The sequence below is a fragment of the Rutidosis leptorrhynchoides genome, chromosome 10, assembly GCF_046630445.1.
Source record: "Rutidosis leptorrhynchoides isolate AG116_Rl617_1_P2 chromosome 10, CSIRO_AGI_Rlap_v1, whole genome shotgun sequence".
Lineage (NCBI taxonomy): Eukaryota > Viridiplantae > Streptophyta > Magnoliopsida > Asterales > Asteraceae > Rutidosis > Rutidosis leptorrhynchoides.
This window is the reverse complement of record NC_092342.1, coordinates 210,690,208-210,762,296: the sequence shown is the minus strand read 5'-3', so window position 1 is coordinate 210,762,296 and position 72,089 is coordinate 210,690,208. Positions and strand designations below refer to the sequence as shown.

Below are 72,089 nucleotides of genomic sequence, written 5' to 3'. Positions count from 1 at the left end.
TTACGGACGAAGGACGTACATCATTGCATATTTGTAATATGAATTAACTGAGTAGTTAAGATTCACACATAATAGCTTAGTACGGAAAGATTTATTATGGTTTAAAAATTTATACATATAAAATATACATATAAATCTTTCGATTGGATATGAGTTAATACTTCATAACTCGTTGATACAATATATTTGTTGTTGATTCGTAATGATGTCCACAATGATTCTTGAACTGACAGAGTTTGCGATGTTACAGGTGATGTTGATTCTGACGATACTGACGGCACTGACTGTGTTGATGATGCTACGGTCCTGTTGATGCTGTTGGTAAAACAATTCTAGCTTGTAAATCGTATTTCTACTCTACCATCTCCGTTCACTCATCCGATTTACGGTCAGAACTAAATAATCTCTAAGATTTTGGAGATTACATAACTGCCGCAGAGATATCTCTTCAATGAAGTTTATGAATTAATACTTCATCGTTTGTTGTTGTTGATATTCCTGGATATTTACAGGGCGTATGACATTGATGTTTGAGATACAGATTGTGATGTTGCGGTGTGGGATGTGGATGTTGTTGTTGGTGGTGGTGATGGTACTGTTGGTGTTGTTGATGGTGGTACTGTTTATGCTGCTGGTGCTGCTGCTGGTATTTGTAACCTTTGCACCATATTCTCCAAAGCCACTATCCGAGCGCGAAACTCGTTGACTTCTTCACACCGGGGTGATTGTCGGTTCAGACGAGCGGATAAATAAAATCTAGAATTTGGTGTATTATGTAATCGTGACGAGATACTCTAGAAATAAGAGAGAAAATGGTGTTTCGGATAGGTTCGCCGGTAAGTGCTTCAGGTTCTTCGCCAAGAGGGCAATGTGGTAGATGGAAGGGATCACCTTCTTCTTGTCTCCAATGATTAAGGAGGCTACAAAACCATCCCCAATTCATCCAGAATAGATGATGACTAATTGGTTGATCCATTCCGGTCACACTGCTTTCGGAACTTGAGTGGGATTCCATTTCGGAATCCGAGGGACTTGAACTAATGACGAATTCTATTTTGTACGATTGAATAAAGAATTTTTCGATATGAAATGATTTTCCGGCTATCGGGTGGTATTCTAATTATATAGAGCAAAAGGTTTCGTAGATTACGGAGGAATTTACGGAATATGTCTGGCAAAGTTTACAGTAACAGATACGCTAAGATATGAATTAGCAGATACGCTAAGATATGAATTTTGTCTATACACTATTCATGCAATCAATGCAATAAGATGTGTTTGGACTAAGAATGATAACAGGTAATTTCTGACAAAAATGATGAGCAAACTTTTGACATGCAGACACGGTCGAAGTCCAGACTCACTAATGCATCCTAAAGCCATAGTCTAAAAGTTGAGTTTGCATCCACAAAACTTGTGAACAACAATGATCTGCAACAATGTACTCAGACTCAGCTATTGATAAAGACACACAGTTCTGCTTTTTGGATGACCAACCAGCTAGCCTATTCCCCAACATCTGAATTGATCCAGATGTGCTTTTTCTATCAACATGGCAACCGCCATGATCCGCATCATTGTAAGCAGTGAGATTGAAATCGGATCCATGAGGATACCAGATCCCAAGGTTAGGTGTACCTTTAAGGTACTGAAAAATCCTAACAACCACTTTGGAATGAGATTTCTTAGGGTTTGACTGAAAGCGGGAACAGACAGTTTCTGAAAGGACCCGTTCATATACATTATAAACGATTCACAATAGTTGATTACATCGCGAGGTATTTGACCTCTATATGATACATTTTACAAACATTGCATTCTTTTTTAAAAGATAAACTTTCTTTACAACGAAAGTTGACGGCATGCACACCATTTCATAATACATCTAACTATAATTGGCTTAATAATAATCTTGATGAACTCAATGACTCGAATGCAACGTCTTTCAAAATATGCCATGAATGACTCCAAGTAATGTCCTTAAAATGAGCTAATGCACAGCGGAAGATTTCTTTAATACCTGAGAATAAACATGTTTTAAAGTGTCAACCAAAAGGTTGGTGAGTTCATAGGTTTATCATAACAATCATTTCAATATATTAATAGACCACAAGATTTCCGTTTATAAATATATGTACACTCGCAAGTGTATAAAAGTATTCTATAAGTTGTAGGCACCCGGTAACAAGCCTTAACATTCATGTTTTACCCTCTGAAGTACACCAGATCAGGTGTGTTTAAAATAACCTCGAAGTACTAAAGCATCCCATAGTCAGGATGGGGTTTGTCAGGCCCAATAGATCTATCTTTAGGATTCGCGCCTACCGTACATAGACAAGTAGTTTAATGTTACCAAGCTAAGGGTATATTTCTGGTTTAAACCCACGTAGAATTAGTTTTAGTATTTGTGTCTATTTTGTAAATCATTTATAAAAACAGCGCATGTATTCTCAGTCCCAAAAATATATATAAAAGGGAGCAAATGAAACTCACCATACTGTATTTCGTAGTAAAAATACATATAACGTCATTTAACAAGTGCAAGGTTGGCCTCGGATTCACGAACTTATCAATATTGAGATTCAATATTGCAGGAAAGTACGTAGACGTAACGGAGATGATAAACACTAGATTGACCTCACGAGCATACCCATGAACCAAACCCATCACCTCCATAGCTATAACCCATAATTTCCTTAGCTCCGACTCATTCAAAAAAACTATTTTGAAATCACTCGGACAGCACTCCGTCGTAATATTTTATGTATACTAATAATATCTTGAAATAATACAGAGCAAATATATATATATATATATATATATATATATATATATATATATATATATATATATATATATATATATATATATATATATAAATCGATTGAGAGAGTTTAGACAAATATATTTTTAGGTTTCTATGAAATAATGAAACCTATTGAATTCTATTTATAATAGATTTTTGAATTATTAAAGTGAATTATTAAAGTATGAATTATTAAAGTGAATTATTAAAGTATGAATTATTAAAGTAAATTATTAAAGTATGAATTATTAAAGTGAATTATTAAAGTATGAATTATTAAAGTGAATTATTAAAGTATGAATTATTAAAGTGAATTATTAAAGTATGAATTATTAAAGTGAATTATTAAAGTATGAATTATTAAAGTGAATTATTAAAGTATGAATTATTAAAGTGAATTATTAAAGTTAAAGTAAAGTAAAGGTAAAGTTAAAGTATAGTAAAAGTATAAAAACTATGTATGTATAATACGCGTATAAATATATATAATATTAATTTAAATCGTTATATATATTTAATGAAATAAAATATAAATATCGTTATATTTATTATACTGGTTAAGTAATGAGTTGGCAAAAGTGATTCTAGATATTTATAAAAGTTATATACGTTTTAATAATAAAGTTCTTTTTAAACTGAAAACGTCTTTGTACGTTTGAAAATAGATTAATAGAATATTATGGAAACCAATTCTCCACTAACTTTTGTTTAACTTTCGTAAATGACACTTTTTGTTTTTATTTATAAATAGCTTTACAAATTATTCTAAATATCGTTAAGAGGAATAGATTTTCTCAAATCATAGTGGACCTCTCAACAGAGACTTGTAATCATAATTCAATGTTTCTGATAATTCAATCATTTAATATATATTTTTTTAATTTCGTCAAAAATCATATTGAAACAAATACGTTCGTGTAAAGTATTATACGTTTAATACTTTATTAATATTCTCAAGTTATAATATATATATACATATACATATCTATTTATATATAACGGTTCGTGAATCATCGGAATTTGGTCGAGGTTATAATGAATGTATGAACACAGTTTAAAATTCTTGAGATTTAACTTAACAAACTTTGCTTATCGTGTCGGAATAATATAAAGATTAAAGTTTAAATTTGGTCGGAAATTTCCGGGTCGTCACAGTACCTACCCGTTAAAGAAATTTCGTCCCCGAAATTTGATAGAGGTCATCATGACTAACAATGAGAATGTTATTATAACGATTATAGAGTTTTATCATGTTCAAGAAGCATGGATAAAATAATTCGATTACTCGAAGCATGTGAGTGAAGTTATCGTAAATGAATGAAATAAGATAATAGTGATTCGTCGTATCTTTTGACGTTATCATGATTGATCTCCGAAAAGAAAATCTTTGTAATCTATATTGGATTTGATTATTCGGCGATTAAGGAAATTATGATCCTCTTCGAATTAATGCGATAATCCATTTTGATTTCTCTGTCGGATATTTCACTATAAATCCACCTCCTTTGTTTTCTTACAACTCACACCTTCTCAACTCATATTTTTAAGTATTTGTCAATATGCTTCATCCAGTGCTGATTCTTGATTTACTCCTCACTTTCATATCTGTCGCTCTTCTTTTTCATCTGCATCCGGAAGAATCTATTTACTTCTACTATACTCTTGGTTTTATAGTGTTTCTAGTTCTCCCGTGTCTTTATATTGCTATATGCATTGATATATACGGTTTGTGATTTCTGGATTGTTGTTGGGTTTTATATCTTCCCTTATATTTCAAAGTCCTTGCTTCTTCTATAATCATTGTCATTCACAGTTAATGCTCTCTTCTATTTGCTATGATTTATACTCCCATTTCTAGTTCGGAGCTTTGTCCTTTCGTTTCTTCTTCTTGCGATTAAGCACCGCTTGTAATGGTCCAGAATTCGTAGATATAAATTTCGGAATGAACATTGTTAATGTTCTAGGAAGGAAATTGTAATGGCATGATCTTGACTTGTCAACTTACCAGAATACCTCGGAAAAGGCCGAATCGTCAAGAAATATTTTCTTGATATTTAGAGATCAAAGAGAATACAAGAGTCGTGTAACATAGCACATGATGACGTTATGATCCGTGAATCATCATGTTCCATTTAGAAACTCAGCATGAATTACTGTAATATAATCACGTTGATCAAGTGTCATTATATTATACTAACTCATGCTTCAGCCCCCAACACTTCTTTAAGAATATTCCTATTTTAAACTCGAATGTTTCAGAATTTAGAAACTTAAATAGTTTCTTTTATGATATAATACAGATAGCGCGAAGAGGTAAATGATTTCAGATAAGAATAATTATAAAAATATCTTCAGAAGTATGGATGATATTTATAATGAAAGATACGCTGATATCTTAGAATGTCTAATATCAGAGGATGATGAAGGATATTGTCCACAGGGGTTTAGAGTCAGGAGCTAGATATTCGTTAATGACTTCAGCAAGTACTGAATCATTTGGATTCTTTGAAGGCAGGTTCAGCCTTTGTGATTTGTCCACAGCCTCCTTCATACTTTGCTCAATCCGTTTTCCAGTTCCAAAGCTTCTCTTTTTCTGAGCTTTTCCAATATACTATCCTTTATCATCCAACTTTTTACTGTTAAGGTCGTTTACAGTTTTTGCTGCTTCATCAGTATTTTTCAAAATTTTGAGAACTGGTTCGCAGTTTAGGGTGTTTTTCAGAAATTTCTCATTCAAAGAATGTAAGTCTCGGAGGTAGACGTTGTGTGTATATGTAATTGTTGATGTAGAAATGCTGCGAGGTTTCAAAATACTGATTGCTGATTCTCAATAATTGGTATTGCAATTCTTGTTATAAGGTACGAATGAGTATATGGTAGGGTTTCGATAATTATAATGATTTTTTTTTGGGGAAGTCAAAGATCAGTGAAGTTGTTGGTAAGTTTATTGCTAATGTGGTGAATATAAACGATTCCCCGGTAACATTGGCGAAAGGGCAACGTATCTATCGAGGTTATAATAAGACTGTTTTGATTGAGAAGTCGAAGTTGACTTGCTGGAGCTGTGATAAAACTGTCTATTTTGAAACGGAATTGAAAAGTTATTTTAGCTAGTAAATGCCAAAGGGTCTAACACGGATACGTGTCGAACTATGACTTGGGTTTTGAGAGTTTTTTAGGTGTATAACTGTGGGTAACATGTGGTTGGATCATCATCTCGATTGTTCCTTAGTTGAAGTGTCTTCAGGAATTTCGAAGGGTTTGAGCACATATTGTAATCGTTAATACATATGATGTTCTAACACGGTTTTGAAGTCAAAGTATAGCTTTGAAAGATATAGGAATCTAAGAGTGATGATACTGGTTATATTTCAAATTGAATTATGCGATTTCAAAATCAGAATATGTAATTGAATTTGAATGAGTATGATTGTTTTGATTTATATGAAAGAATGGATATTGTTGTGAAAAGTAGGGAGTATAGTTGATGATTGCTGAATCAGTTTCGAAAAATGTAATATATTAATTGTGAATTTATATATCTCTTGGGTATTACCTACCCGTTAAAAAAATTTTCACAATTAATATTTTGTACAAAAGAAGTTTATTACAATCTTTATGAAAATATATGTGTATATTTTCTTTAGATGTAATATAAATTTAATGAGTTAATATTAAATTAAACTCATTTGTTTTATGGTTGGAACTAGAATTGAGTAATCCCTAAAACTTTATAAATTGCATAAGTATTTCTTCAATAATATTGAAATTATGAATCATTACTTTGTTATTTATTGGTTTTCGTGAAATTCTAGTGAACTTCGCAAGGTACGAATGATGTTATTTGAAAAGTTTCGAGTACATCGATGATAAAAGTGTAAAATCAAACATATATTCGAATAATACAATTTATTTATTATGAATTGAAATTTTATTGAATTGAGACAGAGATTGTAATTAACGATGGTTAAGTTACGGACGAAGGACGTACATCATTGCATATTTGTAATATGAATTAACTGAGTAGTTAAGATTCACACATAATAGCTTAGTACGGGAAGATTTATTATGGTTTAAAAATTTATACATATAAAATATACATATAAATCTTTCGATTGGATATGAGTTAATACTTCATAACTCGTTGATACAATATATTTTTTGTTGATTCGTAATGATGTCCACAATGATTCTTGAACTGACAGAGTTTGTGATGTTACAGGTGCTGTTGATTCTGACGATACTGACGGCACTGACTGTGTTGATGATGCTACGGTCCTGTTGATGCTGTTGGTAAAACAATTCTAGCTTGTAAATCGTATTTCTACTCTACCATCTCCGTTCACTCATCCGATTTACGGTCAGAACTAAATAATCTCTAAGATTTTGGAGATTACATAACTGCCGCAGAGATATCTCTTCAATGAAGTTTATGAATTAATACTTCATCGTTTGTTGTTGTTGATATTCCTGGATATTTACAGGGCGTATGACATTGATGTTTGAGATACAGATTGTGATGTTGCGGTGTGGGATGTGGATGTTGTTGTTGGTGGTGGTGATGGTACTGTTGGTGTTGCTGATGATGGTACTGTTTATGCTGCTGGTGCTGCTGCTGGTATTTGTAACCTTTGCACCATATTCTCCAAAGCCACTATCCGAGCGCGAAGCTCGTTGACTTCTTCACATCGGGGTGATTGTCGGTTCGGACGAGCGGATAAATAAAATCTAGAATTTGGTGTAGTATGTAATCGTGACGAGATACTCTAGAAATAAGAGAGAAAATGGTGTTTCGGATAGGTTCACCGGTAAGTGCTTCAGGTTCTTCGCCAAGAGGGCAATGTGGTAGATGGAAGGGATCACCTTCTTCTTGTCTCCAATGATTAAGGAGGCTACGAAACCATCCCCAATTCATCCAGAATAGATGATGACTAATTGGTTGATCCATTCCGGTCACACTGCTTTCGGAACTTGAGTGGGATTCCATTTCGGAATCCGAGGGACTTGAACTAATGACGAATTCCATTTTGTACGATTGAATAAAGAATTTTTCGATATGAAATGATTTTCCGGCTATCGGGTGGTATTCTAATTATATAGAGCAAAAGGTTTCGTAGATTACGGAGGAATTTACGGAATATGTCTGGCAAAGTTTATAGTAACAGATACGCTAAGATATGAATTAGCAGATACGCTAAGATATGAATTTTGTCTATACACTATTCATGCAATCAATGCAATAAGATGTGTCTAGACTAAGAATGATAAGCAGGTAATTTCTGACAAAAATGATGAGCAAAACTTTTGACATGCAGACACGGTCGAAGTCCTGACTCACTAATGCATCCTAAAGCCATAGTCTAAAAGTTGAGTTTGCATCTACAAAACTTGTGAACAACAATGAGCTGCAGCAATGTACTCAGACTCAACTATTGATAAAGACACACAGTTCTGCTTTTTGGATGACTAACCAGCTAGCCTATTCCCCAACATCTGAATTGATCCAGATGTGCTTTTTCTATCAACATGGCAACCGCCATGATCCGCATCAGTGTAAGCAGTGAGTTTGAAATCGGATCCATGAGGATACCAGATCCCAAGGTTAGGTGTACCTTTAAGGTACTGAAAAATCCTAACAACCACTTTGGAATGAGATTTCTTAGGGTTTGACTGAAAGCGGGAACAGACAGTTTCTGAAAGGACCCGTTCATATACATTATAAACGATTCACAATAGTTGATTACATCGCGAGGTATTTGACCTCTATATGATACATTTTACAAACATTGCATTCTTTTTTAAAAGATAAACTTTCTTTACAACGAAAGTTGACGGCATGCACACCATTTCATAATACATCTAACTATAATTGGCTTAATAATAATCTTGATGAACTCAATGACTCGAATGCAACGTCTTTCAAAATATGCCATGAATGACTCCAAGTAATGTCCTTAAAATGAGCTAATGCACAGCGGAAGATTTCTTTAATACCTGAGAATAAACATGTTTTAAAGTATCAACCAAAAGGTTGGTGAGTTCATAGGTTTATCATAACAATCATTTCAATATATTAATAGACCACAAGATTTCCGTTTATAAATATATGTACACTCGCAAGTGTATAAAAGTATTCTATAAGTTGTAGGCACCCGGTAACAAGCCTTAACGTTCATGTTTTACCCTCTGAAGTACACCAGATCAGGTGTGTTTAAAATAACCTCAAAGTACTAAAGCATCCCATAGTCAGGATGAGATTTGTCAGGCCCAATAGATCTATCTTTAGGATTCGCGCCTACCGTACATAGACAAGTAGTTTAATGTTACCAAGCTAAGGGTATATTTCTGGTTTAAACCCACGTAGAATTAGTTTTAGTACTTGTGTCTATTTAGTAAATCATTTATAAAAACAGCGCATGTATTCTCAGTCCCAAAAATATATATAAAAGGGAGCAAATGAAACTCACCATACTGTATTTCGTAGTAAAAATACATATAACGTCATTTAACAAGTGCAAGGTTGGCCTCGGATTCACGAACGTATCAATATTGAGATTCAATATTGCAGGAAAGTACGTAGACGTAACAGAGATGATAAACACTAGACTGACCTCACGAGCATACCCATGAACCAAACCCATCACCTCCATAGCTATAACCCATAATTTCCTTAGCTCCGACTCATTCAAAAAAACTATTTTGAAATCACTCGGACAGCACTCCGTCGTAATATTTTATGTATACTAATAATATCTTGAAATAATACAGAGCAAATATATATATATATATATATATATATATATATATATATATATATATATATATATATATATATATATATATATATATATATATATATATAAATCGATTAAGAGAGTTTAGACAAATATATTTTTAGGTTTCTATGAAATAATGAAACCTATTGAATTCTATTTATAATAGATTTTTGAATTATTAAAGTGAATTATTAAAGTATGAATTATTAAAGTGAATTATTAAAGTATGAATTATTAAAGTAAATTATTAAAGTATGAATTATTAAAGTGAATTATTAAAGTATGAATTATTAAAGTGAATTATTAAAGTATGAATTATTAAAGTGAATTATTAAAGTATGAATTATTAAAGTGAATTATTAAAGTATGAATTATTAAAGTGAATTATTAAAGTATGAATTATTAAAGTGAATTATTAAAGTTAAAGTAAAGTAAAGGTAAAGTTAAAGTATAGTAAAAGTATAAAAACTATGTATGTATAATACGCGTATAAATATATATAATATTAATTTAAATCGTTATATATATTTAATGAAATAAAATATAAATATCGTTATATTTATTATACTGGTTAAGTAATGAGTTGGCAAAAGTGATTCTAGATATTTATAAAAGTTATATACGTTTTAATAATAAAGTTCTTTTTAAACTGAAAACGTCTTTGTACGTTTGAAAATAGATTAATAGAATATTATGGAAACCAATTCTCCACTAACTTTTGTTTAACTTTCGTAAATGACACTTTTTGTTTTTATTTATAAATAGCTTTACAAATTATTCTAAATATCGTTAAGAGGAATAGATTTTCTCAAATCATAGTGGACCTCTCAACAGAGACTTGTAATCATAATTCAATGTTTCTGATAATTCAATCATTTAATATATATTTTTTTAATTTCGTCAAAAATCATATTGAAACAAATACGTTCGTGTAAAGTATTATACGTTTAATACTTTATTAATATTCTCAAGTTATAATATATATATACATATACATATCTATTTATATATAACGGTTCGTGAATCGTCGAAATTTGGTCGAGGTTATAATGAATGTATGAACACAGTTTAAAATTCTTGAGATTTAACTTAACAAACTTTGCTTATCGTGTCGGAATAATATAAAGATTAAAGTTTAAATTTGGTCGGAAATTTCTGGGTCGTCACAGTTTCAGCAAGTGTAATGTCGGGTCGACTTGCAGTCAGATACATTAAAGAACCAACCATGCTACGATAATGTGTAACATCAAAGGGTTCCCCATTAGCATCAACATCCAGTAAAGTCCTCATTGGGGTTGTCATTGGTTTTAAAGCAGTCATTTTAAACGTTTTAGCATATCATTGATATACTTTGTTTGACTGAGAAAATTCCCGTTTGGTAGTCCTAACAACCCTGAGTAAACTCCCAATGTCGCTGGCACAATAGCCGGTGTAACAATTGGATAATCAGAAATATGCTGGACAAACTTGTCTGCAGCAGTGGTAATTTCAGTCACCTTTTTTGTGCGAGTATCAGCATTGTCCTCGCAAAACTTGGCGATCATATCTTGCAAAAAATTCGATTGTTCAAACTTATGTTGCATTGACTTAGGCGCAATGCTTCTAAAAGCATCCGCTAAAAAATGTTGAGAATTTTCTCTGCGAACATCATCAGATGCTTCACCAGCATCCTCATGCCAAGGGAAAGGTGTTGGTGGTCGCCTTCGTTTAACATGTGGAATTTTTACAAATTCCTCTGCATTGTCCGAATCATCAGAAAACTCATTTTCTTCTCGTGGCGCTTTCGCAGTCTTCGAATTATAAACAGAATTTAGAATAACACGTTCATCCGCACCATCGCTATCACTATCGCGATGATCAATAACTAAGCGATCAGCCTGTGATCCAGAATCATTCAGCGGCCATAAGTAAGTTCGCGGTACGTGAGATTCGCGACAATCTTTTCTAGCTTGTTTAATAGCGGTGCCAAGTACTTTGCCTGCTTTTCCAGCCAAAATCCTTAATCGCTTGCCATCAGCGACGGTTTCTTCATGATGTTGCTGCAAATTCCTGCTCGCGACCATTTTTCAGCAGCAACCTTTAGTTGCGAATCAGCGCTAGCAGGATTGCCACTGGGTGCTTTAACTAGCAATTCTTTCCCTGAACTACCCGCGATAGTATTAACGTTTGCCTGCGTACTACTTGACAAGGCATTTTGCAAATCATTAACCAACGCATCATCATTGACAGAACTTCCTATTTGTTTCGTGTTAGCTGCCATTTTCAACGATCAAATCAACTAATACGCTTCAGCGACTTCCTGTAAATCATCGGAACAATACACGATTTAAATTAAACCAAGCAATTGATTGTTTGACAGCACAAAACAAAAAAATTCAAGTTTAATTCGTAAAATGTGTCCCACGGATGGCGCCAATTGATCAATTCTATATCAAGTTATCACTTAATTAAGGATTGAGTGCAATGAAATTATGGAGGATGGGATTGATGTTATGCGAGGTGTATATAAAATAGTATTAATTTTAGCAGAAAACACTATTAAATACGATACAATTTTACACAAGATATTTATTTATTTATAGAATGGATATACTTAAACCTTGCTACAACACTTATAGGCAGTGTACCTAATCGTACAGTAGTGTAGTTTTTAGTAAGTCCGGTTCGTTCCACAGGGAAATCTTTAAACAAAGCTCAACGCTATATTAGTTTACTTTTATAAAAATACAAATATATATATAAGTAATATTATTATTATAAAGGGGGGGTTTTTACCGTTTAATGACCGGTTTGTCGATTTTAAGACTTTAGTCGCAGTTAAAACCTAATGTAAAATATTGAATAAATAAAAGACTTAATTTAAAGCGTAAAGTAAATAACGATAATGAAATTGCGAATAATAAAAGTGCGATAAAATAAAATTGCGATAATTAAAAAGTACGATAATTAAAAGTGCGATTAAATAACAATAAATAAAAGTGCGATAATTAGAAGTGCAATTAAATATAAAATAAAGGAAATTAAATATGAAATAAAAGAATTATGCTTATTTAAACTTCCGTAATCATGATGTTTGACGTGTTGATTTTAGTTTTATGCCCATGGGTTAATTGTCCTTTGTCCTGGATTATTTAATATGTCCGTCTGGTTTTTGTCCATAACAGTCCATCAGTCATAAATATAAATTGCAAGTGTCCTTGTCAAATTATTATTATACCCGAAGATAAATATTCCAACTAATTGGGGATTCGAATTGTAACAAGGTTTTAATACTTTGTTTAATGAATACACCAGGTTATCGACTGCGTGTAAACCAAGGTTTTACTACTTTGTTAACAATTACACCAATTACCCTTGAATGTAATTTCACCCCTGTTTTAATTATTCTAGTGGCTATTAATCCATTCCCGTGTCCGGTTAAATGAACGATTATTCATACATATAAATACCCCGCCCATCGTGTCCGATTGAGTGTATATGGTAAATTATAGGGACGCCCAATTGTAAATCTTTATATTAACATTAACAAACTATCATTTAGTTAAACAAATATAAAGCCCATTAATAGCCCATAGTCTAATTTCCACAAGTGTCGTTCTTTTGTCCAAACCCCAATTATGGTACAAAGCCCAATTACCCACTTTTAGTAATTAGCCCAACATCATGATTACTTCGTTTTAAATAAGCATAATAATAACTTAGCTACGAGACATTAATATAAAAAGGTTGAACATAACTTACAATGATTAAAAATAGCGTAGCGTTACACGGACAGAATTTCGACTTACACCCTTACAACATTCGCTAACATACCCTTATTATTAGAATTAAAATTAAAATTAAAATATAAATTATATATATATATATATCGTATAGATAGAGAAGAGAGAAAATAGAATATGAAATTTTGATCAGAATTCGGTTTGCTTTATAGCCAGAGTTGAAATTTGGGGCTCCGCGACTCGCGGCAAAATCCCCTTCAAACTCCGCGAGTCGCGGAGGTTAATTTTACAGCTAAGTCCTTGGAGTTTTCTCTGCCGACGGTTTTTAATATATATATATAATATATATATAATTAATATAATTAATTATATATTATATTATATTTATATACATAGTTAACTTGTAATTTTTAGTCCGTTGCGTCGAGCGTTAAGAGTTGACTCTGGTCCCGGTTCCGGATTTTCGAACGTCCTCGCGTACAATTTAATATCTTGTACTTTGCGTTTTGAATCTTGTACTCTTGTGATTTCGAGACGTTTCTTATCAATAATTGGAACCTTTTTGATTATCTTTTGTACTTTTGAGCTTTTTGGTCGTTTGCGTCTTCAATTCGTCGAATCTGTCTTTTGTCTTCACCTTTTATTATTTAAACGAATATCACTTGTAAATAGAACAATTGCAACTAAAAGCTTGTCTTTCTTGAGGAATAATGCTATGAAATATATGTTCGTTTTTAGCATTATCAAATATTCCCACACTTGAGCGTTGCTTGTCCTCAAGCAATATTGTCTTGAAATACTAGAATCACTTCTTTATTCTTCACACTTTATACATCAGTGATTTCTATACGGCGGTATAAACAATGGTAGTAACGATATGGTTTACAGTCCCACATGACTATAAAAATTTAGATCCATTAAGGAAATTGGATCTTTATGAAAACATTTGATCTTTTGATATCTAGTTTTTACCCTAGATAAGTTTTCCGGAATAACCCTTTACCGGTGTTTGCAAAATATTTTTGTGGGTTTGGTGGGTTTCAGATTTGAAAATTTTAGCTCAAAACTTGCGGTTTTGTGTCACCCACTTGCTAACCTTGTATTAGGAAAGAAACACGTCCAGTTTACTTGTTCCGTATATTACCTTTCGGCAAACTACCGTCCGGTTGTAAAGGAAAGCGTTGAACAAGCAACTGTTAAGGCAATGTCCCGTGACATGCTTTTGATTATGGTCTATAACGTGTCGGACGCAATTACTATCCTTGGTAGGAGCAATAGTAAAGCTCACCCTTATAATTTTTCGGTATGGCACAAGGTCCTGTCTTTGACCACTATGCAACCACCGTTCTTACGGTTGACACCCGATTTAGTTCAGGTGACCTAATGAATTCCAGGTGAATTCCTAGGATTTTACGTTCAATGGTAATGAACGCATTGAAAATAGGGTTTTCAGAAAACAAATCGGTTTGTAATTTTTGATCAAAATATTTTCTCGTTTAAGCTCGAGTTTAGATATCATCGAATTCCATGAGTTTGTAATTCTCAATCTTTAAGGTCAATCTCTAGGATTGAGTAATATCAGTCTTAAAAGCTGATTTTTAATCTTTAAGGAGATTATCCTTTCTGGGGATCTGATTCATTAGTCTTATCCAGCTAATTTGCATGGTGCCCCCCATTGTACGAGATAAATCCTTCTCATGGTTAGGATAAATCTGACCACATGGCGACCCTGTTTAATGCTGAGGTCCGTGGATTTCCTGCTGATTTTAGTGATGACTTTTCTAGATTTTTCGTCAACCTACAGCTGGTCTGGACGACAACTTCATGACCTAAATCAAGAAGCGCGTGTCTTTTTCGGAAGACTTTACTTCCTTTTAATGATGGAATTGATTCATCGTGTAGATCCATCTTTTCTTTTCTTTCATCGGGTAAAACAGTTTAGTTTAGTCCAAAGCAAAAGTATTTTCAGTTATTTGTTACAGATATATGTGACATATGTTTAAGATAACTTGGTAAATTTTCCCACACTTGGCTTTTATTTTCCTTTTTATCGTCCTCTATTCCATTTTAAATAAATTTTAACATTTTAATTTGTTTCTCAATTTATGTCCTTTCCGAGGTAACAATAATTTCGGTGTTAAAACCTAGTTTTATCGTTCATAAATATGTATAAACATGATTTTGAATTCATTTAATTTAAAATTTTGAAAAATTTTACTAGAATTGGGTAGTCAGTATATAAGACTAGGGCTGTTCTTTTTTATCAGAGAGCACTAGATTCTAATACAACTACTGCTTTACTAGTATTTTTAATGGTAACCAAGTGTTTAATATAAAAATTTTAAAATCCGAAAGAATTTAACCCCTTCCCACACTTAAGATCTTGCAATGCCCTCATTTGCAAGAAATCAGTAACAATTTAAATTATTGAGGGTGATTTGTGTGAAAATGATTAAATTTTTACCAAAGTTTCCAAATATATTGGCGTTTGTTTGCTGAATGATAAATGGTGCACATCATTTGTTCATTCCGTCTTGTTGTTATTTCACATATGTTTTGCATCTTGTCGTCAAAATTAGTTGCTTTTGCTGAACTTAATGCCAGTCTTTGAAAATGCGTTGTTTTACCCTGTTGTGTACATAAGATAAACTGCAAACATATATACATATTTTTGAAGTTTGGTATATTACCCCACATTCAAAAATTATTAAAATCTAAGAATAAAAGTTAGATAATTATAAAAATGATTACAATATTAACAAAAATATTAAATGTATCAATAATTACAAATTACAAAATAAAAAAAAAATAATAAGTAAACTAAGGATGATATTGGTACTAATAGGGGTTCCAGGCATAACCATAAGTGCTATAGAATGCTTCGGCAGGGTCATACGTAGGATATGGTGGCTGCATCTCTATAGACCAAGGAGGGAAGACGGGTTTCGGTGTAGGAATATAGTTTCTACCTATATGTTGGCAATGAGCTATGATCTGGTTCTGATGAACTTGCCAATCTTCAAATGCTCTCTGTCTAGCATTTTCGTATTCCTGAGAAGCTATAAACCTATGCATTTCTTGCATCTCATTCCCCCCTCCTACATTACCTTGTTGCTGGTTTCTCTCCACCTGTGGATGTCTACCATGGTATCGTACTGCGGCGTTATTTCGCCTCTTCAAAACTTTCGCACCATGGTATACATTTAAACCTATAGTATCGCGGGGTTCCGGCTCTTCTAGTAATAATCCCCCCCGACTTATATCCACACCGAGATATTCACCAATCAAAGTAATAAAAATACCACCTCCTATTATGCTATGTGGACGCATCCCCCGAACCATAGCTGATAAATAATAACCCACACAATATGGTATACTTACAGCGCTTTGTGGGTCTCGAATACACATATGGTAAAACAAATCCTGTTCATTTACTTTTTCCTTGTTTTTACCCCTTTGTGTAATCGAATTAGCTTAAAACCTATGTATCACTCTTAATTCGGCTCTATCTATATCCAAATAAGAGTAATTTCCCCCTTTGAAACGGTGATGGCTTGTCATTTGACTCCACACACCGTGTGTATCAAAATTCTCATCTATATTTCTACCGTTTAGTATCAATCCTCTACAATCGGCAGACGCTAACTCCTCAGGCGTATATATATGTAAAGCCTGAGCCATGTCCAGTAAAGACATGTGGCGCATCGAACCGCCTAACAAAAATCTAATAAAAGAACGATCGGTTAAACTAGCTACCCGATCATTCAACTCTATACTACATAACAATTCTTCACACCATACTTTATATACAGGTCTACGTATGGTGAATAAACATATCCAGTCATTAAAAGAAGAATTACCATACCTCTGTACAAGTAATTCTCTAATTGGCCCGGCCAATTCTACAGCTTCTAAGGGTCCCCATTCTATGACCCTCGGTACCTCAACAACCTTGGAATGAAGAGTATGCAAACCCCGTTGATATTTTGGATAATCTATCCAAAGTCTGTCAAATCTTAGGTTCGGGTGCAACTCTTCCAAATGCATATCGGAAAAAGTCATGACTGGATGAGGTACATCCTGCTTGTAGTAGTTATCCACCTCCTGTTGTTCCAAATTCTCAGCAGGAGCATTGCGGGCTTGGGATGAAGATTCACCCCTTTCATTCTGCAAAACACATCAAACACAAATTTTGTGCATCCAAATATGCATTAGTGTCAGCAAAATCATCAATCAAAATAATTACAATGACATTATCAATTTATATCAAACTTAAGCTTATTTTCACATTTTTATCAAATCTACACTTTTTCAAATAAGCATATACGAAAATGTTCGCCAAGTTCATAAGCATTCAACTCAAATAACATGTCAAAATAATCATTACTAGCAATCAAACAAGTCTCAAATGGCATTATCTTTCAAAATCAAGTTCATGAATTTTAGACTTGAAAAAGTCCACTTTAATTCTCAAAATCATGTTTAGGCTCAAAGTTTGGATCATTTAACTACCTAGACATGTTACACTACTCAATTTAGCAACAATTCATGACAAAAATCGGCCATAACCTGTTTATATCAAAAAGCCCCAAATTTGCTCAAGAACACAAACCCTAGATTATTCAAAATTTGAAGTTTAAGGCTTCTAATTATGTTAAACAGCATCAATCTAGGTTATACAAGCATAATACATAAACAATTTAAGTCTAATTACACTAAAAAGCATCAAAATCAAATTGTGGAAAAAATAGCTCAAGAACACCAAATTTCGAATTAAATGGTGTTTAGGTGTAGAAATTTACCGTTTTTCTTGAGTAATTCTTAGATAGCATCCTTCTCAACATGATTTTAGCAAAAGATTTGGTGATTAACGGTTAAAAATTGGGATTTTTTGGGTTTTTTCTCGGGTTTTTTCGCTGTGAAATTCGCAGTGTTTTTGTGTGGGGGAGTGAACTGATCGTGCAGTTCTTTATATTTTTTTTTCTGATTTTCGGTCCCTCCGCGAGGCGCGGAGGTTTTGCACTTCAAACTCCGCGAGTCGCGGAGTTTGTTTTTTTTTTTTTTTTTTTTTATAATCATTAACTTATTAAAACAATTAAGTAATTAATTTTAAAATTTTGTTTCCCTTGTTATTTAGGACGAGGTCGTTTCGGATCGATGTCCTAGTCCGTCCTTCGACAAAATTTTAAAATTTGTCTTTTTGTAGCGATTGTTTTAAAAGCTAAGATTTTTGGGTTTTTTCAATGTTTTTGGCATACTCTAATTTAATAAGATTAAAAATAATGATAATAAAAGTTCTCGTCCCTCCCTCGGGTAAAGCAATTTCGGTTCAAAGACCTAGTCTTCAACTTACGACGAATTTTAAAAATCATATTCTTAACTTAATGAGATAAAGTAAATTTTTGTTTTTAAATTCACACAACTTAAATATGAAATTCAAAATTAATATTAAAAATTCACACCAAACTTAAAATTTGAAATGCATAAAATTAAAATTTTATATTTTAAAAATTCACACCAAACTTAATTTAAAAATTCATAAATTCATATCAAACTTATATTAATTTTTCAAATATTTTAAATATATTGTTTTTACAAAGTTTACAATATTAATTTAAGATTTAAATATTAATTTTTAAAATATGGTAAAAATAAAATTAAAAATCTTTTTGTCTTTTTATCCCACTTTAATCAATCAAATATTATCAAAAATATGCGCCCCTCTTTTCGGTAAAGTAATTTTGGTTCCTAGACCTAATTTAACTCATGACGAATTTTTGAAATATTTTGGGTTGATTGATTAAAGATATTTATACCTTAAGAATAAACGTTAAATTTCGCAGTGATGTAATAAATTTTTGAATGATATCAATAATTTCGGTCGCCAAACCTAATTTTATTTAATACCAATTTAATACTTTTTAGCGAACAAATTAGCGTTTATTATCAAAAGGTTAAAAATAAAAATAAAAATAAAAAACTGTACAGACATACCTGTGAAATAGATTTCTTAGTTATATGATCTATTCCATTCATAAGATAGTTGGTTTAATTGGTTTTCCATGGCTGCATAGGCGTAACCCCGAGCATTCAGTGTCTTTTCTTCTAAACATATGAACGGTCCGTCTCTGCATAAAGTAACAAATTCGGTATTTGAATAGGTTTGATTATTTGAACATTTACCTCCATGTGACCATTTTCCGCATTTGTGACATCTTTCTAGGTGTCTTGCTCTTCTTTTCGCTGCGGATTTTGATTTTCCTTTACCAAATTGTAACTTATTATCTTCGCATCTGGATTCTTTTCTAACTCCGTCCATTCTTTCTCTGATTACTGATACTAATTCGCTCGGTAGTATGTCATTATTACGTTTAGTGATCAAAGCGTGTAGCATTAGACCATGGTTTAGTTCACAGGCAGTCTTCATTTCGTAGAAACCTAAAAAAATAAAAATTCAGAATGGGGGGAGAAGACTAGTTCTTTAGGGTCTGCTAGGGAAAGACCATACGTGTTCCATTTTCGAGAACTACACGAAAACAGACAATCTAACTCTAATAGAAATACATATTATCCTTTAAAGACTTGATTCTCCCCACACTTAGTTAGCTGTGGTGTCGAAATTGTGATTAACTTTATTGTCGACTTCCATCGGACCATGTATGTAATGTTTAACTCTGTGACCATTAACTTTAAATTCAATCCCATTTGAATTTATTAATTCTATCGTTCCGTATGGGAAAACTCTTTTGATTATGAATGGTCCAGACCATCTTGATTTCAATTTTCCAGGAAATAGCTTGAATCGTGAATTGAAAAGAAGAACTCTGTCTCCTTCTTTAAATTCCTTTGAACTTCTGATTCTTTTATCATGCCATTTCTTCGTTCTTTCTTTATAGATTAACGAATTTTCGTATGCTTCATGTCTTAATTCTTCTAATTCGTTTAGTTGACTTAATCGTAGACGTCCGGCTTCATGTAAATCAAGATTACATGTTTTCAAAGCCCAAAATGCTTTGTGTTCAATTTCTACTGGAAGATGACATGCTTTTCCATAAACAAGTCTAAAAGGTGTGGTTCCAATTGGAGTTTTGTAGGCTGTTCTAAAAGCCCAGAGTGCATCCTCCAATTTAATGGACCATTCCTTCGGATTTGATCCTACGGTTTTCTCTAGAATACGTTTTAAAGCTCGGTTGGTATTTTCAACTTGTCCACTTGTTTGTGGATGATATGCGGTGGAGATTTTATGAGTTACTCCATATCTTTTAAGAACTTTCTCAAGTTGATTATTACAGAAATGAGTACCCCGATCACTTATTAAAGCTTTCGGTGTTCCAAACCTTGCAAAAAGACGTTTTAAAAAGTTGACTACAACTCGTGCATCGTTAGTTGGGAGAGCTTGTGCTTCCGCCCATTTAGATACATAATCAATGGCTACGAGTATATATAGATTATTATGAGATTTTGGAAATGGACCCATAAAGTCAATACCCCAAATGTCAAATACTTCACATACTTGGATGACATTTTGTGGCATTTCATCACGTTGACTTATTTTTCCGGCCCTTTGACATGCATCACAGGATTTGCAAAGAAGGTGTGCTTCTTTGTAAATTGTAGGCCAATAGAATCCAGCTTCATAAACTTTTCTTGCTGTTAGTTGAGGCCCATAATGCCCTCCTGTTGGTCCTGTGTGACAATGGTTTAAAATTTTACTAGCTTCATCTCCAAATACACATCGGCGTATTATTCCATCGGGACAACTTTTAAACAGATGTGGATCTTCCCAGAAATAGTGTTTTATATCACTGAAGAATTTCTTTCGTCTTTGGTACGATAATCCTTTTTCAAGGAATCCACAAACTAAGTAGTTTGCATAGTCTGCAAACCATGGGATTTCTTTATAATCTATCTTCAATAGATATTCATCAGGAAAGTTGTCTTGTATGGCCGATTCATTCAGAACTTCTAATTCGGGATTTTCAAGACGAGAAAGATGATCAGCGGCGAGATTTTCTGCTCCTCTTTTATCTCGGATTTCAATATCAAACTCTTGTAAGAGTAAGATCCAACGGATTAATCTTGGTTTAGCATCTTGTTTTGAAAATAGGTATCTAAGAGCAGAATGGTCGGTATAGACCACCGTTTTTGCTAGAACGAGATATGATCGAAATTTGTCAAAAGCAAAGACAATAGCAAGGAGTTCTTTTTCAGTAGTTGTATAGTTTGTTTGTGCTCCTTGTAATGTCTTACTAGCATAATATATAGGTTGAAATCGTTTTTCAATCCTTTGTCCTAAAACGGCTCCTATTGCAAAATCACTTGCATCGCACATTAGTTCAAATGGTAGATTCCAATTTGGTGTTATCATGATCGGCGCATTAGTGAGTTTTTCTTTAAGAATATTAAAAGATTTGATACATTCATCTGAAAAGATGAATGGCGCATCCTTTTCTAGGAGTTTATTCATAGGAGTGGCAATTTTAGAAAAATCTTTTATAAAACGTCGGTAAAAACCGGCATGCCCTAGAAAACTCCTAACTCCTCTAACATTGGTGGGATGTGGAAGTTTAGCAATTACATCTACTTTAGCTCTATCCACTTCAATCCCTTCTTTTGAAATTTTATGTCCAAGAACGATGCCTTCTTTAACCATGAAATGGCATTTCTCCCAATTAAGTACTAGATTTGATTTTTCGCATCTAATTAGCATTCGTTCCAGATTAACTAGACATGATTTAAATGTATCACCGAAGACTGAAAAGTCATCCATGAATACTTCCATGCATTCTTCTATCATGTCATGAAAAATCGCCATCATACACCTTTGAAAGGTTGCAGGGGCGTTACAAAGTCCAAATGGCATTCTTTTGTAAGCAAAAGTACCATAAGGGCACGTGAATGTGGTTTTCTCTTGGTCCTCGGGTGCTATTGGAATTTGAAAATATCCGGAAAATCCATCTAGAAAACAATAGTAACTATTTCCGGCTAATCTTTCCAACATTTGATCTATGAAAGGTAAGGGAAAGTGATCTTTTCTGGTGGCGTCATTTAATTTTCTATAATCAATACATACACGCCATCCTGTTACAGTCCTAGTAGGAATAAGCTCATTTTTCTCATTTGTAATGACAGTCATGCCACCCTTCTTAGGTACGCATTGAACTGGGCTTACCCATGGACTATCAGAAATTGGATATATCAAACCTGCATCTAGCAGTTTAATAATCTCTTTCTTAACTACATCTTGCATATTAGGATTTAGTCTTCGTTGGCGTTGCACATACGTTTTATGACCTTCTTCCATAAGGATTTTATGTGTGCAATACGAAGGACTTATTCCTTTAATATCATGAATCTTCCATGCAATGGCTGGTTTATGAGCTTTCAACACAGAAATGAGTTGTGATTTCTCATTTTTAGTAAGAGAAGACGATATTATTACAGGTAATTCAGATTCACCATGTAAATAAGCGCATTCCAAATGGTTTGGAAGTGGCTTTAACTCTAATTTCGGAGGTTCTTCTATCGATGATTTATATCGATATCTGTCTTCTTCTTTTAGCATTTGAATTTCTTCTGTTGTTGGTTCATATCCATTAGCTATAAGTGTAGCTAACATTTCAGCTTCATCAATTGGTTCATTACCTTCTCCTAAAGAACATTCTCCTGTTCCTTGTAATTCTGGAAATTCTTCTAATAATTCTGCATGTGCATCTATAGTTTGAATATAATAACATGTATCATCTGCAGATTGTGGTTTTTGCATTGCTCTATCAACTGAAAAGGTAACACTCTCATCCTCTATACTTAGGGTCAGTTTCTTACCGAACACGTCTATCATTGCTTTAGCCGTGTTTAAGAATGGTCTTCCTAATATGAGAGGAACTTGAGAATCTTCTTCCATGTCCAGAACAACAAAATCTACTGGGAATACTAAAGTACCAACTTTAACTAGCATGTTTTCCATTATCCCTCTAGGATATTTTATTGATCTATCGGCTAGTTGTATGCTTATTCTGGTTGGTTTTAATTCTCCAAGGTCTAGTTTAGTGTATAGTGAATACGGCATTAGATTTATACTAGCACCTAAATCTGCTAATGCTTCTATTGAACTAAGACTACCCAGAAAACATGGAATTGTGAAACTTCCTGGATCAGATAGTTTTTCTGGTATCTTATTCAACAGCACTGCTGAACAATTAGCATTCATAGTAACAGCCGAGAGTTCTTCCATTTTCTTTCTATTCGTGATTAGATCTTTCAAGAATTTAGCATATCTTGGCATTCCTGAAATCACATCAATGAAAGGAAGATTTACATTTATCTGTTTAAACATATCCAAGAATTTGGATTGCTCGGCTTCAAGTTTTTCTTTCTTCATTTTACTTGGGTAAGGAAGTGGTGGTTGGTATGGTTTAACATAAGGTTTATCCTTAACTGTGTTATCTTCATTAACCTTTTCAACTACCGGTTCTTTTTCCTTATCTTGATCAGGTTGTGGTTCTTGTGGAGTAGGAATAGTTTCATCAGAAGTTACAGGTATTTCAGGTGGTTTAAGTGTTGTACCACTTCTTGTGGTAATGGCTTTAGCTGTTTCATTCCGGGGGTTAGCGTTTGTATCACTAGGTAGACTTCCCGGTTTTCTTTCACCTATTAACCTTGCTAGGTTACTTACTTCTTGTTCCAGATTTTGAATAGAAGCTTGTTGATTTCTAAATGCTTGAGCATTTTGTTCATTGGTTTGTTTTTGAGATGTGAAAAACCGCGTTTGAGTTTCAACTAGCTTCGTCATCATATCTTCTAAATTCGGCTTTTTATCATCGGTTTGTTGTGGTGGTTTGTTTTGAAAATTAGGTCTTTGCTGATTGTAAGTATTATTGGATACTTGTTGATTGCTAGGACCTTGTTGGTTGTTGTATGGAATATTTCGGTTATAATTCTGGTTTTGATTGTAAATTGGTCTTGGCGGTTGATAATTATTCTGATAATTATTTCCAGGCCTTTGGTTTATGTATGAAATATTCTCTCTTTGTTCCATTGTTAATTCAATACTGAGACAATCTTTTGTCAAATGTGGTCCTCCACACTGCTCACAACTAATTCGTATTGAGTGAATATCTTTAGTCATCTTTTCCATTCGTCGTTCCACAGCATCTATCTTTGCGGAAATGGAATCTAAGTCATGGCTAGAATCGGCTCTAGCTGCTTTAGATGATCTAATGATATCTTTTTCTTGGTGCCACTCATGTGAGTGGGAAGCAGTGTTATCAATAATTTTGTAAGCATCAGTTTCGGTTTTCTTCATAATAGAACCACCAGCTGCTATATCTATGTCTTTTCTTGTAGTGATGTCGCATCCTTGGTAGAATATTTGTACTATTTGACAGGTGTCTAAACCATGTTGCGGACATCCTCTTAATAACTTTCCATATCTTGTCCACGCCTCATATAGAGTTTCATTTGGTTTTTGTGTGAACGTAACAATTTCTGCTTGAAGTCTTACGGCTTTAGATGCAGGAAAGAATTGTTTAAGAAATTTGTCAATTAAAACATCCCATGTATCAATCGCCCCTTCAGGTAACGATTCCAACCAATCTTTGGCTTCTCCCTTTAAAGTCCAGGGAAATAACATGAGATATATCTGTTCATCCTCCACTTCTCGGATTTTAAATAGTGTGCAGATCCTATTAAAGGTACGTAGATGTTCATTTGGATCTTCCTTCGGCGCACCACTAAATTGGCATTGATTAGTCACCATGTGTAGAATTTGTCCTTTGATTTCATAATCTGGCGCATTAATGTCTGGATGAGTAATTGCGTGACCTTGGCCAGTGCGTTTAGCTCTCATTTGGTCTTCCATACTTAAAGGTTCCAGATTCTCCATAATTGAATTTGTTGAATCGGTATCACTGGATGATTCTGATTTAATGGTTCGTTCCTCAACAATCTCTGTTTGAATGATTGGTGGCTCCGGAGGAAAGTTTAGTGGTTCAGGATCTACGAACCGTTCCTGAATATTCTCCGGATTCTCAATTGTGAGGTCGGGTTCAAAAAATGGATTATCGGAAATTTGAACTGAAGTACTTGGTCGACTGGATGACGATTCTAAAGAAAAATCAACGGCGGTTATATTTGTTAAACGATGTCTTGATCGAGTTACAGGTGGTGAACGTACAAAAGGTGATGAACGTCTTGCTCGGTGCATTCACTGAATATCTTATTAGTTTTAAAAAGGAAAGAAAAATTATAATAAGTTATCCAATCAATAGACTTTTCTGATTTTGCCCACGTTTCGAATAGCCAAAAGATGCAGCAGAGGGGCAGGATTCGTTTGGTCTCAATATAATTGAGGACTGTTTGGCTCCAATAACCCGGTCCACGTACAAATCCAACTATTACTACGAACCAGAAAATTTTGATGTCTATTAATTTAACCACTTAAAATAAATTTTCGTAATTTTAAGAAATTTAGATAAGAAGTAGAATAAAAATCTAAGTCCTAAAAACTAGAATAGCGAGAAATAAGAGAGAAAAAGAGTTCGTCGCAAAAGGTCGAAAAAGAAAAAAATGGTTGAAAAATAAAAGGTGACGGAAAAATAAAAGAAACTTAAAAATACTTAACTAACCTAACCTTATTACTACAACTAACTTAAAATTATAATCGTAAATTGAAATTACTAATTGGAATGATAATTGGTACATAGTAAAAGGTCTAAAAATATTAAAGCTTACAAGGAAAAACTAAATCCCAAATGGAAATAACTTAAAAAGAAACTAAATCTTAAAAAGGCGTCGCAAAATTCTAAAGTACCTAAATCTTAGTCTAAAGAAAAAGCACTTAAGGAATTCTACGGCAAAGCCTAAAAATCTAGGAGTAAAAATAACTATAGCAAAAACTAAGTTTAAAATTAAATATGAGCTAAAAATACAAATATTACGCTACAACGATTAAAAAGGTACAAAATATAAAAATATACAAAAAGTTGAAAAAATTACAATTTTTATAAAAATATTATTTTTATATTATTTATTTAATAAAACTACTAATTTTACAAATTAATTAAACTAATTTAACTAAAATATATAAATAAAAAGTAAAACTAAAAATTAAACTAATAATAATAATAATAATTAGGTTTAAATAATAATTATAATTAATAATAACCCGTAATTAATGCTCGATTAGGGCTTCCTGTCGCCTGTCAGATACACTCCGCGAGTTGCGGTGATTAATGAAGAAAACCCCGCGAGTCGCGGGGTTCAGAATTTCAGCTGACAGGTTTTATCTTCAACGCGTTTTTCTTTATTTATTTATTTATTTTATTTTCTATTTTTAATTTTTATATAAATAAAAGATATTAAAATTAAACTTATATTTTTATAAACTAAAATAAAAATAAAGAAACTTATAAAACTTAAATATTTAACAAAATCTTAAAAAAAATACTTATATTTTTGTTTTTTTCTTTTTATATTTTTGAATAATTAAAACGTATTTTTACAAAAGCTAATTTTAATAAAAGTAAACAAAAAATCTTTTTTTTTTATATTAGCGTTGCGCTTCCGGCTTTTAAGATAAGTCCCCGGCAGCGGCGCCAAAAATACTTGATGTTATGCGAGGTGTATATAAAATAGTATTAATTTTAGCAGAAAACACTATTAAATACGATACAATTTTACACAAGATATTTATTTATTTATAGAATGGATATACTTAAACCTTGCTACAACACTTATAGGCAGTGTACCTAATCGTATAGTAGTGTAGTTTTTAGTAAGTCCGGTTCGTTCCACAGGGAAATCTTTAAACAAAGCTCAACGCTATATTAGTTTACTTTTATAAAAATACAAATATATATATAAGTAATATTATTATTATAAAGGGGGGTTTTTACCGTTTAATGACCGGTTTGTCGATTTTAAGACTTTAGTCGCAGTTAAAACCTAATGTAAAATATTGAATAAATAAAAGACTTAATTTAAAGCGTAAAGTAAATAATGATAATGAAATTGCGAATAATAAAAGTGCGATAAAATAAAATTGCGATAATTAAAAAGTACGATAATTAAAAGTGCGATTAAATAACAATAAATAAAAGTACGATAATTAGAAGTACAATTAAATATAAAATAAAGGAAATTAAATATGAAATAAAAGAATTATGCTTATTTAAACTTCCGTAATCATGATGTTTGACGTGTTGATTTTAGTTTTATGCCCATGGGTTAATTGTCCTTTGTCCTGGATTATTTAATATGTCCGTCTGGTTTTTGTCCATAACAGTCCATCAGTCATAAATATAAATTGCAAGTGTCCTTGTCAAATTATTATTATACCCGAAGATAAATATTCCAACTAATTGGGGATTCGAATTGTAACAAGGTTTTAATACTTTGTTTAATGAATACACCAGGTTATCGACTGCGTGTAAACCAAGGTTTTACTACTTTGTTAACAATTACACCAATTACCCTTGAATATAATTTCACCCCTGTTTTAATTATTCTAGTGGCTATTAATCCATTCCCGTGTCCGATTAAATGAACGATTATTCATACATATAAATACCCCGCCCATCGTGTCCGATTGAGTGTATATGGTAAATTATAGGGACGCCCAATTGTAAATCTTTATATTAACATTAACAAACTATCATTTAGTTAAACAAATATAAAGCCCATTAATAGCCCATAGTCTAATTTCCACAAGTGTCGTTCTTTTGTCCAAACCCCAATTATGGTACAAAGCCCAATTACCCACTTTTAGTAATTAGCCCAACATCATGATTACTTCGTTTTAAATAAGCATAATAATAACTTAGCTACGAGACATTAATATAAAAAGGTTGAACATAACTTACAATGATTAAAAATAGCGTAGCGTTACACGGACAGAATTTCGACTTACACCCTTACAACATTCGCTAACATACCCTTATTATTAGAATTATAATTAAAATTAAAATTAAAATATAAATTATATATATATATATATCGTATAGATAGAGAAGAGAGAAAATAGAATATGAAATTTTGATCAGAATTCGGTTTGCTTTATAGCCAGAGTTGAAATTTGGGGCTCCGCGACTCGCGGCAAAATCCCCTTCAAACTCCGCGAGTCGCGGAGGTTAATTTTACAGCTCAGTCCTTGGAGTTTTCTCTGCCGACGGTTTTTAATATATATATATAATATATATATAATTAATATAATTAATTATATATTATATTATATTTATATACATAGTTAACTTGTAATTTTTAGTCCGTTGCGTCGAGCGTTAAGAGTTGACTCTGGTCCCGGTTCCGGATTTTCGAACGTCCTCGCGTACAATTTAATATCTTGTACTTTGCGTTTTGAATCTTGTACTCTTGTGATTTCGAGACGTTTCTTATCAATAATTGGAACCTTTTTGATTGTCTTTTGTACTTTTGAGCTTTTTGGTCGTTTGCGTCTTCAATTCGTCGAATCTGTCTTTTGTCTTCACCTTTTATTATTTAAACGAATATCACTTGTAAATAGAACAATTGCAACTAAAAGCTTGTCTTTCTTGAGGAATAATGCTATGAAATATATGTTCGTTTTTAGCATTATCAGGGATGTTTGATGATTATTTTAGGCCCCGATGATCGTCTTTCACTTTAACAATCAAGTGATCAACCACCCCGACCCGGTCTTGATTGTCAATTAGCATGATTCACCTTAGCGCAATGTAGAAATCCCTTGGGCAAGATCACAAGTGAAAATCACAAAGGCTTGGGCAAATGGCAGAGAATCAACAACCTATAAATGAGAGGCCAAACTCTCTATTTATAGTATTTCAAAATATCCACGGTCTGCAGTTTACTTAACTATCCACGAAAACTTAGCGGAATAAACCGCAGTCTTTTATTAACGCGGAAGCTGACCTGTAATCTTTACTTTTCAGCGAACATTCCATAACTTTGGATTGTAGTTCGCGCAACTCTGCTTTTTGGTTTTAGCAAATAAAATATACATATACAATGCTATGTATATGATCAGTAAGTGGTGTAATCGATATAGAGGATGGTGGAAATGAAGGAGTTAATCAATTGAAATTGAGAATCGTTTGCTATATAATTTGAGGGTGTCGACAGGTTTGAACAGAAATATTCGATCGAATATAAAAAAATATAGAGAAAAAAACAAAAAAAGAAAGTGACCTTCAACTGATTTGGTTTAAATTGATCGACAAGAAATTAAATCAGAAGAAAAAAGATCCAAAAGCAGATAGGGAAATAAAACTGATTTTGTAGCTTTTTGATTTTATATTTTATTTTTAATAAATATTGTTACTTACTAAATATATTAATAATAATAATATTAGTTATTAGTAATTATAATAATAATAGTAATAATAATAATAATAATAATAATAATAATAATAATAATAATAATAATAATAATAATATTATTATTATTATTATTATTATTATTATTATTATTATTATTATTATTATTATTATTATTATTATTATTATTATTAATGATAAAAATAATAAATTGTATTATTTTTATAATAATAATAAGGATAACTGATAGGACCCTTGACACATGAATATCAATGAATGTGAAGAATAACCATTAAGATTGAGAGAGAAAGTCAATCAGTCAAGATTGACTTCCACGGCTCTCTTGAAATCTCTACATAACAGTGGCTAAACTTAGCTAATCTAGGGAGCCTTGGATCCTTTATATAGCCTCGTATAAAGGATCCTCCATAAGGCTAGGAAAACTCGTATTACTCCTTTCCCGGGGTTCTAACAATAACTTATAATAATAGTAATGATTTTTAATGAATATGGTAATGACAATTATAAAATAATGATAACAATAATAACATGATGATATTGATAATAACAAAGATGATAATAATAATAATATTAATGATAAGTTCTTTTATAATTATAATAATTTTAAATAATTTTAGGAATAATGATAATACTAATAATAATAATATTATTAGTAATTATATTAATGATAACAAAGATCCTAATTTTACTACTAGTTATGATAATAATGATTTTAGTAATGATATCAATAATATTAGCAATTAAAGATTTCCAATTTCATATATATATATATATATATATATATATATATATATATATATATATATATATATATATATATATATATATATATATATAATATAATATTAATAATACTGATATTAATATTAATCATAAATAATAGCATCTATCGTTTAACTTGTAATTTAATATATTAATATTACATATTATAATTTATGTAATATATTATAAATAATGCTTATATCTTTTATATATATTCCATTATGCATAACATAATAATTCTTTATAGAAATCCTATATACTTATATATAGCTTTATTTTAATGATAACTTTCTTATCTTGTAAAATATTTTACATATTTAATTCTAATGATTTAATTATATTTTATTATTTTCAATACTTATATATATATATATATATATATATATATATATATATATATATATATATATATATATATATATATATATACATATATACATATATGTTCATGAATCGTCGGGGAAGTCAAAGGTTAAATGTTTTCATGAAAAAAAAATAGTTCAAACATTTTGGGACTCGGTTTAATAGACTTTGCTTATCGTGTCGGAACAATATAAAGATTAAGCTTAAATTTGGTCAAAAATTTCCCGGTTGTCACAGCTTTCACAAAAAGGTGCCGCTAATTACAACCATATGATGTAAAGCCGATGAAGAGGGAGCATCCTTGATATCCAACTTATGCAAGTCTACAACCTAAACAACTACGGAACAGAACCAAACTCGATTAGTTAGTCTTAAAAGATGCTCATTTTCTTGGGGGCTCAAACCCAAATCATTTTTATCTAATTTATCAATAGATGAGCCTAAATAAAGGCCTAAAATAGGAAGCCCAGAAACAATCGAACCACTATCTAAACCTAGCGATCCATCTAGCACACCATCAACAACCTTCAACATGCACGTCGTTGATCGACTTCATCATCACGACATCTTCAAAACCCCGTAATCATCGTCTCTTATTAAAAGCCCCATCACTCTCTAAACGAGCTCTCACTGGCCTTGTTCATCGTTTCTCTTTAAAACCCCTTCAAAATCCTTCACTGTCGCCTCTCTTAGACACATCGAATTCAGGTATGTAACTCTATTTTCAGGTTTACTTTTCATCAAATCATATTTATCTTTCTTAATTTTTTCATTTACCAATCACTTGTATGTTTATATGCAGTTTGAGTTTTAAGGCACCGAGTTACTTACTTATTTATCTATACATATATGGCCCGCTTCCGTAATGTAAGTAATTTCAGCTATTAAAGCTTTTATTCTATATTAAAATGCACGGATACTAGTTTACTGTTATGTTAATCCGGATTTGTATAAATAGGTATTGAACTAAAAAAATCCACCTAAATAAAAATGGTTTTGGCTTTATTTGGTCTTAATGATTTGTTTAACGATTACAATAGAAACTAGAGAGAAATTTATTCACATTTCATAAGCTAACTATTTCAGTGATTCAATCGACTATTTATACTACTCAAGTAACAAAATTAATTATGTTAGACGTCCATTCTGTTTTTTCCGTTACGCCGTCGTCAGCAGGTCACATAGTTTTCATTTAGTTAGTTCTGTTGTAATCACACATTTCGCACGTGCGTTTGCTTAAACTCATACTTACATATTCTAATTGTAGATTATATAATATAAAAAGTTACAAAAAATATATATATTTGAATCAGAAAAAGAAAATGGGATTTGTGAAGCCATCAAAGAAGCAACCACCACAACAGAATGTGGATCCTGTAACTGGTGATAAAATACCAAGAGTTTTGTTTTTTCAATGTTGAAATTACCTAGTTCTCTTAAACAATTGCAAGCTGATTTGCGTAAAATGATGCTTCCGTATACTTCTTTAAACTTAAAGGTATTTATACTTGTTATCTATTAATATCTCACTGTATGTATTGTTTTTTTAACTCGTTCGCTTGGTATTTATTTATCTGGTGGTGTTAATTGCAGGAGAAGAAACGTAACAACCTTAGAGATTTCTTGAATGTTGCAGGGCCAATGGGAGTTACTCATTTTCTTCTGTTATCAAAAACAGGAAACTCTCCTTATTTGAGAGTTGTACGAACACCACAGGGTCCCACTCTTACGTTTAAAATTCAGGAGTACTCGTTAGCTGTTGATATCGCTAATTCTCTTTTAAGTCCAAGAGTTCCGAAAGATTTGTTTAAAAACTCACCTCTGATGTAACGACCCGACTTTTTCGACTTATAATTATATTTATTACTTTCACGAAACTGCGTATTTGTGCGTACTGAGTTAGATTATACTCTGGGATCATTATTTATGTTAATTAATTTCGTAATGCCTTACAACGTGTTATTAAGTACTTAGTTACTTAAAATGATTCTTGAATGTATTTATGACTGTTAGTGTCACTTATTGTTTAAAACACGCTACGTACTTGGTACACGTTAACCTTTTGTCATAATTGGAGCGTTATGACTACTTAATCATAATTTTTATTTATTAATGACAGTTACTTGGCTTGATGGTTCCTTAATTATGCTTAGTGTTTACTAATGCTCACTAGTTAGTCTTAATGGGCTTAACACCTTATTGGGCCTAGCTCATTAAAGGCCCACCCTACTCAACTTAATGGATTCATTTTAGTGGGCTAGTTAATGGATTAGTTATCCCATGTAATTAAAGACAAAACCCATGTAAGTATTAAGACAAAATTTCCTAAGTATGCTTATGTACCTTCTTACAAGTTTTAACTTCTTACCCCATGCTACCCAACATCACAACATCACCATTGTACACCACCATGCAAAAGCAAAAGTTGTCCCCCCTTGTCCCCCATAACCGTCGCCACCTAGCACCCCCACCACCACTATAAATGCAAGCCTCATTCTTCATTTCACACTTCATTTCATTCTCATTTCACACACACTTGCTCTCTAATATTCTCTCTAGTCTTTTTCACACTAGAATTGTAAGTTCTTAAAGTTTCTTCTTCTTCTCTTTTTCTTCTTAATCACGACATCATCATCATCATCATCTTCATGAGATCAAGCTTTTTAGCTTTTTGATCTTGTTACATCTTGTAGATTCAAACTTTGATTTGAAATCTTCAAGAACATGAAGGATTCAAGCTTTTTAGCTTTGAATCTTCATTACTTTGTTGAATCTAAGATTTAAAGCTTAAGATCACTTTATTTTGTTAAAAGATCAAAACTTGTGTTTATGATCTTCATGTAACTTGTAGATCTAGCTTTTTGCTTTAAGGATCTTTAAGAACATTAAAGATCCAAGCTTTCTAGCTTAGGGTTTTATTATTTTGTTTAGATCTAAGATTTTTAGCTTATGATCTCATTATTTTTACTAGATCTTAGCTTTCTAGCTTATGGCCTCATTAATCATGTAAAAATCCAAGCTTTCTAGCTTAGGGTTTCTTAACACATGAGATCTAAGTTATTATTGTAGATCTCACTTACTTGGAACCTTTCTATGATTTTTATTGTGATAAAAATCAAGTCTTCATCATCTCATATGATGAAGATGCATAAACTTGTATCAAAAGGACAAAGGTTGAAGCTTTATTGTGTTTATACAATAAAGAGACAACTTTGATGTTCAAAACTTATAGAAAGTTAGATTTTACATTTAGTTGTGTGTTGATGGTTAAAACTTGGTCATAATGATGCTAAAACATCAAAGAGTTATACACTTGAGGCTTATACGCATCAAGGATGAGAACCGTGATGAGCATCAAACACCAAGGAACCCACCGGAGCACTTGTTTCTGTTTTTCAGGGTCTGATCAGACTCCTGGGACTTCTGAAAAATTGATTTACATATATTTCAGTTCGAGTAGATGACTTTTCATTTAAGACTCGCCTAAATCCGATATATGGTTTAGGATTTATAGCCTTCCAAACATCACTACGCCTTCGTAACGACGTGCTGAAATTTCTGACCTACTCGCGCTTGAACCGTCGCCACGGTCAAACGACATCGATTTAGGATCTTAAAATTTGACAGTGGTAAGAGGACTCACAAACGAAGCCTTGACCACTGGCCGCGCATCATTTCAGTTTGTATAGAGGTCGTAGCAGCTCTCCGAAGTCAGCCCTTTGTTTCGATCTCTATTCTTGTTGAAAACTTACTTTATCTTTTACGTATGATGATAATGATGATGCTTAGGACTTAACTTACGTACTTTTAAACCTTTTGGGACGATTTACTGACTTAGCAACCATTGATTTAGGTTGAGGAGCTTTTAGATCGACCAACTTACTTGTTTGGACCGACTTACTACTTGCTTACTTTTTCGTATCGACTTTACCGCATATTCACTGTGAGTTATAGCTCCCTTTTTACTTAAACTATTTTTGGGACTGAGAATACATGTGCTTTTTATCTTTTAACATACTATACACGAGTACTTTAACTTTATATATGTGTGGGTGACATAACGGCATAAACTTTTCCCTTAGCTCGGTAACGTTTAGTCATTGGTTTATGAACCGGTGAAGGCGAATCTTAGATATGGATCCATAGGGTTTGACATCCCCACTCGGGCTAGTCGCGCTAGCATTTAACGGGTATTTAATACTTCGTCTATTTTAACGCACTTGCCAAGTGTACTTTTAGGGGGTCATATATTATTTTACGTTAAGTTAGTTACCAAGTGCCCACTATTAAGCATATAGTTTATATACTATTTTGAATACGAAATCTCGTGGTCTACATTACATTGTTGTTTACAATAAAACTATAGCTCAACAACATTCGTGTTGACATTTTAAAGCATGTTATTTCTCAGGTGCTTAGACGAAATTGCTTCCGCTGTAATAGACTTGCTGTGTTAGACTTCTGCTGCATTGTTTAGAGATGTCTCAATCATGGAACGTTTATTTTGCATTCACAATTTATGTTGCATTTGAACTATAGTTTTGTAATGATCTTAGTGTAACGTACTTTTGTTAATGCTTTCTATTCACAGAAGCACGTTATCTTTTGTAAAACATTCGACGTTGGTAAAAACGTTACCTTTTATGAATGCAAAACTCTATTTTAAACTAGCATGTAGTGTTGTAACCGTGTAATGGACCTGTTGTTGATGATTTGTACATGATGGTTTTGGACGGGTCTTCACATCTGGTAACTCCCTAATTTTAAGTACATACTTTTTTTCATCATTTAAGGTTTTACTTTTTTATTTAGATTGTGTTGTCTGGTTTTGGGACCGGGGAGCAACATTTGAAGCTGGTGACTATAATGTTTCAAAACATCTTTCCTGCCATCGACATTAATAAGTGAGTGTATATTTTTTATATTATGTTTGTATGTTTATCAATAGCTTTTATTTTTAATATTGGAACACATATTGCAGGTTAAACTATCTGATAGTGCTCCAAATGAATATATATTTAGTAGCAATATCCTCCCAATATGTAAATTATTTAGTTGTAATTGTCCTATTTTAAGTTGTAATCGTTTATATTAAATAAGTGCGAAGACAAAAGGCGAAAATGACGATTTGAAGACGCAAATGACCAAAAAGCTCAAATGTACAAGATACAATCCAAGTGGTTCAATTTATTGATGAGAAACGTCTAAAAATGACAAAAGTACAAGTTGCGGAACGCAAAGTACAAGATATTAAATTATACGAAAGGACGTTCAAAAATCCGGAACCGGGACCTGTGCCAACTATCAACGCCCGACGCAAGGGACCAAAAATTATGAGTCTACTATGCACAAGAATATAATATAATATATATATAATTATATAAAATTATATATATTATATTATATAATTAAATATAACATCGACAAGCTAGCAAACAAAGCAATTGGGCATGGCCAGGCTGGCTATGCGATCGCGTGAGATTAACACTGAGAACCCATGCGATTGCATGAGCCTCAGGATCAGACCACATCTTTAAATAGCCAGCCTTTCTGCTCGACTCTACAACATAATAATAATATTACTCCTCTGTAATAATATATATATATATATATATATATATATATATATATATATATATATATATATATATATATATATATATATATATATATATATAGTATAGTGTAGTTTTATAATAGATTAGTTTTAGGTTATGCAAAGGTTATTTTACGGGTTTTAAAGTCGAAGCTCTGTCCGTGTAACACTACGCGATAAATAATCAATGTAAGCTATGTTCTCCTTTTTAAATTAATGTCTCGTACTTAAGTTATTATTATGCTTATTTGAGCCGAAGTAATAATGATGTTGAGCTAAATACAAAAATTGGGTAATTGGGCTTTGTACCATAATTGGGGCTTGGACAAAAGAACGACACTTGTGGAAATTAGACTATGGGCTATTAATGGGCTTTATATTTGTTTAACTAAATGATAGTTTGTTAATTTTAATATAAAGATTTACAATTGGACATACCTATAAATAACCATATACACTCGATCGGACACGATGGGCGGGATATTTATATGTACGAATAATCGTTCATTTAACCGGACACGGGAATGGATTAATAGTCTATGGAATTATTAAAACAGGGGTGAAATTATGTACAAGGACACTTGGCATAATTGATAACAAAGTATTAAAACCTTGGGTTACACGCAGTCGATAACCTGGTGTAATTATTAAACAAAGTATTAAAACCTTGTTACAGTTTAAGTCCCCAATTAGCTGGAATATTTGACTTCGGGTATAAGGATAATTTGACGAGGATAATCGCACTTTATATTTATGACTGATGGACTGTTATGGACAAAAAACCAGACGGACATATTAAATAATCCAAGACAAAGGACAATTAACCCATGAGCATAAAACTAAAATCAACGCGTCAAACATCATGATTACGGAAGTTTAAATAAGCATAATTCCTTTATTTTCATATTTAATTGCACTTCTAATTATCACATTTTTATTTATTGTCATTGTATTTAATTGCACTTTTAATTATCGTACTTTGTAATTATCAAAATTTTATTTTATCGCACTTTATTTATCGCAATTTCATTATTGTTATTTACTTTACACTTTAAATTAAGTTATATTTATTTTTAATATTTTACATTATGTTTTAACTGCGACTAAGGTTTTAAAATCGACAAACCGGTCATTAAACGGTAAAACCCCCTTTTATATATTATTATATATAATTATATATATTTTGTACAAATATAATTGTTTAAAAATATAGTGTAAAATAAGTCGTCTCTCTGTGGAACGAACCGGACTTACTAAAAACTATACTACTCTACGATAAGGTACACTGCCTATAGTGTTGTAGCAAGGTTTAGGTATATCTCATCTGTAAATAATAAAAACTTGTGTAATTTGTAACGTATTTCGTATTAAAGATAATAATAACTATTTCGTACCCCTTCGCTTTAACATCAAGTTTTTGGCGCCGCTGCCGGGGACTCGGCGAAACGCTATATTTTTAATATATATTTGTATACATATATTTATATATTATTTTTAGAAAAACAATAAAAAAAAAATCTGGAACCCAGACCCATGCGATCGCATGAGCCGGGTTTTGTAAAACCATGCGATCGCATGGCCTGATCTGACACGCCAGAAACCCTATTTCAGCATTTATTACGGGGTATTATTTATTATTATTATTATTTAGGGTTATTTATAATAATATTTAGTTTTAGTTTTAATTTAATTTGTAATTTAAGTTTTAATTAGTTTTATAATTATAAAAAAATTAATACTTTTATAAAATATATAATATAAAAATAATATTTTTATAAAATTTATATTTTTATCATTTTAATTACAATTTGTATTTTTTATCATTTATTCGTAATATTTGTATTTTTATCGTTCGTAATTAGTTTTAAGACTAGTATTTTGCCGTAGCTTATTTTATATTTCTAGATTTTTAGGTTTTGCCGTAAAATCCCTTAAGTGCCTTTTCTTTAGATTAAGATTTAGGTGCTTTAGAATTTTGCGACACTGTTTATAAATTTTAGTACCTTTTAAGTTTCGACATTTTTCTTTCTTATTTTTATTTTTCGACGTTTTTCGACGCGCTTCTTTTTCTTTCTTATTTCTCGACGATCTAGTTTTTAGAACATAGAATTTTCTATTTCTTCTCTAAAATTTCAAAAACGAAAAATTATTTTAAGCGGTTAAATTGATAGACATCCAAATTTTCTGGTTCGTAGTAATAGTTGGATTTGTTAGTGGCTGAGTTGTGAGCTTCCGATTTAAAGGGTTCTGGCTCCCTGCTGCATCTATTGGCTATTCGAAACGTGGGCAAAATCAGAAAAGTCTATTAATTTGATAACTTATATAATTTTTATTTTTATAACTAATAGGATAATTAAGTAAATGCACCACATTGTAGCTAAAATTTAGTAATAAGCGCATTATGGAAAATTTCTAGAATATTTTGGAAACTCTTTCTGACATACGAAATCAATTAAATCAATACTCTCAAATGATTGTTGATGAAAATTCGTTCGGTCAATCTTGGATCACGAATGACGAAACAATAACTGGTTGTGAAATCTGTGGAGATTATCATTCAACATGGGAATGCTATTATTATGTTCCTATGGAAAATTACGCACCCATGGAACCTAAATGGAATGATTATGAGGAATACAATTCAAATTGGGATTATTCCCAAGAATATTTCCAAAATCCACAACCAGAAGACGAGAAAAATTATGTGTCTGAAAATTCTTTAGATTATATGAAAATCAAACTCGAAGAACTTGATGCTCAAAATGAACAAATGAGAGAGTTTGTAAATAGGCAAGCTGAAACTCTATCAGACTACACACCTGTTGATCTGAGGAGTCATGTACAAGAAAATCTCATATCATCGAATTTTGTTGAATTCGAGAGCTCCGAAATCACCAACTATCCCGATGATACTTTTTATTCAGCTTTACCAATTTTACAACATATCGACACATTAGCCTCTACCGATGAAATCATCGATCAATCAATGAATGAAGAAGAAGTAAGGGTGACAAATTGGTACGCTTGGGAAAACGATAACGTTGAAAACTTTACCCCCGAGACCAAAGTGGTGGGACCGATAAGTACTGTTAATGAAAAAGAATCTACTTCGATCCAGAAATTCACCATTCCACAACCTTCCAAACCAATATTCTCAATAGACGAGTCATCTACCGAAGATGAACTACGGGCTGTAATAGATAATGACACCTCGAATTTCACCCAATTGGGTAATAGAGGTGAAAACCTTGATCCAGAGAATAAACGGAAGGAAATGTTATGAATTGTCCACCTTATAGAAATATGTATATCGGTGTATATCGATTCATTTGACCAAGAACCAGAAAAGAGACATTTCCATTTACTAAAAGCTACACTTAAAAAAGAATTAAGTAGTGACGATCGGGTGGTTCTAAACTTTAAACCCATTGATATATTATACACCACCTGAGATGTAAATAACTGGCTCACTATTCTAATTCATGGAACTTATTCTACCGACTTCACATGTCGTCAGCTAAGTGTGGGGAAGTCTAACCCCACTTAACGTTAAATTCGGGGTTCGGGTTAGTGCATAACTCGTTAATAAACATGCATAATAAGCTAGGGTAAAAGACGCATTTTCAAAGATTAGAAAACAGTTCAGAAAAGCAACCGTTTTTTGAAGAAAAACATGTATGATAAAACAAGAAGGAATGAACGATGATGTGCGCCATCTATCATTCGACGAGCTTTGTAATTACAAAACTGGGTATCTTTAACTACTTTTCTGCACTAATCACCCTCATGAATTTATAATTAGAGTCTGATTTCATGCAAATGAGGGCATTGCATAATCTCAAGTGTGGGGAAGGCTTATAAATTCTCTCAGGTTTACACTTGGTTTAATTGCCAAATTTTGTGAAAATTTGAAAATTTTTCAACTAAATGAATTCAAAATCATGTTTATACATATTTATGAACGATGAAAACTAGGTGTTAATACCGAAATTATTGTTACCTCGAAAAGGACATAAATTGAGAAACACCCTAAAACACTTGAATTCATTTAAAATGGAATAAAGGAGAATAAAAAGGCAAAGAAAGAAACTAAGTATGGGGAGAATGTACCAAGTTATTCAATTAAAAAAACTATCTATCACATGTTTCTGTAAAGTTATTGCAGGTACTTTTGTTTTGGACTAAATTGACTGTTTTACCCGCAATATTATAATAAAGATAAAAGAAAAGATGGATCTACACGATGAATCAATTCCATCATTAAATGGAAGTAAAGTCTTCCGAAAAAGACACACACTTCTTGATTTAGGTCAAGAAGTTGTCGTCCAGACCAGCTGTAGGTTGACGAAAAATCTAGAAAAGTCATCTCTAAAATCAGCAGGAAATCCACGGACCTCAGCATCAAACAGGGTCGCCAAGTGGTCAGATTTATCCTAACCATGAGAGGATCTGTTTCGTAAAATGGGGAGGGCGCCGTGCAAATTAGCTTGATAAGACTAATGAATCAGACCCCCAGAAAGGATAATCTCCTTAAAGATTAAAAATCAGCTTTTAAGACAGATATTACTCAATCCTTGAGAATGACTTTAAAGATTGAGAATTACAAACTCATGGAATTCGATGATATCTAAACTCGAGCTTGAACGAGAAAATATTTTGATCAAATTAAAACCGATTTGTTTTCTGAAAACCCATTTTCAATGCGTTCATTACCATTGAACGTAAAATCTTAGGAATTCACCTGGAATTCAATAGGTCATCTGAACCAATTCGGGTGTCAACCGTAAGAACGGTGGTTGCATAGCATGGTCGAAGACATGACCTTGTGCCAGACCGAAAAAAATTATAGGGTGATCTTTACTATTGCTCCTACAAAGGATAGTAATTGCATCCGACACGTTTTAGACCATGAACATCTGCATGTCATTAGACATTGCCTTAACAGTTGCTTGTTCAACGCTTTCCTTTACAACCGGACGGTAGTTTACCGAAAAGTAATATACGGAGCAAGTATACTGGACGTGTTGCTTTCTCAATACAAGGTTAGCAAATGGGTGACACAAAACCGCAAGTTTTGAGCTAAAATTTTAAAATCTAAAACCCACAAAACCCACAAAAATATTTTGCAAACACCGGTGAAGGGTTATTCCGGAAAACTTATCTAGGGTAAAAGCTAGAATAAATTTTCAAAAGATCAAATATTTTCATAAAGATCCAATTTCCTAAAGGATCTAAATTTTCATAGTCACGTGGGACTGTAAACCACAATGTTACTATCATTGTTTATATCGCCATATCAAAATCACTGATGTATAAAGTGTGAAGAATAAAGAAGTGATTCATGTGATTTAATTTCAAGTTTTGTATTGTTTGAGGACAAAAAATGTTCAAGTGTGGGGATATTTGATAGTGCTCCAAATGAATATATATTTAGTAGCAATATCCTCCCAATATGTAAATTATTTAGTTGTAATTGTCCTATTTTAAGTTGTAATCGTTTATATTAAATAAGTGCGAAGACAAAAGGCGAAAACAACGATTTGAAGACGCAAATGACCAAAAAGCTCAAATGTACAAGATACAATCCAAGTGGTTCAATTTATTGATGAGAAACGTCTAAAAATAACAAATGTACAAGTTGCGGAACGCAAAGTACAAGATATTAAATTATACGAAAGGACGTTCAAAAATCCGGAACCGGGACCTGAGCCAACTATCAACGCCCGACGCAACGGACCAAAAATTATGAGTCTACTATGCACAAGAATATAATATAATATATATATAATTATATAAAATTATATATATTATATTATATAATTAAATATAACGTCGACAAGCTAGCAAACAAAGCAATTGGGCATGGCCAGGCTGGCCATGCGATCGCATGAGATTAACACTGAGAACCCATGCGATCGCATGAGCCTCAGGATCAGACCACATCTTTAAATAGCCAGCCTTTCTGCTCGACTCTACAACATAATAATAATAATACTCCTCTGTAATAATAAATAAATAAATATATATATATATATATATATATATATATATATATATATATATATATATATATATATATATATATATATATATATATATATATAAATAGTATAGTGTAGTTTTATATTAGATTAGTTTTGGGTTATGCAAAGGTTATTTTACGGGTTTTAAAGTCGAAGCTCTGTCCGTGTAACACTACGCGATAAATAATCAATGTAAGCTATGTTCTCCTTTTTAAATTAATGTCTCATACTTAAGTTATTATTATGCTTATTTGAGCTGAAGTAATCATGATGTTGGGCTAAATACTAAAATTGGGTAATTGGGCTTTGTACCATAATTGGGGTTTGGACAAAAGAACGACACTTGTGGAAATTAGACTATGGGCTATTAATGGGCTTTATATTTGTTTAACTAAATGATAGTTTGTTAATTTTAATATAAAGATTTACAATTGGACATACCTATAAATAACCATATATACTCGATCGGACACGATGGGCGGGATATTTATATGTACGAATAATCGTTCATTTAACCGGACACGGGAATGGATTAATAGTCTATGGAATTATTAAAACAGGGGTGAAATTATGTACAAGGACACTTGGCATAATTGATAACAAAGTATTAAAACCTTGGGTTACACGCAGTCGATAACCTGGTGTAATTATTAAACAAAGTATTAAAACCTTGTTACAGTTTAAGTCCCCAATTAGCTGGAATATTTGACTTCGGGTATAAGGATAATTTGACGAGGATACTCGCACTTTATATTTATGACTGATGGACTGTTATGGACAAAAAACCAGACGGACATATTAAATAATCCAAGACAAAGGACAATTAACCCATGGGCATAAAACTAAAATCAACGCGTCAAACATCATGATTATGGAAGTTTAAATAAGCATAATTCCTTTATTTTCATATTTAATTGTACTTCTAATTATCACATTTTTATTTATTGTCATTGTATTTAATTGCACTTTTAATTATCGTACTTTTTAATTATCGAAATTTTATTTTATCGCACTTTATTTATCGCAATTTCATTATTGTTATTTACTTTACGCTTTAAATTAAGTTATATTTATTTTTAATATTTTACATTAGGTTTTAACTGCGACTAAGGTTTTAAAATCGACAAACCGGTCATTAAACGGTAAAACCCCTTTTATATATTATTATATATAATTATATATATTTTGTACAAATATAATTGTTTAAAAATATAGTGTAAAATAAGTCGTCTCCCCGTGGAACGAACCGGACTTACTAAAAACTATACTACTCTACGATTAGGTACACTGCCTATAGTGTTGTAGCAAGGTTTAGGTATATTTCATCTGTAAATAATAAAAACTTGTGTAATTTGTAACGTATTTCGTATTAAAAATAATAATAACTATTTCGTACCCCTTCGCTTTAACATGATTATCATCATGCCAGAGAATCGTGTTACTTAATTACAACAAGGACACGAAGCTTATCGATTTTCGGCATTATTCAATTAGATTGCAGCCAGTTGGTGTCTCTCGCAGAATAAGAAAGTTTGTGCAAAATCATCAAGTGCAAAATCCATCCATCCATCCATCCATCCATCCATCCATCCATCCATCCATCCATCCATCCATCCATCCAACCAACCAACCATCCATCCATCCATCCAACTCTCATTTTTTTTCTTCTAAAAAACTATAACTATATAAGAACTCGCGCAACTTCATCCAAATGATGAAGACTCGTAAACGAATACAACACCAAAGCCAAAAGGCATGACTACAATCGAGAAAAAGCGAAAAACAACACAAGCCTCACTAAAGTCAACAACATGCGAAGAACCTACACCAAAGTCGAACAACAATATAAAACAAACTACAGCCACAATACTAATAACAAAGCACAAAGCAACCACCTACTAAAATAAACACAAAAACTTCACATGCCATTAACATTAATCTTTCTCATCTCTCCCAGTGAACTTTCCTGACCCTATACTTTCTCTTTTGTTTTGTAGACGTCTTCGGGTTAAGAAATTTTCCTTCAACCTAAACATCTTTGAAATCTTTCTTTGCTTTCTCAAAAAATGTGCCGCCAATTACAACCATATAATGTAAAGCCGATGAAGATGGAGCATCCTTGATATCCACCTTATGCAAGTCTATAACCTAAACAACTATGGAACAGAATCAAACTCGATTAGTTAGTCTTAAAAGATGCTCATTTTCTTTGGGGCTCAAACCCAAATCATTTTTAGCTAATTTATCAACAGATGAGCCTAAATAAAGGCCTAAAACAGGAGGCCCAGAAACAATCAAACCACTATCTAAACCTAGCGATCCATCCAGCACACCATCAACAACCTTCAACGTGCACGTCGTTGATCGACTTCATCATCACGACAACTTCAAAACCCCGTAATCATCGTCTCTCATTAAAAGCCCCATTACTCTCTAAACGAACTCTCACTGCCCTTGTTCATGGTTTCTCTTTAAAACCCCTTCAAAATCCTTCATTTCTGCCTCTCTTAGACACATCGAATTCAGGTATGTAACTCTATTTTCACGTTTACTTTTCATCAAATCGTATTCATCTTTCTTAATTTTTGCATTTACCAATCACTTGTATGTTTAAATGCAGTTTGAGTTTTAGGGCACCGAGTTACTTACTTATTTATCGATACATAGATGGCTTGCATCTGTAATGTAAGTGATTTCAGCTAATAAAGCTTTTATTCTTTATTAAAATGCATGGATACTAGTTTACTGTTATGTTAATCTGGATTTGTATAAATATGTATTGAACTAAAAAAATTCACCTGAATAACAATGGTTTTAACTTTATTTGGTCTTAATGATTTTTTTAATGATTACAACAGGAACTAGAGAGAAATTGATTCACATTTCATAAGCTAACTATTTCAGTGATTCAATCGACTATTTATACTTCTCAAGTAACAAATTAATTCTGTTAGACGTCCATTCCATTTTTTCCATTACGCCATCATCAGCAGGTCACATAGCTTTCATTTAGTTAGTTCTGTTGTAATCACACATTTGGCACGTGCGTTTGCTTAAACTCATACTTACATATTGTAATTGTAGATTATATAATATAAAAAGTTACAAAAAAATATATATATTTGAATCAGAAAAAGAAGATGAGATTTGTGAAGCCAGCAAAGAAGCAACCACCACAACAGAATGTGGATCCTGTAACTGGTGATAAAATACCAAGAGTTTTGTTTTTTTCAAGGTTGAAATTACCTGGTTCTCTTAAACAATTACAAGCTGATTTGCGCAAAATGATGCTTCCGTATACTGCTTTAAACCTAAAGGTATATATACTCGTTATCTATTAATATCTCACTGTATGTATTGTTTTTTTTAACTCTTTCGTTTGTTACTTATTTATCTGGTGGTGTTAATTGCAGGAGAAGAAAGGTAACAACCTTAGAGATTTCTTGAATGTTGCAGGGCCAATGGGAGTTACTCATTTTCTTCTATTATCAAAAACAGGAAACTCTCCTTATTTGAGAGTTGCACGAACGCCACAGGGTCCCACTCTTACGTTTAAAATTCAGGAGTACTCGTTAGCTGTTGATATCGCTAATTCTCTTTTAAGTCCAAGAGTTTCGAAAGTTTTGTTTAAAAACTCACCTCTGGTAACTCCAATTTTAAGTACATACTTGATGTGTGCGAGGTGTAGTATGAAATAGTATTATTTTTAATATGAAATACGGTGTAATATGATACAAGTTTTATTTATTTATATAGATGGGATATACCTAAACCTTGCTACAACACTTATTGGCAGTGTACCTAATCGTAGAGTAGTGTAGTTTTTAGTAAGTCCGGTTCATTCCACAGTGAGCTAGCGATTACGTACTATATTTTTAACAACTATATTTGTATAATATATATATATAATTATATATAGTAATATTATTATAAAGGGGGTTTTTACCGTTTATTGACCGGTTTGTCGATTTTATATTTTTAAGCGTAAAGATAAATGACAATAATTAAAGTGCGTAAAATAAATAACGATAAATAAATGACGATAAATAAAATAACAGTAAATAAAATTGCGATGAGAAATATAATAAAAGAATTATGCTTATTTAAACTTCTGTAATCATGATGTTTGACGTTTTGATTTTAATTAATTGTTACCTGGGTTCATTGTCCTTTGTCCTGGTTTATTTGATACCTATCTGGTTTTTGTCTATAATAGTCCATCAGTCATAATTATAAAATGCTCGTCAAATTAACCTTATTCCCGAAGTCAAATATTCCAACTAATTAGGGATTCGAACTGTAACAAGGTTTTAATACTTTGTTAATAATTACACCAGGTTATCGACTGCGTGTAATCCAACGTTTTAATACTTTGTTAACAATTACACCAATTATCCTTGTATGTAATCTACCCCTGTTTTAATTAGTCCATGATACATTAATTTATTCACTTTGGCCATAATGAATAATCAATTACCCAATCCAATTGATTAATTAAATGATTGTAAATGATGTCATATAAAAATCACTAAATAGGACATTCGTAATCATTTTAATAATTATTAGATTAACTAATTTGAAGATTGATTCGACAGGTTCCAATGAATTGTCATTCAATTAGACAATACCCCCACCTATTAATAGTCAATAGTCCAATGTTCACAAGTGTCGATCTTTTGTCTAAACCCTAATTATGGTACAAAATCTAATAACCCCATCTTAATATTTTAGCCGAACATCACGATTACTTCGGCTCAAATAAGCATAATAATAACTTAGTTATGAGACATTAATTTAAAAAGGAAGAACATAGCTTACAGTGGTATTTAATCGCGTAGCGTTACACGGACAGAGTTCCGACTTACGAAACCTTAAAATATTCTTACAATAACCTTATTATTATTAACTTAAAATTAAAATTAAAATTATAAAATATAAATATAAATATAAATATAAATTGAGAGAGATAGATAGAAAAATGGGTTATGGATTCGGCAGAAGCTTGTGCCTTTTATAGGCAGATTTTGAATATGGCTGCTCCGCAAGTGCGGAGCTTTTATGCCTCACAGCTCCGCGAGTGCGGAGCTTCAGATTCCAGCTCACCAATTTTTGGCCATTTGCTTGTCGACATAATTAATAAATATATATAATATATATATAACTAGCTTTAATAGCCCGTGCGTTGCACCGCGGCTAAAAAAGATTGTATTAATTCTGAGTAGTTATAGTATATATACAATAATATTTTTTTTGAGTAGTTGTATCAATCCAAATGTCCATTGGATCACACCAACATCAGTATCGATACTTATTATATCTATGATACAATTACATTAAAGAAAGCCTTCATAATTGATATTTTTTGTAGTGAAGTACACATACAGATTAGAATTCTAACCACAATTGGTACATCTAAAACACGGCCTTTGCAAATTACATCTTTTCGATGCTCCAAAAAGAAGTGCTCATTTGGACCCTTTCGACCATTACCCAACTTAGCTTAAGGATACATCTTTAGATGGGTTTTCCTCAAAGGTCGGTCAACCTACAACGATTCTAGATATCTACGAGTTTTGTACGAATGAGAACGATTGTAAAAAAAACATACTATATAGATTTTAAACTATATAATATGTTTATATTTGATTATACCATTGTAGGATAAAGTAGAATAAAGTAGTATAAAATTAAAACGTGATAAATAAAAAATAATAACAAAATATGTAAATCATTTTGGAAAAAATCAAGTACCTATCAATTTGTTTGATAATGATTATGGTAAATGGTTATTCTCTTCACTACACAAAACTTTCATGAAATTAGCCACCATGGGATCAAGCTTACAATGAGCTGCAGCTGCACCGAGCTGCTCAGTGCCTAAGACTGAGACCACTATATCTCACACAGAACCCATCATCCTACACAAAATGATACACGTTAACCACCTCGATTCCTCATGCTGAAATGGATAACAATAACAATTTCCCTGTCCACAACATGAACCATATATTTAAACCAAAACTTGACCCATAATCACCAAACCAGTTATATAAACCTAAGCTTGACCCAAATAAGTATTAGAACCTATTCCAACGAACTCGTGAAACTTAATTCGAACCAAATTCCTATTGCAGCTCTCAAAACAACCCATTCCAGCTGAGATATGTTGGTATATATGTGAAGATAATGTTACAAACATAGCTCTGATCTAACCCATTATAATATCAACATAGACCAAAATCCTAACAACAACACTATCTTAGACTCATATAATTAATTATAAGCCAAAATTGACCAAAATTCCAAGAGTAACAGCGATACTGACCCAAACCAAATGTGCAGTTGTAAAGTTGACCCAAAACATTAAAAATGAGATAATCTTGACCCAAGATCCAACAGCAGGAGTACCTTTGACTCATACTAATATTTATGAGCCAAAACTGACCCAGATTCAAATAGCATCATTAATAATGACCAAATCTAATATTATTTTTAGGTGAGATGTACGTTCTAATATTAAAACATTTACTTGGACAAAAGGCATTAAAGTAGGAAGAATCTCATCTCCAAACACATTAGAGATTATATCCAAGGCAGCAGCACTACAAAGCACCACATTTGATCTGATTGAACCTACTTAAAGGATACACAATGGCTAAGATAGGTAACGGCCACAATAGACTTGGGTCATAACGGGTCAACATTATGTAACAATTTAGGTTGAACCGCTAACTTTGTTAGACCTTTTTAGTTAATAATGTGTTTAAAATTACACCAGAAACACTATTGTTACATTACACTCGTAATTTAGATTTTCCAACCCCTTGACCAATTCTCCTTTAAGAAATTTTGGTTTGACCCAATATAAGACAACCCAACAGAACCCATGCTGAAGTATATGGGTTGAAAGTGCCACCTCTGTGATTTAATTATCTAACGAAAATCAACTCTTGGTGATTAGTATTCCAGAAACATACATTATCTTCAGCCTCATCTGATCCATGAAAACGTGATGAATGGAAACGTGGTTTCAAGTCCTGCGTAACTAATGTAAACACACAAGTGTAAAGAAAATAAGAAAATATTTTCCTAAATAAGGCACGAACTAATAGATAAAGAAAAGTATGGAGGAAACCAATGTGGATTGCTCACATACTGAAAATTTAAGACTTATGAACGGAAACATAAAAAAGGATAGATGTACAGTATACATACATATGAAGCTATCTTAGACAAATAATACATTGTATTGTAACGTCATCTAACCATAATCCAACCATATATGAAGCTATTCAAGCAAAGCAAATCATTACATTCTCATATATACTTTAGCCTTCAACTATAAATCTATAATTTATATCGTAATATAGTTGGCATAACTTGATAAAGTCAGTCATCATTCTCAACACACATATATAAATGTCATTAACACATATATCAACAATAGCTAAGCTTAGTAAAAAATAAATACACACTCTGTCAACAATAATACCAAATCAGAAAAAATATCCAAAGGCCATTCATTCTGTATATACATACTGCCACTAAACGAACATCCATTGCAAGGTGACTAAAACTAACAAAATAGCATATATCCGAAGAAGCGATATAAATAGGAGGGAATACCTGTAAAGGGATCTTCGGAATGGACCGGATTAGTTAAAGAGGGTGAAACATATTTAGAGATGACTTCTAAAAAATAACCATGAAGCAACTTACCTAAACGACTACGGTTTCTTAAATACTCACGTCTCGCAGGTTATCTTTGTGATACCACTCCAGATACAAATGATTTGGGCACACTGGTAGTTAACGATTGGTTAGAACACTCTCCAATGACCTAAACTCCTATACAACTTGTCCTACCACCAGCACTAAAATGCTACCAATTTGCAGTCAACACATAATAACAACTACAAACTTTACAACAACTTAAAAGATCTTATGGGTCTAAATTGCCATCAAGATTGTCACGTATAAAAAAATTCAATTCAATACTTTTATCTGTTGACTCTGTTTAAGAATAACAAAACAGTAATTTTGCTTAAAAGACTATGTACAATAGAAAACAACAATTATAAAAACACAAAACGACCACAGTTATTGTGGTTGTTTGGTTGAGATGCATAACCTAGAAGATTAACAATGCTCTGATCTTCAATTCTGCTTACACTATTTATCTCATTTTGCAAACAAAGCACAAACATGGGCTGAATTTGAAAAAAAAATATTTAAAAAATCGAAAATACTTACAGTGCTATTAGGGCTTACAACAACTACATCCTCAAAACAATTTCATCTTTATCTTTAATCTCAAAAACCAGAAAATAAAACCACCGAATCTAATAGGAAAAAAACTGTCAGGTTACATCACAATCAAACACAACTAACGGAGCATGAAAACCTAGGGTTACATTGCAATCGAACATAGCGAACGGATAAGAAATAGACGATATAACCCTAATCCCTCTTTCTAATATTCAAATCAGGATAACAGAAAATGAATTGTTCATTTATTTAAATGTAAAATACCTGAAAAATTGAATCACGTGCGGCTCTATATAACACCAAGATCGATCCTGTTATCTACTTTGCCTAAAGAAGTTTTTGAAATAAGAAATTCCGAATCTGAACCCGTAAAGTAGATTAGTGAAATCGACATTTTAATTGAATAATTTATCATGTGAATTGTTGGATGTTGCAGTCGATGGTTGAATAAGGGAACCCTAATTGAAGAACAATAGCGATGGATGGATTATGGATTCAAAGAGAGAATTAGAGTTAGATGGTTGGTTTAAAAAATTAACGAATGGGAGAAGGACAAATGGCAGTACGTAAGTTAATTGACAAAGTAATTAGAGGGTAATTACTGGAAAGCCACGTGGCAAATGCATACGAATTATTATAGGTTATAGATTTATATAATTATATATATATTATATTATATTCTTGTGCATAGTTGACTTGTAATTTTAGCTCCGTTGACTCGCGCGTTGATGCTCGGTTCATGCCTCGGTTCCGGATTTTCGAACGCTTTTTCGTATGCTTAGATATCTTGCACTTTGCGTTTTGCGGCTTGTACTTTTGTCATTTTTAGACATTATTCATCAATAAATTGAACCATTTGGATTGTATCTTGTACATTTGAGCTTTTTGATCATTTGCGTCTTCAAATCACCGTTTTCTTCTTTTGCCTTTGTACTTATTTATTTAAACGAATATTACATAAAAATAGAACAATTGCAACTAAAAGCTTGTCTTTCTGGAAGGATAATGCTATGAAATATATGTTCATTTTTAGCATTATCAAATATCCCCACACTTGAACGTTGCTTGTCCTCAAGCAATACAGAACTTTGAAACTAAATCACACTTCAGTCGAATCACTTTTTTTATTCTTACACTTTATACATCGGTGATTTTAATACGATGGTATAAACAATGATAGTAACGATATGGTTTACAGTCCCACATGACTATGAAAATTTAGATCCTTTAAGAAATTGGATCTTTATGAAAACATTTGATCTTTTGAAAATTCATTCTAGCTTTTACCCTAGATAATTTTTCCGGAATAACCCTTCACCGGTGTTTACAAAATATTTTTGTGGGTTTTGTGGGTTTCAGATTTGAAAATTTTAGCTCAAAACTTATGGTTTTGTGTCACCCACATGCTAATCCTTATATTAGGAAAGCAACACGTCCGGTATACTTGCTCCGTATATTACTTTTCGATAAACTACCTTCCAGTTGTAAAGGAAAGCGATGAACAAGTAACTGTTAAGGCAATGTCTAATGACATGCAGATGTTCATGATCCACAACGTGTCGGATGCAATTACTATCCTTTGTAGGAGAAATAGTAAAAATCACCCTATAATTTTTTCAGTCTAGCACAAGGTCCTGTCTTCGACCATGCTATGCAACCACTGTTCTTACGGTTGACACCCGATTTGGTTCAGGTGACCTAATGAATTTCAGTGAATTCTTAGGATTTTACGTTCAATGGTAATGAACGCAATGAAAATAGGGTTTTCAGAAAACAAATCGGATTTAATTTGATCAAAATATTTTCTCGTTCAAGTTCGAGTTTAGATATCATTGAATTCCATGAGTTTGAATTCTCAATCTTTAAGGTCAATCTCGAGGATTGAGTAATATCAGCCTTAAAAGTTGATTTTTAATCTTTAAGGAGATTATCCTTTCTAGGGGTCTGATTCATTAGTCTTATCAAGCTAATTTGCACGGCGCCCTCCCCATTTTATGATATAAATCTTTCTCATGGTTAGGATAAATCTGACCAATTGGCGACCCTGTTTGATGCTGAGGTCCGTGGATTTCCTACTGATTTTAAAGATGACTTTTCTAGATTTTTTGTCAACCTACAGCTGATCTGGACGACAACTTCTTGACCTAAATCAAGAAGCGCGTGTCTTTTTCGGAAGACTTTACTTCCTTTTAATGATGGAATTGATTCATCGTGTAGATCCATCTATTCTTTCAAAGGTATTACAATAAATCGGGTAAAACTGATTAGTTTAGTCCAAAGCAAAAGTACCTGCGGTAATCTATGTACAAAAATATGTGATATGTGATTTAAATAACTCGGTGCATTCTTCCCACACTTAGCTTTTAAATTTCTTTCTTTGCCTTTTTATTCTCTTCTATTCCATTTTAAATGAATTCAACTGTTTTGGGTGGTTTCTCCATTTATGTTTTCTCCGAGGTAACAATAATTTCGGCATTAACACCTAGTTTTATCGTTCATAAATATGTATAAACATGATTTTGAGTTCATTTAGTTGAAAATTTTTTAAATTTTCACAAAATTTTGGCAATTAAACTAAGTGTAAACCCGAGAGAATTTATAACCCTTCCCCACACTTGAGATCTTGCAATGCCCTCATTTACAAGAAATCAGTAAAAATTTAAATTCATGAGGGTGATTAGCGTAGAAAAATGGTTAAAAATACTGAGTTTGCAAACATATTGTTTTATATCACATTTGATATTTTACGTCTTGTCGTCAAAATTAGTAGCTTTTGCTGAACTTTAATGTCGGTCTTTGAAAATGAGCTGTTTTACCCTGTTTTATACATAAGATAAACTACAAACATATAATATAATATGTATATATATATATGTATATATATATATATATATATGTATATATGTATATGTATATATATATATATATATATATTTTGCATACTTTAGATCAATAATATTAAAATAATGATAATAAAATTTTTCGCCCCGCCCTCGGGTAAAGCAATTTCGGTTCCATGACCTAGTCTTTAACTTACAACGAATTTTAGAAATCAATTTTTTAACTTAAAGAAATAAAGTAAATTTTCTTTTTAAATTCACACAAAACTTAAATTTAAAATGCATATTAATTTTATACAAAACCTAAAAAAAATTAGAATGGGGGGGAGAAAACTAGTTCTTTAGTGTCTGCTAGTGAAAAAGACCAATCGGATTCCATTCTCGGAACTACACGAGAACAGAACAACTAACTCTAGACAGCATTTTTTTCTTAGAACATTTGAATCTCTCCACACTTAGGTAGTTGTGGTGTCAAAATTGTGATTAACTTCATCATCAATTTCTTTTGGACCATAATCAACTTGCATATCTGTGACTTTTGCTTTAAGCCATTGGTCGGATTCCTGTGTAATATCCACAAATTCAACTAGTTTCACCTTTTCTTTAGGCGATAGATTGGATACTAACCGGTTACATAACTTAAAGTTCCCCTTGGTTCTAGCATCACGAATATGTTTAATAAGTTTCTTCATTGAACTGTTAATAACGGGGTCATTTAATTTCGCATCAACAACGGGGTTCTTTGTTATCAAGTCATCATTAGGTGTTACTTCATCTTCCCCACACTTAGGCGTTTTATTATTGTTAAGCACTACCGTTGGAGTTGGTAAAATAATATGCTTCTCATCGATCATTTTTATTGGTTCAACGGTTTTGGTTGGTGGAGATTTAGACTTTCGACTCATAAAGGTGATCGATTTGTCACCATCACTAAGTGTCATTCTACCCTCTCTTACATTAATGAACGCCTCGGTGGACGCTAAAAATGGTCGACCTAAAATTAGAGGAATGTTTGAGTCCTCTTATATGTCAATGACAATAAATTCGACTAGAAAGGTTAAATTACCTACTTGAACGGGTAAGTTGTCAGCAATTTCAACTGGGTGCTTAATGGTTTGATCAAAGAGTCTAACACTCATTTTCGTTGGACTTAACTCACCTACTCCTAATCTCTTATATAAGGAAAGAGGCATAACACTCACACTCGCACCTAAATCTGCTAGTGCATCATACATGACACAATCACTAAGTAGACAAGGAACAATAAATTCACCCGGATCACCCAACTTAGGTGGAGGTTTCGGTGGAACTGTCTTCACCGGGTTTACTTTTACGGTTTTTGTTTCTTGCACTTTCTTATTCTTCTTCTTCTTTCCAGAGGTATCACAAACTTTTTTACCTATCATTTGCTCATACTCAACTCCTTTTCTTGGAAATAGGATGGGTTGTCTGTATGGTGCCACCACTGGCTTTACATACTCGGGTGGTGATGGTGGTGTTGTAACTTCTTCATTGTTACTCACATCGAATACCTTCTCATCTTCTGATGCTGGTTTTTCAGAATTTTTTGACACCATGTTAACGTTTTCATTCCGAGGATTTACTTCAGTACCAATCAGTAGCTTTCCTCGTTCCTTGTTACTCATTAAGCTAGCAAGAGTACCTACGTGTTTTTCTAGATTCAAAATGGAAGCTTGTTGAGTTCTTAATGACTGATCAAACCTCTCATTTGTTTGGGTTTGAGATGTAATAAATTGTGTTTGAGATTCCATTAGCTTTGCCATCATTTCTTCCAGATTTGGCTTTTTCTCTTTGGTTTGTTGTGGTGGTTTATATAAGCCAGGTCTTTGTTGATTGAAAGTGTTGTTTTGAGTTGGTTGGTTATTCGGACCTTGTTGGTTGTACGAGTTATTGTTGGGTCCATTTGGATTGTAAAGAATGTTTTGATTTCGATTAAAGTTTGGCCTTGGCGGTTGATAATTATTTTGATAATTATTTCCCAGCCTTTGGTTCATATAGGAAACATTCTCTCGTTGTTCCATCGTTTGTTCAATGTGACAATCTTTCGTTAAGTGTGGTCCACCGCATTGCTCACAACTGATTCGTATTGCGTGAATATCTTTAGTCATCTTTTCCATTCGTCTTTCGAAAGCATCTATTTTTACGGAAACAGAATCAAAGTCATGGCTAGAATCGGCTCTAGCCGCTTTAGATGAACGAAAGATATCTTTTTCTTGATGCCACTCATGCGAGTGGGAAGCTGTGTTATCAATAATTTTGTGAGCTTCGGTTGCGGTTTTCTTCATAATGGAACCACCAGCTGCCGTGTCGATGTCTTTTCGTGTAGTAACATCGCAACCTTGATAGAATATTTGTACTATTTGATAAGCATCTAAACCATGCTGAGGACATCCTCTCAACAACTTTCCAAATCTTGTCCACGCCTCATATAGAGTTTCATTTGCCTTTTGTGCGAACGTAACAATTTCTCCTTGAAGTCTTACGGCTTTAGATGCCGGAAAGAATCTTTTAAGAAATTTCTCAACTAAAAGATCCCATGTGTCAATCGCCCCTTCAGGTAACGATTTTAACCAATCTTTGGCTTCTCTCTTTAAAGTCCAGGGAAACAACATGAGATAGATCTGTTCATCCTCAACTTCTCTGATTTTGAATAGAGTACAGATCCTATTAAAGGTTCGAAGATGTTCGTTTGGATCTTCTTTTGGCATACCACTATATTGGCATTGATTTGTTACCATGTGTAGGATTTGTCCTTTGATTTCATAATCTGGCGCATTAATGTCTGGCTTAATAATGGCGTGTCCTTGGCCAGTGCGTGTGGCTCTCATTCGGTCTTCCATACTTTGAGGTTCCGTTACTTTCATAATTGAAATTGTTGAATACGAATCACTAGAGGATTCTGATTTAACGGTTTGTAGTTCAGGAGGAATGATTAGTGGTTCTGGATCTTGGAATTGTCCTTGAATATCCTGAGGGTTCTCAATTGTGAAATCGGGTTCAAAAGATGGATTATCGGAAATTCGAGTAGGAGTACATGTTCGACTAGATGATGATTCTAAAGAAAAATCAACGGCGATAATATTGGCTAGATGTCATGATCGAGTTACGGGTGGTGAACGTATGAAAGGTGGTGAACGTTTTGCTCGGTGCATTCACTGAATATCCTATTAGTTATAAAGATAAAAATTATTAAAGTTATCAAATTAATAGACTTTTCTGCTTTTGCCCGTGTTTCGAATAGCCAAAAGATGCAGCAGGGAGCCAGGATCCTTTAAGTCGAAAAATCCACAACTCAGCCACTAAAAAATCCAACTATTACTACGAAGCAGAAAATTTTGGATGTCTATCAATTTAACCGCTTAAAATAATTTTTCGTCGAAATTTAAAGAAGATAAAAATCTATGTCCTAAAAATCTAGAGCGTAGAAATGAGAAAGAAAAAGAGTGCGTCGAAAAACTTCGAAAAATAAAAATAAGAAAAAAAACGTCGAAACTTAAAAGTCTAAAAACTAAAAATTAAAGATTGCGTCTAAAGGTATTAAAGCTTAAAAGGAATTCTAAATGGAAAACTCCAATTACTTAAAAAGGCACTAAAATTTATAAACTGCATCGTAAAATTCTAAAGCGCCTAAATCTTAATCTAAAGAAAAGCACTTAAGGATTTTACGGGAAAGCCTAAAAATCTAGAAATACTACGGTAAAATACTAAGCTTAAAACTATATATTACGAACGATAATTATAAAGACTACGTACTAAATAATAAAAAGATACAAATTATAAAAGAATATAATCTAAATATGATAAAAATAAAATTTTATAAAAATATTATTTTTATATTATTTTTTTTATAAAAGTATTAATCTATATAAATGCTAATAATAATTAAACTTAATAAAACAAATTAAAACTAAAACTAAAAATAAATATTAATTTAATAAACCCTAATTAAATTAATTAATATTAAACTAAACCCTAATTTCGCATTAAATACGTTTAAGGTTTCCTGTCAGACAGGCCTACGCGATCGCGTGGTATTTTGTCAGTTTGTCTCCGTGATCGCGGAGTATGCAGGTTCAGTTGTTGTTGTAGGCTCAAAATCGTTCGGGTTTTTTTTTTTTTTTTTTTTTTTTTTTTACAATGTAAAAGATAGATAATTTAATAAAAATAAATTTATATTTTAAAATCTAAATAAAAAAAACTTTTTAAAGACAATCTTATATATATATATATATATATATATATATATATATATATATATATATATATATATATATATATATATATATATATATATATATATATATATATATATATATATATATATATATATATTCTTTATAATTTTTTAACACTTACTACGAAAACAAAATATTTTTACGAAATAAGAAATAATATATTTTTACAAAAATATAGTTTACAAAAATATGGCGTATTTCACCGAGTCCTCGGCAGCGGCGCCAAAAACTTGATGTGTGTGAGGTGTAGTATGAAATAGTATTATTTTTAATATGAAATACGGCGTAATATGATACAAGTTTTATTTATTTATATAGATGGGATATACCTAAACCTTGCTACAACACTTATAGGCAGTGTACCTAATCGTAGAGTAGTGTAGTTTTTAGTAAGTCCGGTTCGTTCCACAGGGAGCTAGCGATTACGTACTATATTTTTAACAACTATATTTGTATAAAATATATATAATTATATATTGTAATATTATTATAAAGGGGGTTTTTACCGTTTAATGACCGGTTTGTTGATTTTATATTTTTAAGCGTAAAGATAAATGACAATAATTAAAGTGCGTAAAATAAATAACGATAAATAAATGACGATAAATAAAATAACAGAAAATAAAATTGCGATGAGAAATACAATAAAAGAATTATGCTTATTTAAACTTCCGTAATCATGATGTTTGACGTTTTGATTTTAATTAATTGTTACCCGGGTTCATTGTACTTTGTCCTGGTATATTTGATACCTATCTGGTTTTTGTCCAAAATAGTCCATCGGTCATAATTATAAAATGCTCGTCAAATTAACCTTATTTCCGAAGTCAAATATTCCAACTAATTAGCGATTCGAACTGTAACAAGGTTTTAATACTTTGTTAATAATTACACCAGGTTATCGACTGCATGTAATCCAAGGTTTTAATACTTTGTTAATAATTACACCAATTATCCTTGTATGTAATCCACCCCTGTTTTAATTAGTCCATGATACATTAATTTATTCACTTTGGCCATAATGAATAATCAATTACCCAATCCAATTGATTAATTAAATGATTGTAAACGATGTCGTATAAATGTCACTAAATAGGACATTCGTAATCATTTTAATAAATATTAGTTTAAGTAATTTGAAGATAGGTTCAACAGGTTCCAATGAATTATCATTCAATTAGACAATACCCCCCACCTATTAATAGTCAATAGTCCAATGTTCACAAGTGTCGGTCTTTTGTCCAAACCCTAATTATGGTACAAAATCCAATAACCCCGTCTTAATATTTTAGCCCAACATCACGATTACTTCAGCTCAAATAAGCATAATAATAACTTAGTTACGAGACATTAATTTAAAAAGGAAGAACATAGCTTAAAGTGGTATTTAATCGCGTAGCGTTACACGCACAGAGTTCCGACTTACGAAACCTTAAAACATTCTTACAATAACCTTATTACTATTAACTTAAAATTAAAATTAAAATTATAAAATATAAATATAAATATAAATTGAGAGAGATAGATATAAAAATGGGTTATGGATTCGGCAGAAGCTTGTGCCTTTTATAGGCAGATTTTGAATTTGGCTGCTCCGCGAGTGCGGAGCTTTTGTGCCTCACAGCTCCGCGAGTGCAGAGCTTCGGATTCCAGCTCACCAATTTTTGGCCATTTGCTTGTCGACATAATTAATAAATATATATAATATATATATATATAATTATATATATATATATATATATATATATATATATATATATATATATATATATATATATATATATATATATATATTATATTATATTCTTGTGCATAGTTGACTTGTAATTTTAGCTCCGTTGACTCGCGCGTTGATGCTCGGTTCATGTCTCGGTTCCGGATTTTCGAACGCTTTTTCGTATGCTTAGATATCTTGTACTTAGCGTTTCGCAGCTTGTACTTTTGTCATTTTTAGAAATTATTCATCAATAAATTGAACCACTTGGATTGTATCTTGTACATTTGAGCTTTTTGGTCATTTGCGTCTTCAAATCGTCGTTTTCTTCTTTTGTCTTCACACTTATTTATTTAAACGAATATTACATAAAAATAGAACAATTGCAACTAAAAGCTTGTCTTTCAGGAAGGATAATGCTATGAAATATTTGTTTGTTTTTAGCATTATCAATACTTTTTTTCATCATTTAAGGTTTTACTTTTTTATTTAGATTGTGTTGTCTGGTTTTGGGACCGGGGAGCAACATTGAAGCTGGTGACTATAATGTTTCAAAACATCTTTCCTGCCATCGACATTAATACAGTGAGTGTATATTTTTTATATTATGTTTGTATGTTTATCAATAGCTTTTATTTTTAATGTTGGAACACATATTGCAGGTTAAACTATCATTATGCCAGAGAATCGTGTTACTTAATTTCAACAAGGACACGAAGCTTATCGATTTTCGGCATTATCCAATTAGATTGCAGCCAGTTGGTGTCTCTCGTGGAATAAGAAAGTATGTGCAAAATCATCAAGTGCTCCATCCATCCATCCATCCATCCATCCATCCATCCATCCATTCATCTATCCATCCATCCAACCATCCATCCATCCAACTCTCATTTTTTTTTCTTCTAAAAAACTATAACTATATAAGAACTCGCGCAACTTCATCCAAATGAGTAAGACTCGTAAACGAATACAACACCAAAGCCACAAGGCACTACTACAACCGAGAAAAAGCGAAAAACAACACAAGCCTCACTAAAGTCAGCAACATGCGAAGAACCTACACCAAAGCCGAACAACAATATAAAACAAACTACAGCCACAATACTAATAACAAAGCACAAAGCAACCACCTACTAAAATAAACACAAAAACCTCACATGCCATTAACATTAAATTTTCTCATCTCTCCCAGTGAACTTTCCTGACCCTATACTTTCTCTTTTGTTTTGTAGACGTCTTTGGGTTAAGAAATTTTCCTTCAACCTAAACATCTTTGAAATCTTTCTTTGCTTTCTCAAAAAAGGTGCCGCCAATTACAACCATATGATGTAAAGCCGATGAAGATGGAGCATCCTTGATGTAACAACCCAACCCGTTATCCAACCGAAATATGCGAAATAAATTTTTTTATTACAGGTAGGGTGCGCGGCGCGCACAGGTTCTGGCAGCCCGCTGTCCAAAATATCCATTTTTTGTTAAAAGATCTCACACTTCCCGACACTTTTAGGCTAAACGATTTTCACAACATTTTATAATATGTAAAACTAACACGTTTCAATAATAAAACAAGTTTTACGAAACCGGGCCCACATCGGACGTTTTACGACTTTCGTACAAAATACAAGTTTTCGACTACATGAGTTTAAGTTCTAAACACAACTACAAGCATGATGTTTGGGGATAAACTACCCAATCCTAAGTCGAAACCAAAAGTAATCCAAGCAAGCATCAAAAGGGGAAATCATCTAATCCCGAGCATACCCTTGCCACATCCGCCTCCGAACCTAAAAATGTAAACAACGAGAGGGTAAGCTAATGCTTAGTGAATGCAATACTTATATGCATACATACATAATTCAATCACTTGTATACACCTACACAAACAACACAATAATCATTAGCAAACCGCAATAAACGTATAATCGTATGTACAACAAGTCAACACTATTAGCATAGAGATCTTAACAATAATACGTGCCAACAACAAAATACGTACAATGCTAGTGAAACTTACACACCCTAACATACACAATGTCGACATTCGACTCGATGGTGGCTGACGAAGAGCGGTAGGTCAAATACGTTAACCACTCACCACCCATCGCAACGCGTACGTGGCCGACGAAGAGCGGTAGGTCAAATACGTTAACCACTTACCACTACGCACCATGAGGCCGACGAAAAGTGTAATTGAAACGTTAACACTTACCTCAATCACAAGGATTGCCGACGAAAAGAGAAACCGCTTACCATCCTACGATAAGTGGCTAACGAAGAGCGGATCCCCAAACGGATAACACTCACCACTTACCCCAACACACATATGTGGCCGACAAAAAGTGATAGGTCAAACGTTAATCACTCGCCACATAACCAAACATACACATGTGACCGACGAAGAGTGATAGGTCAAGCATTAATTGCTCGTCACATAACCAAACGCACACATGTAGCCGACGAAGAGTTATAGGTCAACCATTAATCACTCGCTACATAACCAAACACATACATGTTGTAGTGACCCGTCCTAATCCACCTGGACGAAGTCTTCAACAGCTGGTCCCATTGCGAGGTACTGACCTCTATATGCCATGAACGACTCCATGTAATATCTTTAAAAATGAGCAAATGCACAGAGAAAGATTTCTTTCAGACCTGAGAATAAACATGTTTTAAAAGTGTCAACCAAAAGATTGGTGAGTTCATAGGTTTAACATAAACAACAAAATTCATCATTTTGATAGACCACAAGATTTAAATAAAGTACACATATCTCGTGTACAAAACCATTTTTCATAATGCTAGGCAGAGTAGGTTCGTATCCTTGTCTCCCCCGTAGGTTGCCTCGCGATTTTTAATAATCGTACACATATCTCGTGCACAAAACTAATACACATAACCTGTGTATAAAAATCATTCTCTCGATACATAACATTCATTTTGATTTCATTGCTCAACATGGTAACCGACCTTAACATATAATGCGCATCAATAATATCCCCAAAATAGAACATCTCGTCTGTATAATATATAAACTTCGAAGTACTAAACACCACGCCCACTAGCTCTTCCGTCTGGTGAACATTCTGGATGGGGGTGTTAAACCCGGTAGCTACCTTTAGGATTCGCGTGAATTAGGGCCATACCCGTTTCTAATTCTTAGGTTACCAAGCAATAATAATCAGGGGAAAATATTCACAACAATTAGTGGCAATTATCTCGTCTAACTAATTCAATAATACTCCACAGAACTTCTGTCTGCATAATAATTCATTCGAGGAATGTTTTGCTTGTGTCTAACTCGTCAAACATTTATAAAAGCATCTCAGTCCAAAAATATAGATTTCAAAGGCATTTAGTAAAGCAGTTATAAAAACAGCGCATGTATTCTCAGTCCCAAAAATATAAAGAGTAAAAGGGAGCAAAAGAACTCACGATACGATATTTTGTAGTAAAAATATGCATACGACGGAACTGAACAATGCAGGGTTGGCCTCAGATTCACGAACCTATATCATTTATATATATTAACACATATAATGGTAATCGAACAAATTTATATATTATTAGTGATATACTCGTTATTTTAATAAATTATGTGTTTCATTAATAACTTAGTTAAATTTATTTATTTTATATACTTTAAATAAATAAAAATGTTACTATAGTTTAGTTAAGTATATTTCTATATGACTAATTTTTATTGTAATAATAGTAGTAATATTGATAATAATAATAATATGGTTTTTATAAAAATAATAATGATACTAGTAATAATAAAAATGATAATAATAATATAAAAATAATAATATTAATGTTAAAAATAATAATAATAGGAATAATAAAATAATAATGATAAAAATAATGATAATTCTAATAATAATAATAATAATGATACTTAATAATAATAATAATAATAATAATAATAGCTTTAATAATAATAATATTAATAATTTTCAAAAATAATACTAAGTATTTGTCGTAAACTTAATGATACTTTTTCTAAATAATCATAATCATATCATTAACCTATTTTAAATCATAAACTTAATCTTTAATTTTATTTTTAAACCTAACCTTAACATTTTAATAACATTAATAATAATAATAATAATAATAATAATAATAATAATAATAATAATAATAATAATAATAATAATAATAATAATAATAATAATAAAATGCCCAAGTCCGGGTTTAAACTCGTGACCTCTCGCTCACCATCAACACCCCTTAACCAACAATCCAATTCAGTTTTTTTTTATTTATATAACGAACTTAATTTACTTGAACTGAAAACTGTTCAGCCCAATCTGATAACAATGATCACGACCCAATTTAGTGAAAGCCTGGTTTGATTTTTGGAGCCCAACTAAGAAAGTTTAAAAGGCCTAAGTTGCAAGTTTAAGTGGCCCAAGGAAAACAACCCAACAGGCTCAAGCAATCACAAGAGCCCAGCTTTTATAAAAAAATTCAGTCGCCTAGGTCTAGTTTCGAACCTGGGACCTCTCGTATAACACACACTCCTCACCATCCGTCCACTTATGTTTTTCTGATATAACCATCGCCTTTAATATATTTATCCTATTTTTCTTTCTCCTTCTTCTTCTCGTTTTTTTAACAGAAACATGAAATGGGTTTTGACCCAACAAATCAAACATCTTGTTCATCATTGTCGTTTTCATGTATTCCTAATCATCTCCATAATCACATCCTCGTGATCATCCTATATCATCATCATCATCATCATCTTTTTCATGATCGTATATCATCACCATTATCACTCTATCATCATCATTATCATGATCCTAATTATCATTATCTTAATTATCTTTTCATCATCCATTAATCATCATTCTTTTTATCATCACCATATTGTTCCTAATCCTCAATTACCATCGAACAATTAATAGAATCATAAGAATCGTTTACCTTATTATTGATCCGGTCCAATATTATTAAATTATCTAAACCCTAATAATAACATCCATTATAGCCTAGTCCCTTTGTCTCGTTAAATGGATCTACAAAGCCCAAAAGTATGTTGTGTTTATGTTGGTTCGACAAAAACAAAACAGTACAGTAGCAGTTACTGTTTGAACAGCAATATAAACAAAAGACATCGAATTTATAGCAGGTTTTGAGGGAGGCTTTCGATGGTGTGTTGCTGTATTTGTACAAGGGGACAGTAACAGAAGATGAAAGGCTTCAATGGGTGTGTTAATTCGTTTAAAAGAGTAAACATCTGCAGTAGCAGTCACAGTTCCTTACGGTGGTGATAAATGTTCGGTGATCAGAGATAAACCGAAAAAAATAAAATATTGCAGGTGGTGGAGGTTGGTTGTTCATGACAGAAAAAGAAAAGTGATGGTTTGGTTTTATTTCGAACAGAATAAACGGTGCAGCAAGTAGCGGACGGTTGGTTGATCAGTGATGGCGATTTCATGGTGTTTGAAGGCGATTGTAGGATGTTTATGTATATTCGCGTGTATATATCTATATATAGAGGTGATGGTGTGCGGATATAAAAGGTGGTGAAAGGTTTGGTCATGGTGGTGATGACGGTTGCAGGAGGAAGGTGGCCTGGGGGTTGCTATGTGTCGACAGAAATAGAAGGAAGGGAGGGAAGAAGAACAAGTGTGATATATATCTCTATGTGTATGTGTATGTGTATATGTTAGTGTATCAATCAATCTATATATATAAAGAAAAGATGAAAAGAATAAATAGAAGAAAGAGACGGAAGGAAAAAGATAGGAGACAGAAAGTGGTTTGATTAGTTGTAATGCAAGTGGTGTTTGATATTCAAGAGTGAAAGTGGTGGTGATTTTTCATATATGCATTGTCTATATCTATATAATCGTAAGATTGTAAGTGGAGAGAAAAATACACTAGCTTAAGTCAAGAGGCATAATATAAATATCATAATTATAATAATTAATATATATGTACAAGAATCGTGGATGAATTTAAGTGAAGAACATAATCTCAAATTATCAATTAGGCACAGTAGCAAACAAATTACTTTTCTTTTCAATCAATTAACAGATTCAATCGAATATAATTATATAATATAATAATATTATAATATAATCTAAAATTTAAACGTGTGAATTCTTAGCCGTCGTCTACTATTCCTTTTGCGGACCGGATTTCGTGTTTAATTAGTGGCGAATAAAAGTCCTCCGAAATATCCTAAAATTTTAAATTAAATGTCTTTATTTATTTAAGTCATTCTTGTATAATTAACTATTTAAAATTATTAAATAAAAATTAACTCAACTGTCATCGCTCGATCCTAGGTAAAATATAAAAAGTGTTAAAACTTATTATTTAGCTTCTAAATGTATTTTTTAATAGGCCTATGATTCATATAACTCATTTTCGGATCATCGTTTATTTTAAAATCACATAAGTTCGAATTAAACTTCTCTAAATAATAATCGAAACGTCCAACGAGTATTACAATCATTAAATAATTATATTTAATATACTATATATATATATATATATATATATATATATATATATATATATATATATATATATATATATATATATATATATATATATATATATATATATATATATATATATATATATATATATATATATATATAACAATTTAATTATATCGTATATTATTATTTTAAGTTATTATATGTACATATATTTATATTTATATTTATATTTATATGTATACACACTTTTTTTACAAATAATGGTTCGTGAATCATCGAGAATAATCGAATGTCAATTGAATATATGAAACAGTTCAAAATTTTTGAGACTCAACCTATCAGACTTTTTATATCGCGTCAAAAATATTAAATCGTATCGAGAGTTCGATTTAAAATCTGTCGAAATTTTCCGGATCGTCACACATGTGACCGACGAAGAGTGATGGGTCAAGCATTAATCACTCGTCACATGCCTCACCTCCAATCGTGGTCGACAAAGAGTTATTCCTTCCGGATATCACTCACCACATATCGCAACTAAATATAGCCAACGAAGAGCAATCCATGCGGATATCACTCACTATATTTTCCCACCCAATTGTGGTCCCCGAAAAGTGAATCCTAACGGATGTCACTTACCATGCCGCACACAAGCAACTAAATTATATACATAAACGTATAAATATTCCACTCACCTCGATCACTTGAAAAGCAATCCCGCTTGAGCTCCTAAACGTCTAAATGCAAATCACCTAAGTAATTCATAAACAAATAAGCTAAACACTCTAGCTTATGCCCAAAACACCATAAGTGCAAATTTCGACCCATTAGCACTTACTTCCACTTTGACTAAGTCAAATCTCACACGAAAACCCTATAATCACAATCGACTAATGATTATGTTCCAACAACTCATTTTACTCAAGGTTTCATCATCAAAACATATTACTTGTATCAATTTACACAAAACCCATTTTGACCTAATCTCAAGTCAAAACACCCATTTTGCAAGCTTACACATTTAATCACTTATAACCTAAGTTAACTAGTGATATTAACACCCGAACATGATTATCAACTAATTAATTTCATCATCCAACCCAAAACCCATCAACAATGGTTATCAGCACCATTTACTAGCTCAATCACCCAATTATCCACTAGTGGGTTTACTCAAGAACACCCAAATCAAAACCCCAATTATGAACACTAAATCAAACTATGAAAACTCGGAGTTAGAACTTACGAATACTACCACAACGTAGCCATGAACGAGATGAACAACTTTAATACCCGAGCTTTGGTGAGAATCCAACTCCTTCTCCTCCAAATCGAGCTTTCTCTCTCTAAGCTCTTTCTCACTCTAGGGTTGGAGGTTGAAGATGAGAGAATGAAGATAAGGTTGTGGACTTGAAAGAGTCCACCAATCTGCCATTTTGTGGCCTAAAACTGACCCTAAGTGAAAAGACCAGTATGCCCCTCATTTAACTTTAAATAAAAAGTAAGAAGCTGTCGCCAGGTATAGTGCGCGGCGCGCACAAGCTCAAACACAGTCTGTCAGCTTCTATTTAACTCAGTTTGATTAATCGACATTTATGCACCCTGTACACTTGGGTTTTGGGTCTTACAACTCTCCCCCACTTAAATTGGATCACGTCCCCGTGATCCTCGCCACCGAACAACAGGACCCACGCTCTATGGTCCTTTGACATACGTCCAAACTTGATGTCCACAACAATTTCCACAAATCCGAAGATTTCATGCAATTCCTTTAGGTGACTTAACTCAGAAGTTACCCTTCCGATTTAAATCATCATCCATGATTTACCAAATCTACCAAACCGAGCACTAAGTCTTGCTTCATTCCCAAACCGGAACGAACTCACGCCTCGACCGCATGACAAACACATGCTTACATTCCAAAATCTCGTACCGAGTTAGCAATCCCTTTAGCATACCCTTATGATGTACATCGCTAAAGTAACAACACACCAAAGAAATGGCCAACAAACAACACAATGGAGCCGACGAAAAGTGAATCCTCACGATTAGATACCACTTGCCCCACATCCTCACGCGTACGTGGCCGACGAAAAGCGGTAGATCAAACGTTAACCACTTACCACTATGCAACAAGAGGTCGACAAAAAGCGCATCCTTACGGATCACACTTAACTCTCCGCACACATGGCCAAACAAAAGCGATTCCTAACGGAAAACGCATTCCAAAAAACAATAAGTAGCCGACAAAAAGTGAATCCTAACGGATAACACTTACTACTTATCACACCTTAACCGTGGCCAACGAAAAGTGAATCCTCGCAATTGGATAGCACTTGCCACAATACATACAAACAAACTAAGTATATACGCATACTTAGAATCATTCCACTCAACTTGGAACCTCCCACACACGAACCATATGTATGTACAAACATCGCTAACACGATCGCGCAAATCATAATCTATATCACGCATAGGTTCAAGAATACATTTCTCTAAAAGAGAAATAGGCATACCATCCCTCGATTACGGGACCATACCATCCGTTAGGATGCTCAATCCTGTATTGATCTTTGCTATTATATTGACCATATATACAGTCATTCTTCTTTTCAATCTTCCTACCAGAAGAATATTTTTACTTCTACTATGCTCTAGGGATTATTGTATTTATCATTCTTCCATATCTTTATATTGCTATAAGCATTGATATACAAGTTTGTAATTCTGTGTTGTTGTCGTGCTTATATTCTCCCTTATATTTTGAAGCTTCATGCTTTTGTTTTCTTGCCGACTTAAAGTAAAGCGATTTAGACGTCTCAGATTTGTAGGTTAAATCTTTGAATTTCAAATGAACATGAATAACGTTCTAAGAAAGAATTTGTAATAGCACGATCTGGTTTGTTAAATTTCCAGAATCACAGAGGATAGAATATCAAGAAAATATGTTCTTGATATGTTTAGAGATTAAGTAGAATGAAAGAGTTATGTAACATGGCACATGATGAGGGTATGATTTGTGAACCATCATCACGTTCCATTAGAAATTCAGCATGACTTACTGTAATATAATCACGTTGGCCGAGCGCCATTATATTATACTAACTCATGCTTCAATTCCCTACATTTCTCCAGAAACCATTCATAATTCAAACTTAAATTTTATAGTAGGATAGTAACTAAAACAGTTTCTTTTATGATGTAACATAGATAGCACGAAGAGATAGATAATTTTGGACAAAGATATTTATGAAGGTATCTTTAGAAATATCAAAGATATTTATAACGAAAGATACGATGATATCTTAGAATTTAAAATATCTAGAATCAAAGAATGTTGCAGAACTTTTCCGCAAAGATTTAGAATAAGTAAGGAGCAAAGTATTCGCTAAAGATTTTAGCAGATACTGAATCATATGGATTATGTAAGTTCAGATTTTGTGATTTATCCACAGCCTCCATAGTCTGCTCAATCCGTTTTTCGGTTCCAAACTGAGCCTTTTCAACACACCATTCTTTATCATCAAACTTTTGTCCACTAAGACCATCTACAGTTTTGATGCTTCATCAGCATTCAAAGTTATCATAACTGAATCATTGGTTATCAATCCGAGGTGTTTCAAGAATTTGGAAGGGTTTGAGCGTAGATTGTAATCGCCAAGATACATAAAATGTTTAGGATGAAATCAAGTGGAAAACTTGAGGAAATATTTAACTGTAGAAGATGTAACTTATTAATGATATTTAAATCAAAATGTGTTATAATTAATATTTCCTACTCTTTTAATACTTTTTAATTATCCAAGATTAGTAGTTTAATGTTACTAGTCCAATAGTCCAATATATAATCTTAGAATTAAAATATTTAAAATCAGAATATAATGAAGAAATTCTTACGTAGTTAATTAATTGGTTACTAATCAATTTTATTTTATCCATTATTTTCTTCATTATGCCACTTGTCAAATCTTGACTTGGATTTTGATCGGCAGAAATTCGTATATGAAATTGAATTGGAATAAAAATAGTTATTCTTTGGTGAACGAATACGTATATCTGTGGTTGTAAATATGATAGTAAATGACTGTTGAATCAGATTTGAAGAATGTACAGTGTAATATGTTAATGTGAGATCTAAATATTTCTAGGGTATTATCTACCCGTTAAAATATTCTCATCATTAATAGTTTGTACAAGAGAATTTTTAATTACCATCTTTATGAAAATATATGTACATATATATTTTCTTCTGATGTAATCATGGATTTAATAAGTTAATATAATATTAAACTCATTTGATTTACTGTTAGAACGAGAATACATAATCTCTAAAACATTATAGATTACATAATCGCCATGTCGAACGAAGATAAATGATGTGGAACGTCATGTAGAACGATGATTATGCTCGAGGTATAGATTGTGAAGTTGAGGCGTGTGATGTTGAGGCTTGGGATGCGGATGTAGTTGTTGGGTGGCACTGGTATTGCTGGTGCTGACGCTGATGGTATTGTTGGTGTTGTTGATGCTGCTGGTGCTTGTAAGTTCTGCACCATATTCTCAAAAACTACAACTCGAGCGCGAAGCTCGTTGACTTCTTCTATTACTCCGAGATGATTGGCGGTTGGAACGAGTGGGTGAATAAAGTTTAGAATCTGAGATATGATATGTTTGTGGCGAGATACCCTGGCAATGATTGAGAAAATGATGTTTCGAACTGGTTCGTCGATAAGTGCTTCAGGTTCATCGCTAAGAGGTGAATTCGGTTGATGAAAGGAATCTCCTTCTTCTTGTCTCCATTGATTGAGTCAACTACAAACCTATCCCCATTTCATCCAGGATTGATGATGGCTAATTGTTTATTCCATTCCGGTTACACTGCTTTCGGAGCTCAGACGAATATCCATATCGGAATAGCTGTCGGAATCCGAGGAATTTGAACTAGTTGTGAGTTCCATCTAGTACGGTCAGATAAAGGATTTTCGATAGGAAATGATTTTCAGATATCGGATGATATTCTAATTACATAGAATACCTATATATAGTACATGAGATCCCATAGATTGCGGAGGGAATTAAGGAAACGTGTCAGACAAGGTCTAATGTGATGGAATATGAATTCGTCTGTACACCATCTATGCAATAATTGCAATAAGACGTGTCGAGACTGAAAATGATAAGTAGATATTTTTTGACAAGGAATAATATGCAAAACTTTTGTCATGCAGACAAGGTCCAAGTCTAGACTCATTATTGTATCCTAACAACTACTAGGTCAAAGTCCAGACTCACTAATGCAAGACCTGGTTCGCTAAGACCACCGCTCTGATACCACCTGTAGTCAGTGGGGACGCATCCCACTAAGTGCCTTTCCAGCTAACCGCCTGGTGACCACTGAGCGTACCTCAGACACTGATTTTACAGCCCTGCCTCTCGGCAAAGCCAACCATAATCGGACTGCGAGGAGTAAGAGCCAATGCTTCGTCACAGGTAACACTGTGAGAACCCCCTTTACGATTAAGCCGATTATGAAGCGACCCGTCCAAATCCATAAGGACGAATACAATAACATATGGTTACATTGTAAGGTATTTGACCTTTATATGATACATTTTACAATCATTGCATTCGTTTTTAAAAGACAAACTTTCATTACATCAAAAGTTGACATATATGCATACCATTTCATAATATTCAACCTATAAATGACCTAATCTGTCATTTACTTAATAATAATCTCTATTGAACTCAATGACTTGAATGCAACGTCTTTTGAAATATGCCATGAATGACTCCAAGTAATATCTTTAAAATGAGCAAATGCACAGCGGAAGATTTCCTTAATACCTGAGAATAAACATGCTTTAACATGTCAACCAAAAGGTTAGTGAGTTCATTAGTTTATCGTAATCGATCATTTCCATAATTTTAATAGACCACAAGATTTTCATTTCCATTTATCATAAATATACGTCACATACATAGAGACAAAAATCATTCATATGGATTGAACATCTGGTAATCGACATTAACAAGATGCATATAGAATATTCCCATCATTCCGGGACAACTTCGGATATGATAAATTCGCCATCATTCCGGGACAACTTCGAACATGATAAATTCGCCATCATTTCGGGACAACTTCGGACATGATAAATTCGCCA

At 32.6% G+C, this 72,089-nt stretch overlaps 1 non-coding gene and 2 pseudogenes across 1 annotated transcript; all 3 read left to right on the top strand.

The window, feature by feature from the left end:
- The first annotated feature begins 31,610 nt into the window (after positions 1-31,610).
- LOC139870796 (peter Pan-like protein) lies at positions 31,611-44,392 on the top strand (annotated as a pseudogene).
- Positions 44,393-45,047: 655 nt separating this feature from the next.
- LOC139870795 (peter Pan-like protein) lies at positions 45,048-64,682 on the top strand (annotated as a pseudogene).
- LOC139874103 (small nucleolar RNA R71) lies at positions 55,883-55,989 on the top strand. Its single transcript, XR_011767808.1, has one exon. It is a non-coding gene; the product is annotated as a small nucleolar RNA R71 (small nucleolar RNA).
- Positions 64,683-72,089: the final 7,407 nt, after the last annotated feature.